Genomic DNA, 72,089 nt, shown 5'->3' with positions numbered 1-72,089 from the left:
AATATCTGTTTATTGGGATAAACGAGAACTGGAGAGGATTAGAAGGTGAGTCAGATTCCATTCTACAAGGAGATAAATGACTCCACAAGGCTTGAAAGCAGGTTGCTTTTTCCTATTTCTTTCCAAAAGGAGAGCAAGAGGTTTCTTTTCTTTTTTTTTTTTTTTAATGTTTAGTGAGATGTTATGTATAATATTGGAGCCAAACACCATATCTAAGTGAAATAGGAAAAATGACTTACTCAGCTGTACATCCTTATATGCTGCAGGTTGGATTTCTGCTCAAGCTAGTGATTTTAATGAATTTTAGATGGAAATTTTAAATAAATTATATAGGGGGAATTTCAGAGGTTATTCTAATTTGAGGTATTTTGGTTTATTCTAATTTAAAATTCAGAAACTGGGATGGAGTCAAATTGAACAAGCCTTTTGTACAGCCAGTTCAGCTGCTGTATTTGCTAAAGTTGTTGATGTGTTTGTCTGATTTCTGTACTGTTGAAATGCACTATGATCTCCTATCTTAGTTTTAATTTTTTGATCAAGAGGGCACATCAAGATTGCCATATTTAATTGAAATGTTTTGTGGATAGGATATAAGCCCTGTCATGTGCAATGTAATCAAATGTAATAATCTTCTATCATTACAAAATCAGCCTTCTTTGGTGAAAAGTACAATAAATAAATGATAGGTAGCACTCTGGATTCATCAAAGGCAATGGGTAATTGTCCAGCTGAATTCTTCACGATGTTGTAGTTTAAGGTGTGGTCTTGAAAGATCGCTGGTTTGCGGTATCCTGGAATGCATTTTCACATCTGTTTCTTCCCAAAATAAGAGCATCTTTCTTTTGATAAATACATCAGCAGTTAATCACATGTCTTTGGGGAGGTGTACGTAGTCTTTCTCCAGGCAGATGTGAGGAAGGTCTGCCTGAATTGTGAGCTGACTAAGAATGGTGTGAATGGGAGCAGTGTTGAGTTCAAGTTAAGGTATCTTGTTCAGGATCGTTGCTGTGCCTGCCTCCTTCTGGCAGCCTCTAGGCAAGGAGGAGTGCATGGGAGCTGACTGGGGCTTGCAAAATACCACGCGGACCCATCTTCAAAGAAGTGGTCAAACCTCTAAATCACCAGCAATTCCGTTATTGCTGTAAGGGCAAACATCACTATCGGAGCAACACAGGGATGGTTGTGACCAAAGCCTGCTGGAGAAACTATGTCTGTAAGTGGTCAACTCTTAGGACCCAAGAATAGATACTTCTGCGTCTTAAAATGAACCATAGAGTCATGCAAGAGGAGCACGCAAGTTGCAGACCCCACAGTATATACACAAAACCATAGAGCTGTTGGTGTCTTCTCCTCAAGATGTATTCAGTGGTACTGGATCTCTTTTTCCTCTACTCCCACTCATCCTGAGATTTTCCTTCAAATTTCTTTTCTCCAAGGGCCAGAAAGGAAAGGAGCTGCTTCTTGATAGCATGGCAATCTTTCAGTTTATTTAGCTCATCTTTTAAACTATCATTTCGGTTTCAGCAGCTCCCAATAAGCATCACTTGCAAAAGAGTGAATTTTGTCTTAGCCTCAGAATTTTATAGACCATCACAAGGCACTGAGCTTGATATTGCTAAAAGCAGCAGCATTTTTAGTATAAAGAAACAGATGTTTGGCTCCAGAACATGGGCGCCACCTTCTAACAAAGGTACTTCCCTAAACACAGATCCAAAGGTCAGGGTGTCTCTCCTTGCTTCCAGTGCACTGATGGACAAGCATATCCTGAGGTAGTCACATTTTCTGGCTCTATTATACCCAGAGTATTTGTTCATTCCAAGAAGATTCAATACTGAATTGTGTGACTCTGATAAGCTTGACAAAAAGAAGTGTCTTGTGTTTGCTGGAAGAACAAATATACTGGCTTTCATAGCAATATGAATCCAGCAGGAGAAAAAGGCATAATTAATTACGTTTGAGCCAGTTCAGAGGCAGGAATGTAATGTCTCCCACGTTTCCATCGTTACCTGCAACCACTCAAAACTTGAGGGGGCTTCCCAAGAGCACCCTCAGGGATGTGGAAGTCCAAAATGTGGGTGTCAATTATGCATGCTTAAGTCAAATAGGTAGCTTGGCCCTGACCTCACTTTCAGCTGGCCTTGCTTAGAAACAAAACTCCTGCAAAACAGGAAAGTTCTTGCAAACGGGAATAATCTTCATAATCTTAACCTTCCTGCTACCTCAGCTGCTATTTTATGGATGTAAAAGTGGGCATCTGCCTTGACTTTTTTTTTCTTTCTTTCTTATTTTTATTTGAAGGGAGGAACATTTCTTTGAAAATAGAGACCCTCATAGCTCTTCATGGCGTAGGACAATATGAAATCTTTAATTGGTCTTGAATCTGTCTTTTAAAATGTTATCTTAACAGAGAGAAAGAACAGCCTGATTGGGCCAATGGATCAGGCTGCCATCATATTATTCCTGCAGGTTTTCAGGCACAGCATTGGAGAAAACAGTAAAACAAAGAGTCAGCTGAAAATAGATATGGCATACTATTACTGAGTTCTAATTCTCTGTATGACAGACATTTTTGAGAGTTTTGAGTAATAACTGAGGAACACCTCCACATTTCCAATCAGGAAATCTAGTCTAAAATTGCTGTGACTATTTGGGTGCCCAGGCTTGTCCATTGCAATGAGGGCAAAATGTACCAAATACAGCATCGAAACAGATTAATTGATTGAACACATTGAATCATTATTTCATTATTGCTTACTTAATAGGTGGTTCTTTTGAATCATTTTATATTTAAATGCATTATGATTATAATTTCCTTGGGTACTCACAATCTTTGAGTCAAACTGATATTCCTTTTGATTGTTCTATTACAAACACTAGAAACATCTTCCTTACCAAAAGGCTTTTGACTACATTTAATCTAGATTTAGTTTAGGATATTGATGGTCTCAAGACATTCAAATGCATTCAGAAGTTGGTGTCCAACTAGGTTTTGAGCATAATTTTCCAGCTCATCATAAGCTGTATTTTTATTCTCTGCCCACAGTATTTCCTGTAATTCAACAAAGGCCTTTGTGGAAGGTTTGAAAATAGCTTAGGCAATCTTGAGGTCCATTGTTTGAGGACTCCGACCTCAGTTTTTAACCTAGTGGGCTCACTGCTGTCTATCGCTAGTAAATTCTGTTCTCCTCCCAAACAGAAAAAAAAATTAAGGCTGAGAATTCCTTCCCTGCGTTACTGCCAGAGGAGAGACTTCTGTAGCAAATTGACTTGTATCCACAAAAACAGTGTGGCAAGATACCCTATGTGGTAATTGTATGCACTGTTCAAAATATTTTAAATGAACTTGTTCTTACAAAGAAATAAGTTATGAAGTTAACTTTTACATGTGTGTGAATAATTAAACTATTGTCACTACTCTAAATTATCATCTATTGTTAACTTACATCATTAAATCTTGCTTCTTTGCTAAAGAATAATGAAAAATACACTTAATTAACAGTTATTGCAAGCTTGAGGCCATTGATAACACAGTTCTCAGACTGAATTTCACAAGTGTGTTTTGTACTTGACTTGAAATTGCTGCTTTATTCTAAAGCCCTGCACAGTGATGTGGGCATAACAAATTTTGTATCACAAGAAACGAACTCCCTTAGTAAATTATGTCACTGTTGGTTAAGATTAGGTTGCTACAAGCAAACAACTCGTGTTATTTTTTTTTTTTTCCAGTGCAGAGGGCGGAGTTATGGTTTGAGCCTGCTGTTTTAGTTGCTTTTAGCAAATTTATGAAAGGCTTTTGCTGTATGCCAAATCTGACAAAATCCCACCGCCTTTGCCTCGCAGCTTCACTGTGCCAATCCATCAGAAGATTTTGGGGGGTTCTGTAACAGTTCCCTGAGGAAAGTGACTCTGGTTAATTTCCTTGTTGTTTCGATTACAGAGGTGATAGGGTTTTTTTCCTTGGATATTGTTAAAGAGGCTTGCCAGCACTGTAAAGAATGTGCTGCATTCTTCAGATGAAATAAGGCCAATCAGTGGAATAATGAGGAAAGTAATATCTCCCTAGAGAGTCTGATTGGGTTTTCATCAAATCAGCCAACCTTTTCCAGTCATTTACACCAACGTTCACTCCATGCAGGGTGTTATGCTGTCTCAGATCCTTTCCTCCTTTTAAATCCCTTGTGATTATTACTGATAACTAAATAATTGGGATGAGGCAAATTTATGTATATTGTATATGTTCTCCTTTTTAAAATTAATTATTTTGCTCTTATTTTTTCACATATATTTTAAACAACTCTCCTACCCTGGAAGCTATTCCAAAGAAGAGAGGGATATGCAAGAGCTGGAAGATTTATTCCTTTGTGACACTGAATGTCCTTTTATTTTTAATATGTGGGGTAGTATCCCCTGAATGGAAGGTTACCTACTGCTAAGACTACAATCCCATGACAAGATGCCCAATTCTTGTTATTAATTAGAGCTTGACACATTTATTTTTATTTATTCATTAATTTGCCTTTCTGAGATAAACCTCTAAAATGAGCCATTTAATTTATTGGGGAGTGAGAAGAACAATAGTTACCATGATCTTCCCTTATTTCATGTTCTTTTCTCTGTCAAGAGCACAGCATTAAATGCACGAGGAACATCTAACTACTGAAACAGAAACACGCTCTCTTTCTCTTTCACTCACACAGAATTCAAACTAAGAAAATGGTCATTTTAGGTTTGCACATAGCTTATGCTAGTGGTTTCTCGCTGTAGCTACGTACATCAATAATCTGTTCTGAAAAATATAAGGATTACGGTGTTGAGCCAGATCCTCCCATGGTGTAAACCAGCTCAGTCCTACTGACACCAGTAGCTGTGCTCATTTACACTTTCTGAGCATTTCACCCAGCATGAATCCCTTCACGTACACAGAAACACATGGCAAATTATTGGCTCACCAGGGCTACTGTTCATACATTACTAACTAGCCCTTTCCTCTGAATCCAGGACCTTTTGGCCATCGAATGAGAAATAAGCAGGAGCATAAAAGATGCAGGATACTGCAGAGCTGTGCTATTTAACTGCATTTGCAGACTAAATGTTGCAGTCAGCCTATGGCTGGCAGCTGCATACATAGCTATGCAGTACCTAAAATAAGGGGGATTTTTGTTTTCCTTCTGTGCTGGCTAGTGCTCTGTTCTGGAGCACAGACTAAAAGAAAGCTGGTATCCTGTCCAAGTTATCTTCCTTCCATGGCTGGGAGATTCAGAGACAGTGTAGCTTCGTTATACACAAACACATTTATGGCATCTTTGACAAGCTCCTGGACCACATCAGGCATGATCTGATTACATCACTAAAATTAATGTGGTCTTTGGATGTTTTACACAGCAATCTGGGAGGCATTTATTTCCTGCAGTTGGGGGGGGGGGGACATGTTTAGCATGTGAAAGTTTTCAAAATTAACTGAGTTCCATTCACACCAGTCCTCCCACACTGCTCAGCAAATGATTCAAAGCCTTCAGCGTGATTTCATCTGTGCAGACTCTAATCCACTTACTTAATGAAATACATAATTAACATATTATAATTGCAGTAAAGATGGTTTTGACAGAAATCATTTCCCGTATCTAATACCGTGGTAATTTAATCTGTTCCCCACTCCCTAACACGACCCTCCGTGATTAAGTTTCATAAGAATTTTTTTGATTGATTGATTCATCTGACGTGCCTGGGCCCTGCTAAAGGAGTGTCTGTCAGTTTACAGAGCCACGTGATATTGTGGCAGATGGTTGTGGAGAGGCTCTTTGCGCTGTCTCCCTGTGTGGTCTTCTTTTTTATTTTCCCCCCCCTAAATGTCCTGATAATCCAAATACAGCAACCCTGATCCACTAAATCGCTACATGTTTTTATATACTGTCTTTTAGTTGTGTGTATAGTTATTAAACTGGGGAAGGCAGGATGTGTTAAACTAGGAGGTCTAAATCCTAATGCTGTCATTCACTTCCACAATAAAACAACCCACACAGATACTTTTTATTTGATTTTTCTTTCTGTTTGTTTTCAACCCAATCTCTCTAGTCTGTCATTCACTCTCAGGCAGTTACTTGAGTTAAAAGGACCAGCAAGCCAAGTTATACAGACCTTCTCAGCTAAATATCACTTGTTACCTGCAAGAATATATGGGGAACATAATCAACCACTAGCTTTTCAAGTCAGACTCGAATGGTTGCTCTCTTGATATGGGTCATGACTCATGAGATAATATCCAGCAAAAGGTCTGTGGCAAATGATTACTTCCTTTTCATAGACTGAAACCCTATAATTTTTTTTAATGCTGTCAGTCTCCAGGAAACTGTGTCCTAGTGACATTGTGAAAAAAACAAATCCCAAAGTGGAGGGATGCTGGATGTCTTCCACTGAGACAAACCAAACCATTTGGCAACATAAAGTATCCTCCTCTCGCCCACCTTCATTTCTGCCCCTTACACCACCCTGGGCTCCAATATACCTTTTTCCATGTCTGGTTTGCTTCTCTTATGGTAGGAGTTCAACCAATACTGCTCATCTCTCTCCTGTATTTTCCTCTCTGTCAGTGGCTTGCATGCAGCTAGCTAGTTCTCCAGCAGCTCTAGTGAAGAGCAAGTAACTGCTTGTGTTTGGGACAGACGACAGAAAGACAAAGACTTGCCACTGTCAAGGCAGCCAGTCATTGTCAGAGCTGAGAATAGAGCTGCTTGCTGTAATTAGATGCTCAACTTGCTGAAACAGACCATCCTGTTGCAGGTTTGGCCATTGGTGCCTGCAAATTTTTTTATCCGCAGCTAAGAGGTTCCCTGACACCCTGAGCAGGGCCAATGGCAACATTTGTTCTTTGCGGCTTGTTTTTGTTCACAAAATGGTCTGCACAATAAGGTAATACCATATGTGAGAGGGCACGGGGCTGTAGCTTGGGTGTTTGGGCCTTCTCCTGGGGCCAGGCAGGAGGGGCGCAGACAGGTTGGTTTGTGTGAGCTGGTTTGCCCCTGGGACAAGGTGGGCATGAATTTTTCAGGGTTTCTATTTTGGAAGAGGGCAGATTAGGGGTGTTTAAACCTTTTAAGTCTCTTGATTGTCCAGTTTTTTAAAAGTCTATCTCTTGAGGTGAGACAGCACCACCGTGAGATAACGGTAGCAGAAGCTCAAGCCTCTCTTCACAGCACAAGACGCACCAGCACTGCCATCCAAGCAGTGGGGCAATCCCTTAGGGTCACATTTTGCTTTGCAGTTGTACCAGCTTGCAACACTGGTTGGTGCCAGGCAGTATGGCACTAGTAGCAGCATTGCAGGCCAATTCCCAGTCTGGTGGTGCGTGGGATGCCAACTTCAGTGGTTTATGGCTTGTAATGGCTGAGGTATACTGCCGGCACAGAGACCACGGACAGATTCTGTGTGCTGTCGTGCCCCAGCTGCTGGAAATGTTTTGAGTAGCAGTCCCTTGGCTCTCTTGGTCAAAAGGTGGATGAAGGTGGTGAAGTTGTGAACAGTGAGCAAATCTTTGCTTCCTGTCAGCCTGAGTCTTAATTTTTTTGCTTTCCCATAACTGCAAATAGTCTCAAAGGGTCTGGTGGGCAATGTTGCTTATGTGTCACAGGGCAGAGACCTCAGTCTTAAATTGCTGGACACAGTTGCAAATTGCAGCATTCATTCTGTTTTACACCTGGAATGTCCAACAGGGTGTATTTGCTGACAAGGAGGGTAGACACGGTAGAAAATAACAGAACTTAATTTAGTGCCTGTCTTTGCTTTGTTTTGTTATTGCACTTCATCATAAGTCAAAGGTGACTCAGGCTCCAGCCTCTGTGATGGTCGTAATGTACCAAAGGGACTGGAGGTAGAGCTGACCCACCTGTCCTGCTGCCCCACGTCCTTCTGAACATTAGATCTTGGGCAAGTGCTTCTGACAGAAGCCTCCACTCGTGAAAGGCTCAGTCGTCTTCCTAGTAGAGGGATACATGAATCATTTTTGATGATGTGAAGCTGCATTTAATTGCGTCGTCTTTCATAAACTGAGGGAGTACCAGTGCTTGCCAACGTACTAGGTTTGTGGTTTTTTTGTTAGATGATGCAAAATGCAGCATATTCATTCATTTCAGCAGTGTTTTTAACACTAATAGGGATTTAGGTGCCTAATTTCTGTTGATGAGCTGATACATTAGTTATGGTTTACTTGCCTACCAGGTCTCACTGACCTATATACTACTGGGGTGTTTACATAAAAACTTATGCCAAAATTATCCTATAGTAAGTGAAGGCTTTCCGTGGTGCATCTAAATCTGCCTTCCCTCCTAGTGACAGGTTGTAAGTGTACTGATCAACAAAAGCTCTGCTTTTCCCATTGAATTGTGAAACACTTACCTGGGAACAGCTTGAGCACAGAACTGAAGACGAATTAAGAGGCATTTATGTAAAAGGGGGAGGACAGAAGTTTTGAAAAAAAATCAATGCAAATGGTCAGTTTATTAATACACTGGCACAAAACCACAAGTGTGGACAATATACCCACCCGCCCCAAGCCCATAGCCAAACCCATACTGAGTTCAAGGAGGCCATGCAAAATGAGGCACACCAGCTCCTACATCCAAGTCAGTGAACTCATTGAACTTGACTGAAATTCCTGTTGGAGCATTTTCTTTTTCCTATGAGTGTGAAGGGAGGGGGAGGCTCCTTTGTGAGTGGCAAGTGTACATGAACACCACCACGTCAACTGCCAATATGTTATGAGGCCTTGGTAACAATCTGGAGTCTCTGGGGAGCTCTGCTGCAGTTCAAGTGAGTATCAGACAGAGAGAAAACAATTTCTGGTGCCAATAATGCAGCACAGATGAAAAATGTTTTAATATTTGAAGCTGCTTTATGGCAGAAGCAATGACAGTGATGGAGTCAATGTCAGCTTTTTTCCTTTAAATGTCATCTTTCGTCTATGAGTTTTTTCTGCTCTGGAGGCATGCAAGCCTGATGCTGACTGTTTGCAACCATTGATCATTGATTTTATTCTAAATGGAAAGCTTGCCAGAAGACTAGAAATTCTGGAATTTATTAGGATTTCTTTAAGAGGCACTTTAGCTCAACAGTTCTCATTACTGTCTTTACAATGTTACTTATTTTTCTTTTTATGTCATATGATTTGTAAAGGGTTAGTACTCAGAGAACAATATACGATTAAACCATTGTGCATGCTGGAGTTGCAAGCTTAGAGGGGAAAAAAGGATTCTAAGGAGGGCTAAGCACATATCTGAGTGTTAAACAACAACTAATGTCTCTTCAGAACCAAAAGCTCTATTTTGAAATCTGTGGACATGATTTTTATTAAACAGCAGTTTTGATTAAATAAGGTCACTCTTAAATTAACAACTCTTAAATACATAAATAAAAGGGCTAAACTGTCTTTATATTCTGACATTTAGTGCATAAACAACGTACTGTACGTACCAAATGTCAGGATATAATGAAAGTTTGTCCCGTTAAACTAATACTACTGATGGGCAAAAATGTCTTGGACTCTAATAGCTCTTCAATGTATTTATTTACAGTGACATTATTCTGAACATGCCAACTAGGAGTGGTTTAAGGCTTTATTACGTATTAACATTTAACATATTTGTGTGCTTATGTATAAGTGATTATTCTTCATTTGGTTAAAAAGAATCCATTTACGATTATACAGTAGGCTAAATGTTTTCAGTTTGTGATATGTTTCCATTGGCACCAGACTAGTTCAAACAGGTATGTTAGCTCTTGGCTGACATGCCTGACATTCAAGCTTTATTACGGAGCAGTGTACCCAGGGAATGTGAATTATAGTGAGTATCAGCCTTGGCCTGCTAAAAGCATCATTCAGCCTAGTTGATTATGGAATTTACTCTGGAGTTTGGGTCTGAAGATCCATCTACTGAACTGATGCTGTTTATTTGTTTAGTCACAAATATGTTGCAGACCAGACAAAGGGAAAATCGTAGTGGAAAACAGGCTAGTTGAATAGCAAGGACCAGGGAAAAGCAAAATCTTGCAAAGTAAAGAGCCAGTAGTAAAGTTTATTGCCACTGTTTAGATAAAACTAATTCTGGCAAACCCTGTAATAAACCATCAAGTGCAGCACTCGAAATGTAAAAGAAAACTTTCTGGAAAATAAAATGACCATCTGCAAATGTTACCTTAGATGCTGTAAATGGAGTTTCTGGTGTAGTGGGGTCTATTGAACCCCATTGATCAAGTTGCTTTTAATGTTTATGATAATGAATGTCCTGATCTGCAACGCCACATATAATACAACGGTTGTATTGTAACCGGGGTAGAGGAACAGCAGAATAATGTCTGCTTGCCTCAACATCGTCTATTCTGCACAGGCCGTTTCCCCACATACTCATTCTCATACTTGTTAACAGGTGTGTTTCTGTGCCTGCAGCAGTGAAGCTCAGGTAATAAAAATGGCATATTTTCTCTTTATTGTTGGATAACCTATGTTTACTTCTGCATAGATTGCCACCAAAAGAGCTTGTTTAGAGTTATTCTATACCCAGTGACCTGTTATTTCTGGCAAGGTTTTAAACATTCTCTGATGAGATCAGAATCTTTGGTTAAGTGCAGTAATTGGGAAATACTGAATACTATCCAGCAGCCATTTCTTGAGAGTACCGTTTAAAAGTCTCTGCTACCAGGAATATCTATATCCATAAAGTGCAACACCATTTGCATGAACCATTTGTGCACTTTTGGAAGGTGAATCTTCAGAGATGTTCCATCAAGCGCACTTGCAGCTTAAAATCCTAATGAACACTTGCAAAATAACCATGAATTTGCCCTAATAGGAACAGCTGGAAGCTTATCTGACAGTTTTGGTATCTGGTTGTGAACCAAGGAATCCTAAAAAAAAAATATTTAAATATGAAGTGGTGACAGTGTCTTATGCTCCCGTGGCAGAGAGATCCTCCTTATCATTATTAATTTGTGTTGTAGCAGAATCTAGAGGCTGCGGAGGATTTATGGGTCCCATTGTGTTAGTGCTGCACATACACATTACAGAGATTTCTTGCACTTAGGAACTTAGTTTCAAAAGAATGAGATAGCACAGGCAGAAATGGGAAATGAATGTGAGATGTGCTTTTGATATCCAAGATCATACGATTTGGGGGTGGAACTGAGATTTAGTGAGTTTTAGTTTAGCGTCTTGCTTAGTATACTGCTTCATACCCTTCAAGAACCCTATATTTTTCTGCATAGCATTTATTGTTACAGGCTTCTGCCTGGGCAAATTATTGGTTGTTTACAGGTCTCTCCTTCCATCAGGAAGTGACTGGCAAAGGAAGGCCCTACAAAAAGTGATCTTTAAAAAAAAAATTAAGTCAAAGTAATCCACAAAGAAAAATTTAGATTTTTTGTTCCTTGGTTGGGAAAAGGATTTTAAGGAAAAGCAAACCTGACTTTTCAACTCCTAAGTGGATTGCTGCGAAGTGGCAGCAGAGGACCGCAGAGGCAGTGGCAAGCGTGTTGAGAACAGTGCTATTAAACAGAAAGGAATTTGGGGGGAACCCTGAAATTTTCTAGAGAAAATAATTTCAGCTGAAAATCATTGAGTAGCTCTAGTAAGGATCTACTCCTTTACATTGGGAATCAGTGACATTGGCATTCCTGAGCTCAGCAATCCACAGCTTTGTGAATTTATCCATCTTTCTTTACAAATATTCAGCTAACATCAGTGAAAGGAGTCAGTTCCTTCACTGTGAGGAGCTTAGCCTTGCAAGAAACCTCCTCCTGCTAATCCATATTCAGAGAAGCCCTGAGGGAGCTATCAAGACTGTTCTGAGAGTAAATTACCCACCTAGGAAAGGATTACAGGATTCTGGCCCCACTCAAGATCCTCAGCTAGACCAACACATGTCAGTGTTGGACAAAGGTTTATGCTGATAGTATGTTCAGTGTGCTGATGCCCCCAGGACTATTCCTTAGAGACCTCTGAGAGGCTGAAGAGCAGAGGCTTGATTTGGAGTCGGGGAAAGCAGCGGTCACTGGTAACTTCTAGTAGGGTAGCATCAAGCCCCCAATATGCTTTTGAGTGACCGCATTAGTAGAAATAGAGGGCAATAGGTAAGGGTATCCTGTGGTGCTTTACACTGCCATGACTCCTGTGGTTTCTGTTCTGACAAGGGAAGGGTTGAAGCTGCAAGGCAGCCTCTTTGCTCCTCCGGTGAGGAAAGTATAAGCTGCAATAGCTGACCTCAGCTCAGTTGGGCTGCCCCAGGGTATGGGGACACATTTGCTCCATGGGGTCAGTCAGGATGATGGTACTGTGCCCTACATCATCCTTCTCATCTTCCAGGTGATGGAGAGATGGGGGAGTCACCCAGTGTTCCACTTCTGATAATACCAGGCTGGGACACAGCTGTGATCACCCTGTCACAGTCTGCACCTATGTGACTAAAGAGAAAAGTTCAGCTGCCAAGATACTCAATCTGGAACTCCTCATTAAAAAAAAAAAAAGAGCTATTAGACATTATATCTTTAATAAATGGCCTATATATTATGACATAATTTAATTTAGTGCTCAGAATGTATTATGGCTGCCATAACAGTTTTACATTTATAGATTTCATAGTTTTGCTTCTATAAAACAACTACAATCTGTACCCCTTCCAGCTAATTACAATAAAATGCTTCCATTCACATTTACAATGTAAACTAAGGGTAGAGGCGGGTGAATTCTGACTTAGGTTTATAGCTTCACAGTCTGCTGAGATTGCCTAGGTTCAGCATCCCCTGACTAAGGTGCCTTCTGGGGTCGGGTCCTGGGGGAGAGCTGCCAGGTGGACCATGCCCATTGCTAGGAGATCCTAGGGGTTATTGCTGAGGGACCGTGTTTGTGGGGATGGTTGAAGGGATGTTAAGAAAATGAAAGAAGTTGAGAGGACATGCTCATTTAGGCTGACCTGGAAAAAAGAGAGTTCCAGACCTGAGTATGATAGGACTCATTGGAAAGAGGAGAGGAAATCAGCTGTAAGAGATGCAGATTGAGTGAGCAGGATGCAGGGGAATGAAGCTTTGGAACTCAAATGACAGGTTCAAAAAGCATGTGTGTATCTGAGAAAATGCAAAACAAGGTCAGAGAACAACAGACGTGTTATAATGGGATTCATTTTCCTATCATGGTGTAATGTATTTATTCAAGAGGTGTTTGTGTACAGAAGTCCTACTAAAAGCAATGGTTATTTTATTTTTTTAATTAAAACATAAAATCAAAGATCCCCAATGACTGTAGAAAAAGTTAACAAAATCCTTTCTTATTTCAAAATCTCCAACCTTGTGTCAAGAAAAGCAATAATTTCCCAGTTAACAAAAATAGATCATGATACTTAATGGACTTTCTCTGTTTATTATTTCCGATATCTGCACAAACCAGTTAAAAATGAGCTACCATCTACCTTTGATACCATATTTGTTTAAGCTTTCCCCAGCCTATTTATAAACTCAGCATGCAAGAGTCTCTGAGAAGGAGAGGCCAACAGCAAGGGCTTTTGTTCCTGTGGAAATCTTTACTCTGGAACCCGCATTCTTAACTGGAGAGGAGTCATTCCTGATTTTAAGTCATGCCCGAGTGCAACAAATGGAAATGTTTTTTTAGCTTGTAGTCCTTCTTACACAGTAATCGCTCTAAAGAGCTCACATTGTTTCTGGGGTGCAACTTGGTCAAATATTTTTATGATCCCTTCCTAAATTTTCTGATTTTGTGAGCGTCTCCTTTTTGAGGAGAGAAAATGCTACATTTACATGGATCAGAGGTGACCAGTGTTTGTAGCAACACCCCGGCCACTACAATTTCAATGAGGCAAATGTACATGTGAGTTTCTATTTGCACATACAATAAAAATATATCTGATTTCACATCCACACGGCAGCTCAAGTATATTTGACAACCCAACTTTTGATGCTTTACAGTGTGGGCCCAGGTCTAATAATCTTCTTCTGCAGATGCTGGTTTTGTATGTTTTTAATCACAAATCATTCCTTATCTATTAACCAATCACATTTGCTAACTGGATTGCTTGTGAAGACCTCTTATTGTAATTAGCATGCTTCAGTTGAAGAGTAAACAAATATTCTAACAAACTACTACGACATAAGTTGATTTTCTGTTACTCAATCACTACCATTGTGGATACAGCAAATTTTGAATTAAACATCTCTCCAAGATTTAATGATCTCAGTCAAGAACATTTTAATTAAATTAAGGATTGAAACTTTTATTTTTGACAGAGAATTAATAAGTCAGCGAAAGGTGAACCTGGTTCAAGGAAAAGCTTGATCCAGAGAAATAGTCTGGGAAATAATTAAAATTGCGTTGACCAACTGCGCTCAAAAGGAAGAGTAAATATTTTGTCAAGAGATGGTAAAACATAATGTACCACACTGAATTCAAAGTATTTTTATACGAAGATGGGCATTCGCCTACGTAGCAATAGCCCTCTGATGAGGAGGTCATGTCTTTCACCAGCACCAGACCTCTGTTCTGTCATCCTTGTGTTTGAGTTGACAGATGTGAACGTTGGGGTATTTGATGAACTATATTAGCAACCTTTTCAGAGGTCTAGATATACTGAGGGATCTGGCTGATATGACCGGTGCACTGAGTTTGTGGTGTGCAGTTTGCTGTCTTTCCTACTGGTTACACATCCACGATTAGTGAAGCTGCAATATACTACATTTACTATCACCTTTTGCTTTAATGGCAGAATAAATAGAACTGGACATCAATCCAGAGCAATAGATTTATGTATTTAAAAACTGTATGACTAACATACTCAGATCAACCAAATAGCATCTGTCTGGCTCCTTTATTTTAAGTTTATACCATGTTTTGAAACACATGCACACACACGCGTACACACACGTACACACACATGTTATCTCTGGATATTTAATCAGTCAAATTACCTGGGAAGTAGATTTTGTGCAGTGAATATATTATGAGCTACCAAGAAATATAAGTTTACTGAAAATATCTATCTGACATCTGCAAAAAAATTTCAAGGTTAAAGTGACTCAAGGATCCAATCTGCAGAAGCTCACTCATACACTAGACAATATCTCTTTTCATATTCTTTAAACCACTGCACGCAACTCTCCTAATCTTAATAGTACTCTGGAGAGTGTGGAATGGCCAAAACATGAAACAGAATAAACCAAATATACAGAAACCTGTTGCATTTGCATTGCAAAACGTTGTCTTGGGTTTGAAAATAGTGGAATGACAGTTTGTCCTCTAAACAGTGTCCAACCTCCTTAACCTTTAAGTGCCATCTGCCTAGGCAGCCCTCAATGCTTGTTTTTACAGATGAAAATAGGGCCCATAGGACTTAGGACAGATCAGGTAACTGGGCTCCATTAACAGCTGGGCTTGCTCCTAAAATAGTAGACCAAAAAAACCCAAAACAAAATAAAAGAGGTTTGATTTAGAAATGGATTTATTTGGCTACACTGAAACCTGGAGGATAGAGGGAGAGAAAAAAGAGCGTAACCTGGGGGAGGGAACAGAAGGCTAACAAAGATAAGCACTTCCGTGAAGTATGCTGTGGAAATCTGTCCTCGGTTGTGTCCTGGTGGCAGTAAAGAAAATGCAAAAGGGGGGAATGTTCTTCCAAACTCCATTCGTGTTCATCTTAGTTCTGTGTAGATCAGTGGTCAGATCTCCTGCAGAGTACGTGAGAACTTGCACATCTCCTTGTCTTTTCCTGGCCTGCCTCCTCTTCCTCCAGGAAAGCAGCCAGCTATGTAATGATTCCTTTTGGACATCCACCTTTCAGATTGAATCCAGCATGAAAAGAGCAGAATTCTTAATTTTTCCTCATTTTAGTAAGAGGAATCTTTTTTTTCTTGTTCTCCTTACTACCACTCCACTTACAGGCCAGATCTAATTTCTGATGCTTATTGTCTCAACCTCTTTTAAGTCCAAGATTTTCTTTCTAGTCCTTGCAGCTAAATCTCTTTGCCAGGCCATTACTGTTTCATGTCACAAATACTGCAAGCTCCTCTGCAGCCTGTTTAACCCCCTTCACCCTCCAAGAAATCAAATGACACCAGAAGGAAGGTCTAAACGGGGTTTCAAGATGTTGTGTCAGAAAAAGTGGCAATTTTAGTCTGTAAAATGACACTATAGAGAAAGGAGGGGTTGTTCTTAGGGTATTTGTCCAGGTTTGTTGAAATGGTCAGCATTGCCCATGGAAATATTTTTGCGTCTTCATGGTGGGAAGATGTCTTTGTTCTCTTGATAAGATTTGTGAACACTAATGAAAAATTTGGCTTTCTCTCCCAGAACTGGTTTCACTGGCTTTGCCTTCCCTCCTCATAGGATGGGGGGCAAAATACAGCAGGAAACAGAGACAATAATATTAATTGTGCAAAGGAAAAAATGCTATAAATATTTTGGTTGAAACAGCAGAGACATTAAAGATAAAAGTTAAATGGAAATAAAGGCAGTCAGATGGTTATTATATGTTGCTATAAAATTCAAGAGCTGTTAGAAAAGGTAGATCAGGATTTGCTTTTAAAAAAATGACAGGCCTGTAAGAAAGCAATATTTTTGATTGATGGAGATTTTAATTGCTCTGATATTTATTGGAATGACAGCTATTAGGAATTGAAGCAGTGATAAGGGATTCTCTGAAGCTTGAGGGTATTTGGATAAACACCTCAAATTTGAATGCCTATCAGAAGCTTATTAAAATTATTAAAACCTTGAATTTTTCATTTGGGCTAAAAGTCTTTGAAAAGAGGTTTGCTTGGAGAATTTCTTATGAAATGATACAGATTCTATTAGTGACGACTTTCTCCTTCTCTCCTCTTGAGAAGTATGTGCAAGCTAGAATAGGCAGGAACTGCTGACATGTGTATCTGCAGAGATTATAGTGTTAAAGACAAAATTCATGTGGGTAAAACATGTTCCAGAAAAACATGTAGCCTTAGAATTAACAAATGGTGTTACTTCCCCTAGCAATTCAGGTTTTATTTTTAAGAGATCTAATCAGCACATGTGCTATTTTCTATCTATGGCAACTCTAGTTTTTTAGAAAGTTAATTACTTGCTTTGGATATGTAATTGGAAAATTTAGTCCTGCATTATTAACAGTTCTGTTCTGGATTCCTGACTTTCTGTGGTCCAAAATGATTTTCAGAACTGTTGAACATCTGCAAGCTGAACCAAAGAAAGAAAGAGGCTATAATTGTTTCAGAGACTGAGGGATGTGAAAGCTCCAAGTGTGGTCATCACAGCACAGATTTGCTGATCTATGTGTCTTTTATTATCCTATGGAGATGAAACATGAATGGCAAAGTTAATAAAATGGCCATTCATTATCCTTCATGCATATATTCTCTTTTTTAATGTTTTATTTAGTAATTTCCACATTAAAAAGCAGGAGCGTAGAAATCTAGTACTATTTAACCTCGTGACACTGGTCATATGAATGTAGGATGCAAATGCCATCCCAGTTACATGATAGTCATGACTATTCATTATCATTAGCTAAACCAGTTTCCTGGGAGATGTGCTAATAAAATGTCTAAATTATACATTGATTAACTGTGTATGTTATATACTGACGGTTGGATGTAAAGTCTAAGTATAGGTACATTTGGCAAGAAACATTTATATGGGTACTTTGAATGAGTGGGATGGTGTATAACTGTAACAACTTGAATTGTTGTTTTCAAGAGTATTGGAAAAGGATGATGTGAAGAAGTTGTCACTACTTCTGGAATGATACAGTCTAGGATGATCAGGTCAGACCACAGATGAAATATAACTGTGCAACAGTAGCACCCTGCTGCTTTTCGGAACAGAGTTTACATAGCTAAGGATTTTCGAGTAGATGTGGTGAAATGCTAGGGAGGGGATCCTTCCAATATATGTGTGTGTTGTGAATCAACAGTGCCATAAACTGTTAAAGAAAAAAAAATGTGTAGGAATCAAGGAAGTAGTACAGGCAGCTGTTGCATGAGTTTTGGAAGGAAATGGAGAGCAAGGGGAGATTTTGGGAGAAAGTAAGTTATGCCTTATATTCCAGGGGTAGATAGAAACATAACAGAATTAGCTGACAGGTACCGAGAAGAGAAGAGTTAGGCTGAAAAAGTAAGCATTGACAAAAAGGAAGACTCAGTTCAGAGGGTTTCAAATACACATATCTACTTTGGAGACGTTATTTGCAACATGCTTCAATTCTTTCACACGTGGTTTTCTCTTTGTCAGTTTTTATCCAGTCAGCTGTCCCTTCTCTGCTGTATCCCTGTGCTGGTTTTGGCTGGGATAGAGTTCATTTTCTTCACAGTAGCTGGTATGGGGCTGTGTTTTGGATTTGTGCTAGAAACAGGGCTGATAACACAGAGAAGTTTTTGTTACTGCTGAGCCGTGCTTACACACAGTCAAGGCCCTCTCTGCTCCTCACCCCACCCCACCCCACCAGCGAGTAGGCTGGGGGTGCACAAGAAGCTGGGAGAGGACACAGCCAGGACAGCTGACCCCAACTGACCAATGGGGTATTCCATACAATATGACGTCATGCTCAGCGTATAAAGCTGGGGGAAGAAGGAGGAAGGGGGGGAGGTTCGGAGTGATGGCGTTTGTCTTCCCAAGTAACCGTTACGCGTGAGGGAGCCCTGCTTTCCTGGAGATGGCTGAACACCTGCCTGCCGATGGGAAGGAGTGAATGAATCCCTTGTTTTGCTTTGCTTGCGTGCGCGGCTTTTGCTTTACCTATTAAACTGCCTTTATCTCAACCCACGAGTTTTCTCACTTTTACTCCTCTTTTACTCCTCCCCCCCTACTTCTTCGGGAGGGAGTGAGCGAGTGGCTGTGTGGGGCTTAGCTGCCAGCTGGAGTTAAACCAGGACAACACCTTTATAATTTCTTTGTATCTTTTCCTCCTTCCCAATCTTTTCCTCTTCCTGTCCTTTAGTCCCTTACTGTGGGACTCAATTCATTAATGCTTGCAGTGAAATGCTTCTGAAATGCTGCACTAGAAGAAGGGCAGAGTATGTCTACTAAATACATGCAACAGTTTTCCACTGTTTGTGGTACAGAGCAGATTTCACTCAATGTATTGCATATATATTATGCTATTTCAGTTTCCGGGATATTTGGGAAATTTTGTTATTTGAATTTTAATGCTAAACTCAGATCTGTAGCTTTGATTTTATTTTTTTCTTCCATGCACCACAAGGATATATCAGCCAATAATTAAGAATGTGAAAAAACAAGCTACAGTGGAGAGTCAATAATCCAAATACTTCTGTATATCACACATCCTCCAGATTGTTAGCAAATTTCTCTTTGAAAACAAGATGTTTTCTTTCGCACTGGCAAAATGACATGACATAACCCTTGGCATTTGAGAAGAACGCGTGTTTTTTTCAGATGGATTAGTTCAGGTAAGCAGATCTGATTCAAATATTTAACAGATTGTCCATAAATCTGACATTCATGGGAAGCTGTTAATTCTGAAGTGATCATAAACACTACACAAATGCAGAGACTTCAGTTAGCGCATAACTCACCGAAGACTAGAAACTGAGACGGTTGCTTATGACAAATCTTTCATTGATGTGTGTGTCTAACCATCAAAAGATGAACAAAGAGTCAGCATGTTTCATAAAATACTCTCCTTATTTATTTTTATTCTTCTGTAAAAGTATTTGACATCTTTTTAGATTATTTCTTGGATTTACTTTTTGTTGCAATCTATCTTGATTCAACAAAATGTTCTTACCAAAACATTTTTAATAATGAAACAATTACAGCAGTAAATTTACATAACCAATGAGTTCTTTCATTGTTTCTTTTTACTACAGTATTCTTCTTCTTTTCTTTATTTCAGAGTAGTGTCTGTTAGTCAGTGTGGACCAAAGAAAATAGTTTAGTTGAAACGGACTGAATTTCTTCATTAAGGCTTAAAGTTAAAGCAGTTTATTGGATAATTCTTCATAACTGCAGTGACTCTGTAGTTCTGGGTTAAAGCGAGGGGCAGCAGCACTGCAGTAGTTAGACTGTCCAGCAAAAATTCCACACCAGCTTTGGAGAAGTAAAAGCCAGGCTGTCTGCACAATAATCGTCATTCCTGCCACCCACAAATGTGGTGCAACCCTTAATTTTTCCTGCCCATGTGCCCGTCCTTGAAGGAACAGTGGGCACTTAGTGCCAAATGTCCCTGTGAGGACCTCCATGGTAATTCTTGCTATGTCCACCAGGGTACACCTGTTCGCTAGTGGAGTAAATCAAGGACCAACCCAACGATAGGCTGTATTTTGTTCTGAGATTTAACTGCAGAGACCATGGGTGGCATCCCTGCTTGCCTGCCTGTGCGTCAGGCTGGACCAGGAGCAGGCTGCCAGGTGCCACGAGCTTCTGCAGCGCTGGAGGAGTGCTCTCCCCAATGCCCATCTCTGGGGCTGTGGCACAGGCTGCCCACTCTGCTGCACTGGGACTTGTGTCTGCATCACCCCACACCTCAGTCCACGCCAAGTAGCCACCAGCCCTCGTTTGGAGGTGTACAGAGCACTGCGCTGGGCCACGTAAGTGTGGCCTCCAATGAAGCCTTAAATAAGGCTGCTGTAGTGGGTGGGAGGACCTTCAGCTGTAACCTCCCTCCAGATGGGCAAATTCAATCATTTTGGTATTGCTTTTCTGCACTGTTTGGGGACCTAACCTCTTCTAAACTCATCCTCTCTCCTTCCAGAATGAGTGGCACTTGCTTATGATGCCAACTGCATCTTACTATTAAACAAGTCTTGTAGCAAACTGTGCACGCACAAGTGCTAGATTCAATGGTGTTCAGCAGCTTTCCCAAGCTCTATTTCAAACATACTTAAATGGTCACAAGAAGTTTTCCCCAAATTTTCCCATCTCTATTCTAATCAAGCGACCTGAAAGAGGGCTGGTTGTGCACAGGGTGTGGATTGCCTCACGTATTTTGCAGCAAGCATGAGGATAAATTCCTGCTCCTGTTCTTTTAAATAGTTTTAACTCTGATTCTCCTACTGAAGTGACTAGCAGCTTCCTTCATGTTGTCCGAAACAGTGGCATCTTGAAATAATCCAGATATATGGGTGCAACTAATGAGGAGAGTAAAACAGAAGAAGCAAACTTCAGAGCAAGATTAAAAATATACTATGGAAATAACCTGTCTAGGTTTTGACAGATTAAATTTGAAGACAAATGATTTGTCTTTCAAGCAAAGGCAATTTTAAAAGAAAATTTAAATATAATGCATGAGAAAGAGTTTTGCTGATCTGAAAGGGAGGATTAACTGACATGATCTTGATTGTAGGGTGCTACCTTGGAAAAAATAAAACAAACAAAAAAAAGTTAACAGGAGGTCAGGGCAGTGGCTTTTAGTGGCTTAGCCCATGGGGGAAAAAAATGTAACGTACAGAACTGCAGAATGTAGGAATCGCCTGATTGTGAGAGATTTATGGGCTTTGTGGGGAATAGAGGGCCATGTTGCGTTTCTAGCACAGTCCTGCTGTCCACAGACCTGGGGGAGGGAGAGCAGCCAGAAACAGCCTTCCCCAGAAATGTTTCCTGAAACGAGGGCTGCAGTGAAAACTATCTGGGTCTCTGGTTTGACTTAGCAATCAGGTCGTGCTGGAGCTGTGACATTCCAGTCACTTCTGCAGCAAAAATCTTTGTATGGAGAAAAAAAAAGAGAAGTGTTGCTAGATTGATAAAATGTGCTCATCACATAATCTTGTAGCGCTGCTCCGACAGAAAAATGTATAACAATATGTGCAATTTATTGATAAATGTCAGCCTAAATAGTCTGCGAGAGAAGGGGGGGAGAAGAAAGCTATACATTTCCCACAAGCACCCCCTCAGGCAACAGCTTGAGCAAATACAATACATGCGATGCAATAAACTAAGATTATGGGACTTCACTGCAGACAAGTGTGGCCTTCACCGTAGGCTAAGTAGGCAGTCACCTCAGCACTATATTTAAAGGGGCACTGGAATAACAGAGATAACATGGTCATTCTCCAGTACTCCAGTTCAGACCAACTCTTCTACAACAGTTTCAGTAACGCTTGATTTTCTGTCTGATAGGATCTTGCTGTCATTTTTATGTAGAACCTCAGGACTTGCACATCTTTAGCCTTGCTCACATGCATGATTTTCATCAATGCAGGGGTGAGCATTAGTGTGACCTTGATTTACAGCAGAGCTGCTTACTCCATATTCAAGCCCCTTCAGACTGTAGTTGCCTGCTCTGGACTCTCCACATGGCGCTTGACCCCGTGCAGGCGCAGAGCTGGCTGCAATCCTGTGTACCTAAACCCAAGATGTGTCCATGGGCTCACGGAGAGCCCCACTGCAGTCAGGGTTGGACCATTTTGGCACAAGGCTGCAGACCAAAGAGATTCACTGCAGGGAATGGAGCACTGAGGAATGTGTCAGTTTTTCAGCAACGCATGACAGAAGACGGGCTGAGGGAGTTTTCAGACAAAGAAAACAGCTGCAGTCTGAGGGTACAAATACCATTTTCATGGTGGGGATGATGGGGTTTATGCTATTATCTTGGTCCAGTTCAATTCCTTCTTGTTGCAAGCTACGTTTCAGTAAGTAACACAAAGTGACTGCAATCAGACTCTACCTTCCTGCAGTAAAACGAAATTTTAAGGTGACAAAATGACAACATCTGGTCTAAATAACAATTTGAAGAGGATATTCTAAACTTACATTGATCTCTACTGAAACACAGACTTTCTCACTGGTGGTGGCACATGTAAGCAGCAAAATACTAAAGAAATAATTTTTTCTGTGTACATGAGAACTCTTGTCTTGTAAGTTAAATACCCTTCTAAAAACTGCATGAAACTGAGGCACCTCAAAGAGTTAAAAACCCATGCAGTTATTGGTATTTATAAGGCAACTCAGATTTGGAAAGGATCTTAATGAGAACATTTAGTCTTCATTACTCTTAACATTTTGTTTTCAAATAAATACTCATACCTGTGCATGTGAGATTTGGGGTGCTTTATAACGAGACATGCAATAAATCCCTAAAATGAAAAATTCAAATATAAATAGGTTGTTCTCCTATAGTACCAGCACCTAAAGAGACTTTGTCCATGTAGGCCTGCTAAAATACATATAAGGCTAAAATACATATAAGCTGAGGTACTTGTTTTTGATACTCAGCTGAGTACACAGAGAAGCATAAATCACTTTTTTTCTCTTTACTGCTGTTTTCCTCAGTCAGTTTTCCCATAATGCCTCCGCAGAAGCTGACAGTTGGATGCGGCACAAGACCCTGCTGGACAACTGTCAGGTTTGTTGAAGGATATTAAAGAGAACTTGATCATGTGTCAGCTCTCTTCAAAATACACTCACATTGGAAAAGTGATATATCTGTCAAAGCAAGGACTTCAGCATTTGGCAGAACAGGCCATTTTCACAAACAAAACTGTCCAATTACATTAGGGGGCATGAACTTCAGGTGTGTATGCCAGGGACAGAAAGATCTGCAGCCACACATCACAGAGACTGTCTCCTTAAGCCATATGGTTGGATGTGGGCTGCATCTCAAGCATAGTTTCTTTATGCTTCATAGATTAGGAATTAATTTAAAATTATCAGAAACATAAATTGCTGCTTTGAACTTCTACGTGAACTTTTTTTTTTTTTATTTCACTGAAGGCTGCCAAGAATTCATTTTAGAGGAGAGAGAGAGAGTGGAAAATTTATCAAGTTTGATTAGATGATTAAGAACTAAGCTATGGAACAGAAATGCTTCTTTCTTGTTTTGTTTTTTAAATGCTTTTAGGAAGACTAGTGTGAGTTTTGATTAAATAGCATCATTGGTTAGGAAACAAATTGTGCCTGAGAGAATAACAGCAAAGACTTTTTCTTGGAAATATGTTATAGTTGAGTTTAGGTCTTTCTTGGCTCACAAAAATGCAGACATTTGGTGGGAGTGAGCTTTCAAGTTAAGACTGCTTGTATCACACACAATATCCTGTGTGTGGGGAACTGTTATATTTAAGTTCAAGAAAACCATCAAGATACAGTGATGAGGATGGAAACTGTCTTGATCACATTGTTTATGCCAAAATGCTCATTTTTGTGTACAAGAAATTTCAGACTTCATCTATGTGTGGAGGTAAAACACTGCAGTGTAGTACAGAGTCATATAGAGTCTTTGACAGGCACAATTTACAAAGAATGAGCTCAGTTTTGGGGATAGTGTTAGGAGAGCCTAAAGTGAATTTAGCTTTTTTAGGTTGCTTACAATTCTATTAAAGAACTGTAAACATTTATACAACCTTTTTATATAATTTATGTTAAGATTTCAGAATGGAAATGTGAAAAACAACATTAAGACAAAGTTTCTCATTCCAACTAAACATCTGGGCTAAATTTTATGCTGACTTTTACCTTGTGCAATCCCACTAAAGGCTGTTCATTAAAATGACAGCTCTCAATATTTTTTTTTTCCTTTTCTTTCCCAATTTGCAGAAGCAAAATCCCACTTTGATTAGCAAACTGATTTCTTTTGAATGAAAATAGCAGTTCTTCTTTCTCCTCCTCTGAGACAGAGAATTCCATATGAGTGTTCTCAGTTCCAGGAGAACAAGGTACCTCTTATTTGCTTCCTGGTTACTCAGTGGTTCCTTAGACAAGTCCCCACTCAAGAGCAGGAAAACTAACAGATAATTATAGTTCTTTATGTTGTCAAATAGGAAATCTATACATACATATACAGGCACACACACATATATGCGCTTATACATACGCATGTTCTCCCACCTTGCTTCATTTTCCTCGCAGGTCGGTCTTTCTCCGTTAGAAAAATGTCCTCTTCCTTTGCTTTGTCTTCACTCGCAAAATGATGTATTTTTACAGCAGGATAATACACAGCTGTGAAGCTATCTGGCTTTAAATCTTTGTGGAGACAAATCTCAGGCAGGTTTTCCATGAAGCGTTTGGGCAAGATTGACAGTGTGCCTGTAACAGCTGAGGGCTTGAGCTTACCAGCTACCTTGTAGTAACTACTAGAGATTGTGAATGAGCCATATTGTGTGCTTACAGTGTATGAGCCATAGAAGTTTTTGGAATCTTGGTCCAGGCATGCTGAAGCAGATGAATGGCTCTATACCTTCTTTTTGAGGCTCTCTGCAGACTTGGAAAGACATTTCTGCAGTTGCAGTACTAATTTTATGTTTTCAAGATTGTTTCTATTCACAGCTAGATTTGTCTTTTTTCTTGTGTGAGATCTCTGGAAAACAATAGAAGGAACCCTCCCTTGTCTCCACCTAGTCTTTTGTGTCATTGCCCTGATGGATGTAACCCACTTTTTGAGAAATAGGCACTATTCTGTGTTATTACATTTGTTTCAAAATCCTCATCTAAAAGTAGCTTAATTTCTGTAGAGCTGACATTATGATTGATAGGAATTTCTACATCAGAGTCAGTAATCCTTAAGAAACTAAATACCTAAGTGGAAACAGTTGTAGTGAGGGCTTTTAACTGTATGTCCATGATAGCTGCACAGTAACGTGGTGACATGTCACCATGACAATGATATGACATGTCACCTCACACAATGACATGTGACAGCCACAGAGTAACTCTGGCAGTACGGGATAAATCACAGTTTGTGTGTAAACGTGATCCGCTCTCTGGCTACTGCTCCGATTCTGGTACAGATACAACGCTTTAGACTTCTAATTAGCTCCAAACCTCACTGTTTCAAATCAACTGGCCAATTCATAGCTGGGCGGCTGATGATGTTAAGATTTGAGGGAGGTGAAGTTATTTGTACAGAAATCTTCAGCATGGGCTTGGTAATGGGCCTTTCTGCTTGCCTGCCACAGGGAATAGGGGAACTCATGGTGCACTGCAGGTAACAGATGGCTGGTGGGGACCTATGTCTGTAACTCCTGCCCCTGTGCAGGCAGGCTGGAGGGGCCGTGAGTGGGCCGATCCCCTCTGCCTTCCCGGTTCTCCACAAGACAGATGAGCTAGTGTGGATGCGACGATGAAGGGCCACAGGCAGCTCTGTTGCTGGCTGAGGAGCAGGCATAGGAGGCATGGTTTGGTCCTTGGCCTCAAGAAGCACAGGTACACTGAGCTTTGGTGGGACTGGGAAGCCGGGCTGCTTCCCAGCCTCACCTCTTTGCATCTCAGAAGTCAGTCTGGTCCGCTGGTACTATCCAAATGAAGCAGCCTTTCCTGCTTGTTTGAAAACATCCTGTTTCTCATCCAAACGTGTCATTGTTATGAGGGCTGCGTGAACAATCAGACCTGAAGCAGCAGGTCTGAGCTTTTACAAACTACCACATTTTTTAACTCTTTCTTAAAAAAAAAAAATCCCCTCCCAGCTCTACCACGGTGTGTCTTTCCCATCCCGGTGGTGCCTGCAGTCCTGGAAGATAATTTTTGTGAGACCTTCAAAATTTTCAGTCCTTTGAATGTGACAACGGACTTAAGATTTTTTTTTTTTTTTTTTTTATTATTTTATTTATAATCATCCAGTCCCATTCAAGGACTATGTAGCTGGAGTCATGTTTGCAGAGCAATGTTTATATAAAGAGCGAGCTCTATTACGGTTGCTAAGAGCTAGATCTGAAAAAGATGTAGATGCTGTAATGCTGACCACTGCAAAGCTGGCACATAAGGGGTCTCTCACTATAGACCCAGCACCTCATGCACGCAGCCTTCCAGCTCAGAGCTGCGAGGAGATAGGAATAATCTCCATGGACAGACATGAACAGTCGTGTTCAACTGTAAGCCAGAATTACAGCAGGATTTATTACAGTGCATTCAGTGTCCAAGCTAACACGCTGCGAGTCTCAGCTGCAAGTGTGGGCATAGCAATGGGCTAATTCAGCTTTATAAATTTTAGAAAGGCACTTGCTTTTGCCTGTCTGGCTTGTAGGGTGGGTGCAGCCATTGTATGAATATTAGCGCCCATCTCTGCAGTAACCTCGGGTTTCAGAAAAAATGCGTTTAAAGGCTGCCATCAGCTAGTCAACTATAGAAAAGTGATTTCACTCAACAAGAGATGGAAAGCCAGCCTGAATATGGCATTGTAGCCCACATCTGAGATGAGAAAAGAGGAGCAGCTCTCCATTCTTTTGTAAAAAACCCCACTGTATACTTTTCTGCGTAGTGAAACATCTTCAGTGTACTGCTGCCGTGAAATCTCTACAATGTTGGATATGGTTGTCTACAGGGAAAAACACGGATTGGGCTTTGTTCCCATGGGTGTGGCTCACCACATTTTGAAACTCGCATCAGGCTCAGTGTTTTGGTAATGTGCGGATTGTGCTCTGAGAGAAACTTTGCAGGAGCAGGGGAACGCTGTCTCCAACCTGACCAGGTTCGTACATGGGATAGGTGCTGAGCTCTGCATTGCTGCCAAGGCACGCGCAGTTCTGCCTGTACACACACACACACACATACACACACAGAGTTTTTTGGCATCCAAAAGACTTGAAAGTCCAGAAGTAAAGCCCAGCTGAAACAGTAAATTCAGCAGTGCACTTAAATTCTATCTGAACAATTTTTTCTCCAAATTTTCCACTGTAACATTTTTAAATCTTTTCTTTAAGATAATTATCAATAGAAAACATACTGTATCTACGAATAGCCCCATGAAGTTCTGGTATGTATGTTTTATTGGCATTTATCATATGCATGTTATACTATTTGCTATTCACAAATAACAGAACATACCTAAACTTGCACTGGTAAACTTTTATACCTCTTTCTCTCTTTCCCTCCTCATCTTTCTATCTGTATAGGAATCATGACAATAGAGAACTCCACTGCCAGTACAATTTCAGCTTCACAGTAACCTCAGTTGACATAACGATTTGAGATATTCACGGTTATGGCTATGTCAGGCTCTTCACAAGCTTCAGTTAGTGGAATAGCTCCTCCAGTTGACAGATGACTTGCCGGAAAATACAAGGGGATCTTAAATTTTAGTTCTCCCTCTGCTTTGTTCCATAATTTAGTCTCTTAATTGGCATGCAGAGTATGTCCCTTTATTTAATGAGCTGTGTGGTGACCTACACTTTAGTAAAGATCTTGATGCATGTGATGCTCAGCTTCCAGCCAGCACTAAAGGCTCACCATGTGAGAGCTCAACAAGTGCTGAGACAAGGTGAGAGAAGAATGAAAAAAATGAAGGTTAAAAGCAGTAAGACTCTTTACCAAATTTGAGGTATAATACTTGCTCTTTTAGTAATGTGAAAAGACTTAAAGGCCTTTAGATTTACCTGGGATGGTGTGAGGGGACAAGCTGGTCTGTCATCTGTGAAAGCTGAAAGTTCAAACCTGCCAATTCTGCTTCCACCACCTGCTGGGATTGCTTCCCAATATAGCTGGTACCTGATGAGTCTTTGCTTCGGACCAGTATCTCCACCAGAAGTGGACTTTTATTTTTAAAGCAATATGTAAGAATGTCAGAACATGGGGGTCATTTTGGTCTCCTGGTTGGAAATTGGCCAGTGGGTTCAAAGCTGGAGGGAGGGGAAGTTTGCAAACAGACAGGCTACGATGGCCCCACGCTGAGGGGAAAAGGGCTTTCATACCTTGTGCTGGCGATGCTGCTGGGCAAGCAGGAAAGTTCTGTTGGGCTCAGAGCAACCCCCGCGGAGCACCCAGCAGGTCACCGAGCTGCCGCAGGGCACAGGGGCACTGGGTACCGTGTCCTGGCCCAGGCAGCACTGGCACCCTGGCAGCTGTAGGGTCTCGGGTGGTTCTCCCTGTTTGTGCACAAATCGCAGCAGGGGAGCCTGGCAGGGATTTTAACAGCTTTTTTACATTGCTCTGGCTCTCTTCAAGAGAGACCACGGGGTCCCAACACGGGTGTGAAGACTGTTGAACTCCATGTTATATGTGCAAACTCTGTGCTTGAAAGCAAAGGGATAACCCAAAGATTTAGGCGTGAGCCTATAAAGCTGGGAAGTAGTTACCTCCTAAAAGACAGGTAATGATCATTGCTGTGAAAGCTGAGAAAAATCTGCTTGGTAAGCAAGCACTCTAAAAAAGTCAAAGCATTAAGATGGTTTAATTGGCTTAATTTACTTCCTGTTACTTTAAAATACGCCTGTTTGAGCCTTGACATTACAGCACTTCAAGATGCTCCCTCTCTGATGCTGCATCAAAGCAGTGTTGAAGCAAGAGGGGCTGTAGTTTAAAGTGGCAGCTCTAAAAATTACAGTTCTCCTCTTGCCCTCCTTAACTCCCAGCAGCAAAATCCCAGCCTGATTAGCAGACTGATTTATTTTACATAAAAATAGTAATCTCCCTTTTTGCTCGTCTCCTCCCAGTTGGTGAATTCCATTCCTGACATCTGCAATTTCATCTGGATACTGTTTTATTTTTTCTCCACACCCCACCTTCAATGCGTATCGAATTGCCGGGTGCTGTTAAGTATCTGCTATATTTCACTGCAGAAGTGGGTGCATTTGGATGATGAATTGAATATTTCCTATATATGAATAATCTTCAATATCCTGCTTATATCCTTTGGGGTGAAACACATTATGGGTCACATTTTAAAACTGTTTAGGCGCTTTGCTCAAATCAGGCATTTAAATAACTTTAAAAATCTTTCCTTCTGATATTGACTTTTATTTATTATTACCTTGTCACAGTTTCTAATTAAATTATTTTATACAGCAGTAAAGGAGAAGGATTAAGACACGCTTAGTATGAAGTCTCCTACACCTCAGTACATCCAAGATGAAGGCCATCTCAGGCGTGTGTTGGCATAACCATGGGAGCGTTATGGCCAGGCCTGATGGCAGCAGCCAGAAGAATGGCACACTGAGGGATATCAGTGCAACGGTAGGAGGGCAATATTTTCTTCTTTGCATTCCTATGGTTTTAATGAGGGAAGGAAATTGCTTTGCCATGCTTCCCATCTTCCAAAGCTTGCTCAGTCAGGTTTCAAAGCTTGTGAAAAATCTTACAAGTTTCAAAATGATTTTGCAAAACCTCCAATTTTGGGCTTTTTGAGGAAGTGAGGGAATTTGCTTGCTCCTGTCTTCACGAGCTCTGGATCGTCGGTGCATCCTGGTGCCTGTAACTAGGCCCTGTGTGTCTCCAGTCTCTGATGCCAGCGGTGGCTCTGCGGGGGCAGAGGTCTGCCACCCCACGGGCTGGGCAGGGAGCGGGCAGGGATGAGACCAGCCCTGGTTGTGTGCTAAGTGCTGCCAGAGACTGCGGCCTGAGCGTGCCCTGTGAAGAGACCATACTTGGCCAGGACAATGTTTTCTTGCTCTCCTCCCATAAAGTCCAAGTAATTTCCCGACTTTGTTTATATTAAAGCGTAGTTGGACCTTAGACTAAAGCAGGGGTGAAACCATTTTTCTTGCCCTGGTTTCTAATAAGCTCAGGTGAACTTGCAAAAAGCTCCCTTGAAGACCCTGTTGACTGGAAGAGCATCACATTTCATGTTTGCTGAAAAACTCTGTCATAGAGGCATTATATCAAAACCAGGTGATCTTTGTCTAGTATTGAGCTGAAAGTTTTACTCAGCATTAATCATACTAGAAACCAATTTTCATCCTCCTGTATTACTGATTTCAGGAAAAAGGGCATTTGGAAAGAAGAAAAATGCAAAGAAACTTGACTGAGGTATTTAATGCTGTGAATATGTAGTGAAAAACAATCAGTTCTTCCTTTTCATGTTAAGTCCTAATACAGCAACAACCCGTCATTCACTACAACTAATGGCAGGTACATTTAGAACAAACGAGAGGATATCTTTCTTCACCCAGCATGTCCCCAGCCTCTGAAATTCACTACCACAGCAGGTCATAAGGACCACTAGTGTAGCTGGAAAAGCTACAGAAGTTTATGTCCAAATACCGTCACTTATAGTTATACTTGCTAAAATAAGAGTGATTCTAACCACAGCTTATGTTCGGTGTCTACAGTGATCTCTGAACTAACTGGGAAAAAATTTGGTCCTGTGGGTGCTCCAAGATGGCAGTTAGTTTTACTGTTCTCAGATGTTCCCATAGTTTTGTTATTTTTGTGGCTTGTTGAGTTTAATTTTTTTATATGTCTTTTCCTTTTATAAACCATTGTTTTTTAAAAAGATGCCTGAGATTTGCTGTTAAGCTTCCATTTGCCAGAAAGTTTTTTGCTTCATGCTGTAAACAGCTGCATGAAAATTGAATATAAGATGCTAAAGATCGATGGGCACAACTGATTGCTGTTCCAAATGAGAATACCGAGCACTAAGACACTGAGAAATCAAATTGATGACCTGTAAAAAATAAGTTCTGATTAAGAAATATCAGGTTGAGAGAAATTCCTGAAAGCACGGAGACAAGGGAAGATGAAATACTTTTGAGAGTGAATGATGAAGTTGTTGGTTATGGGTAATTTTGAATTCCCTTTACAATCTGTTACAGCACATCAGATCTATGGCTGATCAGAAAAAAACCTGTATGGTAGCCAGGGATGTGTCAGCACTCGGGTGGTTAGTAAAAATTTGTGTTTGTACTATGGCTCTTCTGCAGGTACTGGACATTTACGTGTTCTCCTTCCCCAACTGCACCCTCAGCAGAGGAGTGTCTTTGAGCATGCACAGAAATCATTTCGTGTGTTCTTATAGAAAACATTACATTATTATCTTCTTCAATAGTAGTTTAGTTTATCTAGGCCGTCTGTTTGGGATACTATATAATTAAGAGTATTGTTTTATACAGACTCTGAGGGGAGCTTATGGACATGTTTTGGTGCCTGGTTTCAAGAACCTGACCCTGCAGACACTTATTGGCATGAATCTTAAGTATATGAGTAGAGCCATTAAGGTCAACAGGACTTTTTGCATGACTAAGGATCAAGTAAGAAATTATTTGCTGGGCTGAACCCCCAGCTTGTTGACAATTTGGTAGACAACACTCATATCTCTGCTTTATCCTAGGTGTGCTGGGAGCCCTCTAAAAGCCAGACCATGGTCCACATTTTCAAAAACAGGGGCTGTGTCAGTGCACACTCAAGACTTTGTCTCTTCATGTGTTTATAATAATTGCAGGAGCAAAGACCCCAAGGGCTGTAGAGGTAAGTGAGCAAACCTGGCTTTCCTTTGATGCCTCTTAGTAATTTTAGTTGCATTTGCTTCTGGTGCACTGTTTGTCCCTCCAGCTGTATCACTACAGCAGAAAGACAGTGGTAAATCAGGCCTTGATGACTTCTGGAGAAGGTGTCCACACCTGAATTTTGGTCTCAAAAATGGCTCAAGAGGAATACAAATTGAAGATAAGTTCCTTTACTCTGGTATGGATTTTCATTTGATTTTTACTGTATGTTTTCAAAAAGAACTGTCAGTGTGTTTGTTCAACTGAGTATATATGATGTTATAATTGTTTTGTTTAGTACTGTAAATATTATGTGTGATTAATCTTGTTCATGCCGGAAAGGTATTTGAGTTTCTTACCAGACAGTATATATTTAAGGTTTGCTTTATTTATGTGGAGAAAATGACAAATACTGTAGCTGAGGGAACAGAAAAAACGAGCGCAGCGCACTAAAAAAATCTGGGTTGGAAACTGGGGAACAGAGCTGCTCTGCTGTGCTCTGGGGTGGGGTGACACTGCATCGTGGAGGGTCAGAGCTAAAGATTGTTGGCAACTGTCACATCCAACCTGAGATAACAGAGAAACTAGAAGGAGCCAGATGAGCAGGATGTGACCCTAAAGGCTAAGGAGAATAAGCCAGAGAGCCTGAAGGAGGCGTCTTCCCCAGAGTTTAAATCTTTTGTAAATAGCTTGTTCCATCACAAGTACTGATATCATGACCCTGAGCTATTGAAGTTGCTGCTTTCAATAGATCCTGGAGGCTCCATTAATACTGCTAGATCATTCACACAGGATGACATGATATGCCTTTCCTTTCCTTTTTTTTTTTGTACTTCCTGAGCAGTGTGCACTTAGAAAAAAAGGAAAAAAAAAAAACCCCAACCACCCTTCTCCAAGAGTGCATCTACTTAAAATGTAATAATAAATTGCACCCCATTAGGGTTAAAATAAACACAGCTACAGCCCTGCCATACTTTTGGGAAACACCGCTGTTCTATTTTATTTTAATACTGCAGGACTGTTTTGCTCTCACTCCACACCAGCCTCACAAATCACTAGTGCAGTGCTCTCACTAACTTGTCTGTATTATGTTCATTTTCTGGGTGGCAATAAATATTAGAATAAAATAAACTAAAGACTGCTGGCTGGGGCTCTGTTAGCTATCTTTATGGTTTCCACGGCAGCTGAATGACAGCTCAGGCTGGAAGCAAGCGGCCCCTTTTCACCAAGTAAATTTAGCCTTGGGAAGGATGAACATCTTCTAACTCTTGAGCTGTGATGGTTGATGCCAGTCAGTAAATCAGTCAGATTTTAATTATCGGACACATGACAGGGAGCAGTGACAGGCGGCAGTCCACTGGAGAGCATTCCTTCAAAGCAGCTTTAAAAACAGAACAGCACTTGAAGAGGAAAACCAAGTGAACAGAACACAGTCACAGCTGAATTGCAGGACATTAATAGCATGATGGAATTCCCTTCCTAATAATTTTAACTGCTTCTTGGCCACAGCCTTCCAGACCAAGTAGATCTAATGCAGCTTTATTGGGAATTTATTTTTTCTAAACCCCCTTTATACAGACCTGTGGTTTTTAATAGAGTTTCACACAGTTACTTGCATAAGCAGCTGTTTGGTGCAAAGAAAGCAGTGACAGATTTATAATGCAGCAAAACCTGCTAATTGGATAGATGAAATTGCATTTCTGACAGTGGCCCCTCTATGAAAATTGGTAACATACCTCACAATGATTTGCGTATGTAAGAACTTGATTATTTATTATACTTTGCCTTTTATGTTAATCCTATGATTAATTCTTGGGTAATTACCTACAAACACCTCCCTGGAAGCCTTTTTAGATAATAAGGGCTTGGTGGTTAGCGAAAGGTTACGGGAATTTTACAAAATCTATTTAGAGAATTCTCAGGATATTTAGAAGCACTTTATGGTTTCAATGTGTATTTGGGGGAAACTAGGGAATTACTAAATATTAGCTAGATGTTTTTTTGAAAGAGCTATTAAAGGAATCAAAGTCATCTTTGGAAATTATCACTGAGCTAATAAAAAGCTTAAGAGAAAATGTAATAATAATAATAACAATATCAACAACAACAAACCTTTTAGCTATTCAAAATATATTAATGTGTTACCTTTCCAAGTGGGCAGCTTGCCATTATTTGTTAATTGCAATACATGAAAAGGAAGCTGAAGTGTAGCCTCAAACTGTTCTGCTGTTTCTCTTGCACTGGTCTGAGTTCATTGTTTAGGCTCCCGTGCTGAAATCGAGATGAAGGCTTTGATCGTGCTCGGTCGCACGGCATGCTGTACAACCTTTCACACTACAGCCGCACTGCCGTAGTGCACGTGGCACCGCACATGCGGGATAACCTGCCCCCGCCCAGACGGACCCACTCGGGGTACCAACAGGACACAACGCAGCACAATTCAGAACAGAGCTTAGCCTATGCTGAGAATACATGAAGTTGTGAAAACAGAAATAATGTTTGACTTTATCTCAGTGAAGATCAATAATTTTTCAATGAGTAACCAACAGCCAGATACAAATAGGCCATGCTTTAGAATTGGACTTCTCTTCTTCTATGAAAATAAATGTCTTTCCTACTGTCACAAAAATCACCCAGCATCTGTAAATGAATTCCTTTTCCCAATGGGAATCATACTGTGCACTTGAACTCTGATTTGTTTTTGATGTTGTAGGCTAGGCTTCAAAAATAATTTTAATTTAAAGGCTTCTGTGGGAAGAGCTTTATAATAGGAACGCAGGTTTCCAACAAATACATAACTGCTCAGCATTGTTGAAGTTTCTTGGTAATCATCTTCACAAAGCTAAAAAGCTTCATTTTTATTATTTGTTTTATAAAAAGAAATCTGTAGATTGTCAAATGTTCAGGTTTCCTTGTTTTGTTTTGTTTTATTTCTAAAAGAAACGGAGGAAAGGAAGAGTACCATTTTTTTTTTAATGCCTTTATTTTCCAATCAGGTAATTCAAACATCCTCCCCAGCTGACAGGAACAGAGACTTAACCAGTACCTACCCAAAACAGGCTTTTCAAGTACTTGTCAGCTTCCAGTTGTCTGTGGTTCTTAAAGTGTGGAAAATGCAATTAGTCCTGTTTAAATAAATAATGGGCCAAGACCAAGGACAAGGTTCAGAGCCTGCTGTGCAGGACACTGTCCTGTGCGTTCTGGTTATAAGAGGATAACTTGGCATTCATGAGTGCTGTTTTCCCACTCAAAGTCAGTGGAAAAAGACATGAAGTGCCGTAACACAGGATAAACCTTTTGCTCTGACTCTGTACCTGACTGTATCTGACTTCCAGCTGCTAAACTGCACTGGAAGACAGTTAGAAATACATTAAATACTTCCCAAATGCTCCTTTCCCAGGAAAACAATTGCTGCAATTGCTGCAGTGACATTTTCTGGCTGTAGATGGGAGGGGATGAAGGTGTGCGTGCTTGGGAAAGGTGAGCCATCCTGCTGATGGTGAATGGGGAGAGAGTGTCTCTGAGACAAAACCTAGGAAGTATGGTTCACTGTGAGGGCATTTGTGAACATCTAGGTTTAGTCAGTTTAGGAGAATGATTCATGCCTCATTTTATGCCATTTGTAAATAAGGGTGTATTATTTGAGACTAATGTTAGTGAAACGTAGAGCAGAATCTGGACCTCGTGTTAAGTTCACTAGAGGATATTCATCTAGTCAGGATGAGTTGTTTTATTATGTTGTTCAGATGTATAAAGCAGGTTATTCAGGTGACTTAAATGGTAAGCTGTAATTTCTACAGAAAACAGATCTGTAAGTAGACAGCAATATATGTCAGTGTTTTACTGTGATTATTAAATGTTACAGGAAATGCATCGCATAATCCATACCCTTTGTGGTTTTTTATTTCTGTATGAACATAAGGATATTATGGCTGCAGACAAAGAAAGAAATAATCCAGCTCTGAGTTTGATGTAAAAACACCACCCTCTTTATAAGGCAGCACCTTCTGGCTAGGGGACAAATAACCCAGACAAAGAAATAGCCCTTTCAGAAAAGTGGGAAGGCAATGAAACAACAGAAAACAGATGAACCAGGTCTTTTGCTAGCAGAAGTCAACATAGCTTCATTGGGATGTAATCAAGTAGAGATATATTTTTCTGAGAATTTTGAAGATTTGGGGAAAGAGAAACCAGTGGAACTCAGAGGAGAGTCCATATATTTTTGGAGGCTCGTGACATCCAGAAAAGATAGCTTTCTTTACCTAGGATTTAATATTAAGGAAAGTTTGTGTGGATTTCTAAGGGAAACACACTACAGTGAATGGCAAAGTGATATTATTCACTAATAACAGATAAAAGATAAATTATGCCTTACCAAATGTGACAACCAAGTCCTCTCATTACAGGCAGTATTTTCACAGTAATATTTTCCTATTCCTGTGGTTTTAGTTGACAGTGAAATATATAATCATATACTTGAGCATTCAAAGAACCTGCTTATGATTTGCTGTTCCTCATCTGTGCAAAGAGAAGGATTTCTGGGAGTTTTTCTTCTCTTCTTGCAGTATTTTGCACCAGATAAGGAGAGAGAAACATGGGAAATCTAAGATTAAGCCTCTAATTTAAACTAGAGTGGGCCTAACTGCCAAATTTGAAATAGAGGCTGAGATTTCCAGGCAAGGTTTGATTTAGAAATAGGGTCCAGGAACAATATCTGCATACAGATTTACATCTGACCCTCTTTCAGATATCAATCTGCTTATCAATCTGCTTGAATGTGTGCTGGAGAGGGAAGAGCTGATGGTCGCAGTTGCGTTGGACTGGACTATTGCCTGTTGGAAAGGGCAGGGTGAGAGCCACTGCACGTTACAGGGGTCTGATGCTAGTTATCCTGACCTTGATCCATCACATTGGCCAATGCAAACTGGGCACAAATGCTACCATTTTAATAATGATTTGCAGCTGCTTTGTATCATGTAAGCAAATGCTCAAGGCACATAGTAAAGGAGATCAGAACCTGTGTCTGGTTAACAAAATGTCACCAGTGGCTGTAACTCAGGTTGCTCACTTCATCCTTTTCCCCTGCACCTCTTCCTCTTAAAAGATGTTCTTGGGCTTAAAGTGTGTTTATAAATTTTAATTAACTAAGTCTAATAACAGTCTTTGAGAGGCAGAAGCTTTCTTCACCCACCACTAACATGCAGCTGCTCTTTTAATAGTGAACAAGAATGCTACTGAATGGTTTTGGGCAGGAAATACACACTGTCTTAGGCAGTTGAAAGCGTAGGTAGGCAGAGCGGAGCTGGAAAGTGTCCAGAAGGCTGATGCACGGAGAAAACGGCCAGGAACTCTGGTTTACATCTTATCTGAAGGCTTACTCCGTTAGCATTAAAGTTCCTCCCTTCATACCATGCTTGGTCATATTGGCCCATAAAAGAGACATGAGACCTCTTGAATCACTCTCCCCACTTCCTGCAGCACCCAAGTATTTTTTGGAGATACTCTGTTCAGATATAGGCTGGACATGACCCCGCTTCAATCTGAAGTCTTATAAAGTCTTAAGACTTTAAAAATCATCTTGACAGACAAAAAATCAATTGGAAATTTCAAGTCTTATTGCCATCCTCAACTACACCAGTTCAAAACGTTTCTCCTAACTCTAGGCTTATCAAATCAAAACCTTACTGTTACCAGGGTAATCTACTTTACAGCATTGGGAAGGATGAAGTATCTGCGACGGTGCACTTAGTTGGGGAACCTCCTTAACAAATCTGAGCTCAGCATTAGTCCTTTTGAAAAGTGGAGCTGAGCTTTCTGGTTCTTAACAGGACAAATACCACCCTTGTTAATCTGGGCATCAGAAAACTTTTGGGAAGCTTAGATTTAGAGTGTGAACATGTAATTGTGCAGTGGTAACTCCACTTTTCTTCGGTTGGTCTCATGACAACTTCAGATGGCAGAATGCCAGGAAAAATGGCTAGAATTGCCCGTGTCTTTTGCCCTCTGCAACCTGCGCACAGTCACACTTCAGTGCAGGAGGAGGAGGAGGTGGTGGCACACCTACAGTAGGAAAATATCCGCTCTATTCTGTCCAAAAGAGAAGGATTTAAACTTGTCTGTTGCTATTATTAAAGCAAAAACTTTGCAGAAGCAAGACCAATTGTATGCTGCAGAACTTGATGTATACCTGAGCATTTAGAGAGCATCTGAGACAGGAATAGGTGCCAGAAGCTGTCTGATATATTTTTGGGTGGCATTAAATTAGCTTCACTTGCAAAAAAAGAAATGATCTGGTAGAGTAAACCATATCCATCAATGGAAAAGAAGTGGTCAGATGGGAAAGTATAATATGACTGGCTTAGGCAAAAGGCCTTTTTTTCCCAATTACAATTAATTTCAGTGGACTTGGGCCTACAAGCCCCTGGCCTTGGGCACTTTTCACATCATAACAGTTGTGGGGAGGGAAAATGCAGAGATGAAATGCAGCCATTCAAAACTAGCCCAAAGCTGTTCTAGCAAATAGACAGACTTTTCTCATTTTCATGAAACCATTGAATATATGAATTTCACTGGATTCACTTTCTTGTGCCAAAGAAGTCAACATAGTTCATCCTGGCATGTTCAAAATTGGAAGGATCTGATTGACAGAAGACTGAGATGGCAGATTCAGAATATTCAAATCTTGCTGTTGCACAATTCACTGCAATACAAAAGATATGCACACAAAGAAATACTGCTGACAGTCCATCCATTGCACTGTGCCATATATACTTACTTTACATTCCCTTTCAAATAATTTTTGTGTTTTTCTGTTTTACTGCCCCATAATTATCTTTTAAATTTCATATTATGTTTTCATATTTTCAGCTAGATTCCTCATGGGTCATTTTTTAAAAATAGAGCCATGCAATGCTCCTCTTCTTTTAGGGAACATATGTAACTGTATTTTCTCTTCCCATAAAGGTCTCTCTTACTAAGTTTTAATTTCAGTTTTTGGACTGAGTGTGTCCAGAAATAAAACTTACCTCAAGTCAAGAGTATTTCTTGAGAAAATGTGGGATTTCAACTCGGAACCAACAGGGAGCAAACATATGAAACCCCAATAAAGAGCCTTTGACCAAAAAGCACACTTACATTGTGCATTGAAACATAGTATACAGATATCCAAATTATCCTTAAACAAACTAGGGCGTTTAATGGAAGCAGTCCCCCCCTGCCCATGGTGGTGCGATTGTTCATACAGGTACTTGACCCTATTTCTCCACAGAATAAATGCCCCAAGACTTGCTACAATCCAGAGAATGGGCTGAGCCCTGAAAACCCAGCCAAGTTTTTTGTGGGACTAGACAAAGCAGTGCCATTCAAGGTGAGAGAGATGCTTGATATGCATGTGGCCCTGTGACAGTATCGGGCAGTGATACCCCACAGCACCTCGCGTAGCTCCAGTCTCTGCAGAGACTCTTATCCTGTGCAGCTCAGCTCCCTTCAGTAGTTCTTGAAGGAACGGGGCAAACATCTGGCTCCTGTTTGTTCTCTTATCCTCTTCCCCAGTGCATCTGCTGAGGGAGTGTTTTGCTTTGAAACTTTTTAATAATATATAGTTACATTGCGTTTATGTCAGAGAAGGCCAAGCCAAAGGCAATGCCTTGCACTTACTGCAGAGAGATCGGTGTTGATCTTCAGTTGCTGTGGGATTTCACAGTCAGGGACCAGTCCCTGTGGAAAGGTGGTAGGAATAGCCCTTTGCTTCTTCTTTTCTTTGTGCAGGTGACATGGAAACCTTCCCTGGGTGCTCCCCTGAGGAGGATGCCCTGACCCAGCCAGGGAGGCCAGCCCAAAAAGGAGGGCAGCTACGAGATGAACAGATCTCCTCCACCCTCCTATCTGTGTCTGGGAAAATGCTTTCAGGTAGGGTTTTGGCAGAGAGCTCAATGTGAGTGTGCTTCCAGGAAGCGTGGGGGAGCAAATGGGTGGGAAATTCCTAGATTTCTGTTAAATCATGTGACCTGTTTGGTGTGGGGAAAAAACATCATTTTTTTCTCCAGGGGAATGAGAAATCGTCACAAATTTCATCCCAGTGGCGGCAGTCCAGGCAAATTAAGCTTTAGGAGAGCATGTGTATAGATGTATTCCTTTTGAGGTTCCCTGAGGGGAATACACATTTCCCTAAAAGGGGAAGCCACGGTCGGTAAAGCTTGCGGGTACGTTATGAAATTAGGGTCTCCATTCTCGCATTCCTTAGCTCTGAGGCAGTCCCCAAGTAACTTGAGTCATAGCAGTGTGAGTCCTCAAAACTCAGTCCAGCAGTCAAACATCATCAGATGATGAATGAATCCTGTCTGAATGCCAGCTTCGTAAGGAAAGCAGGTGAGTCCTATCTGGTCCTGAGTTCAGTTATGAGCACTTCAAACAGTGCCAGCTAATACATCTTCTCATCTCCCGCTTTATTTGCCATTAAACAATCCTTCCTCGGGCTTTCTTGTGTTCTGCATAGCCATTCATTTGAACTGCCATTCTCTTTGGCAAGTTGCAGGATTTTCAAATGCAGGTTAAAGCAGGTATTTCCCAAAGCAGATAGTGCACATACTTCTGGGAGCTCTTTGTAGCATGTACTCTACTAAGGTCTAGCAGCTCCGGTTTGCCATTTGTCTCATTTCAATCTTATGATTAAACATTTTATCTTAACCATCGAAAAAGCCCTCCTTACAACACTAAATAGGACACTTCATGTGAAAACTTTCCTATGAAAAGAAGGTTTCTGGATATGAGACATACAGTAATTAATGCTGCTTGATAGAATCTATAAATGTACACTGTAGAATGCTATTTGCTTTAAGTACTGCTTTAAGCAGGAAAAGGCAATGAATCCCCCTTCCAGTGTCTGATTTTATGTTTAAGAGCTAATGAACTGAATTCTTCGTAAACATTGGCAAAAGATGCAAATGAACAGACAGATTCTCCAAATGCAAAGGGACACATGAGAAAGAGCTAATTTTACACAATTGACTCTCTAACCTTTTTGGATCAGTGGAATTAGAGGCTGATTAATCTGCCATGATTAGCATTTATTGAAGCTTTTGACACTGCTGCATTGTTTTTCTTTTCCTTTTCTTTTGTGTCTCTGAGAGTTAACAGTTTATAATACATTTAACTGCCAGTCCATCACCCTGACAGGGTCATAGCTTTCCTTTATGGACTTTTAAAATTAATAACAGACAGTTCTATTTTGACATGCCCTTGCTTCTGCTGCAGAACTCGGCTGTTTAATTGTAGAGCTGGCCTCTTGTGGCCAAATGCTCCCAATGTTTAGCAAGGGTTGAAAATATGGATGTTAGGAGAAAAACTGGCAGATGGCTGACAAGGCATTTTTACTCATAACACACCAGTAAAACTTTAACTCAGAAGATTTAGTGCTAGAGCTTTGCAGTCAGCAAGCTGCAGCCATATGCAGATTTTTTTTTTCAAACTTCTAAACTGATGGTTTTGCAAAGTGTGCATAAGCAGCCTTTATTGATTATGATGTTAAAAATTGAAAGCGTCAGTATCATTTAGCTTGAGACACTTTTAAAGAAAAAATGAACATTCGTTTTCATTATGAATTCCTGATAGGCCAGACACTAGTAAGGTCTATGGTCTTTTTTTTAAAAACTAAAGCCAGGAACACTCTTAGTATGCTTTTTTTAAAAGAAATGTTGTATATATGAATCAAACAGCACCTAACATATATACAGTAACTGTTGGTTCTTACACATTCATAGACTCCAGATGATGTCCCGACCCATGAAAGTGACTTGTTAGCTGGATATAAAATCACAGACACCATAAGCCTGGGTGATAGCTTCACAGCCTAACTTTCAGACACAAGTTAGTATTTATAACACTCTCAGTGCCTATCTATCACTGCAAAAAGCGTGTTAAATAACTTTAAAGGCCTGACAAACCCACAAAACTAGGAAATGAAGATTTATGGGTGCACAGTCCATGAATTCATTCTATTGTGCCCAGGTGTTACGGCACACGCAGCAATGACATACGTTTGCTTTAGTTTAACTGTGAAGTGATGCAAGTACATTATCACAGGTATCCTGCAGTGGCCAGGCAACACTCCCCACCATTTTTTCCATTAAATGCAGCCAAACTTTGTATGGTATAAAGTAGCTGGTTACTTACATCCTTTCTGTGTGCTTCTATACCACGAGACATTAATTCACATATATCAGCTAATTATAAGTCTACTTTATACTAAAAAAATAGAAAATATGTTTTCCTTAGAAACTCAGTAAAATATGATCTTCCTTAATCTTGGCTCAGAAAGAACTAAATCAAGTATTTTTTCAGTGAGGCAAATAAAAAGAAAGACTAGAAAAATACATATTTTCCATAGTCCTGAGAGACACTTCTCCCAAACACAACCTTGGTACAAAAAAAAAAAAAAAAAAAAAGCATTTTCTAGTGCAGCTGATGTAAACCAACATTTGTAGGTAAAAGAGGAATAATTACGCATCTAAATATCTTTGCTCAAATGGTGAATGAGTCTACAGTTAGATGGAGGTTGGTGTTTGCAGACACATCTTGCACCCATCGGGGCAGCGCTGCCTCCCCTGACAAAGTTTTACCTGAAATCCCTTTTAGGAAGAAACATTGGAAATGGAATTCCCTTAAACCCTCAAGCACAGTGGTGCAATTATATCATAAATCAAATTAATTAAACAGTGTTTACATCTATCAGGGCCTCCAAGCGCTCTGACAAATTTTGCCCTGCCTGCAAGCCAAAAGGGAAGCTAAATCATAAGGAAAGAGGCCCCCTCACAGCAGTTACTGGCCAGAGCAGTCCCTCATTGTGGGCACTGCTGCGTGGTTGAACTAGACCACGACTTTTTGAAATAACGGGGCTGGAGATTGTCTCCAATAACTCACCCAGGGCAGGTCTTCCTTATTTTCCAGTCTTTCCCACCTGGTGGAGGGCTGCTGCCGGGCATCTTCTCCTCTCTCCTTGTGACCCATCCTGGTCTCCTCCTGGGGTCAGCTTCAGTGCTGCCTCCACCCTCGCCTAGCGGTTGCCCAGCAGGAGAAGGCTGTGTCCTGCTACCAAGCGTTGAGCATCCATCACTGTACTTAATGTATGTATTTTCTTAATTGCACGCCCAGTTTCAGTTCTACCGAGCCTGCCCATTTTGGGCATCTGGTACAGCCATCCCAAACAGCTGCTCCATCTCTGGGTTGGACAGCAGTGGGCTCTGCTGATGTCCTGCCAAAAAGGAGAGCAGGGTGAGGACCCTGCTGCAGACCCACCTCTGCTTCCAAAAGAGAGCAGGTGGGGACCTGACCTTCCCCAAGTCCCAAGGTCAGTCTCACAGGATATTTCTGAGAAGGGTATGTAGCTCTCCTGCCAGGTTTCTGGGAGCCAGCGGGTCTCTGCTGGAGCCCTCCTGGCCTCCTCACACTTCCAGCTCCCCAGGGAGATGAAGAGGAGCTCTGTGCACTGAGGAGAGCTGAAACTCAGCCTTTCAGTTGTGGGGAGAAGGGTGGGGGAAAGTGGGGTTGTGCGGGAGAAAGAAATTCTTTTTATAAAGCAGTCAGGAAAACCAAAGGAAAATCTCCTTTGTGTGACACCGAAATGAAACGGGGACAGTATTTTGAAAACGCTTTGGGTTGCAGCAGCAGTGCTGATAGAATCAGCAGATCACTTCACTCCATAATTTCATGTTACCAATTACTGCAATCGAATTGATTACATGATCTAAATCCATGTGTATTACCTGAGCGTGTGGCCCCTGGTGTTTTGAACACTTATGCATAAAAATTGCTATAATTCTTGTTAATAGTTATTGCAGTTCATCTATCGCTCATCTATAATCTCTTGAAGATATAATAGGAATAATTACCATGAAGCACAATGGGGAAATGGAGTTTAACACCCTGGCTGAGGCTGAATCACACCAGAGCCTGCATTAGTTAAGCTTTGACTGAGGAATGCCCACAAAAATTCAAGTTTGTCAAGCCTGCTGAAAACCTGGCTGGGTTTCCTCCTTCATGAAAACTTTCCAAAGATCTACCCTGCTTTTTTGCCACGGAGTTATTTCCTCTGAGGAAGATACCCGCAAGGGCAGAAATTCATTTTGCCAAATAAATATTATCCAATACTCGGGAAGTATTGGCATTTCTGAACCTAAAGCAACAAAATCCATTTAATACCAGGAGTCAGGTTTTCTTGCTCCCTTAGTACCCTGCCAGCTCCAGGCTGTGCCAAAGCCACTATTGCCAAGGGGATAATGAGGTAATGTGCCTGGGTGATAAAATTCTGGCTTTCTGGCTTGCCGCCTGAGATATAAGATGGCACACACCTATGTTCATATGAAAAGGCAATGTGGGATCTTTTAGGAGGCTTTCCAGCTTAAAAATAATGTATCAGAGAAAAAAAAGAGCCAGGAATTAGATAGATAAAAATGTCCTTTAACTGCTTATAAACTGAAAGGAAACTCCAGTTGCAGAATACTAGTCCATGCCTAATCCAAAGTCTGCATTAACTAATGCTTGTTGGATGTTGAATTACAACAGAAAGCCTATGTTAATGCATGTGAGAGCCACATGAATATCAAACAAATTCATTACGATCAGTGCTATTACAGTGAATACCAAATGAGTTCATAATGATGGAACAATGAAACTGTTACCGATAGATTTTATTTCTGCAACAAATTCTCTGTATAAGGGTCCACTCCTGTAGTATTAATTCTAATATAAGACTGCATCTGAATATTAGCATCATCAGATAAATTATACCTTTCAATAGTCTGAACTATACAGTTCAACATTTTTTTTTCCCCAACAGTACATAATTTTTTTTTTTTATCTCAATTTGTCCTTAAAGTTTGATGACTATTGTAAAGGGGTAACACTTTATTGTAAGTATCCAATCATTAGGAATTCATTTAGTATTCATTGCAATAACACTAATACAATAGAATCGAATGAATAAGAAATTCATTTAGTATTCATATGGATGTGATATGTACTTCTAAAAGAGCTCCACTCTAATTCAGCATTAGTTTAGCATTATTTAATGGACACTTTATTTTAAGTGTACTGGTAAAGATGACTTAATTTCTACACTTAGATATTTAGATTTTTTTTTTTTTACAAAAAGGCTTAAGATATGTGGCAAATTCATCAGAATATGATGCAAGTGTTTCAAACCTGTGCAAGAGCATCAGCTTTATGAAAATGATTAAAAGAAAATTTGAACACCTTTTTTTTTTCCTGATTGGTATTGACATATTTACAGAACGTGCTAGTTACAGAGGTTGCAATAATTCTTTGATAATACAATGCATACCTGCGGTTTGAAGAACTGATTTTGTACTGGAACTTAAAGCACAAAGATTTTTTTTTTTATTAACATGAAGGACTTCTAATGTATAAATTGCAATTGTAAGAACAAAGGCAAGTCAAGCTTTCCTCCAGATTATGATCTTCAAAGTCAGAAAAGAGCTACATCTGTGTTCATCTGTTCCATACAATGTAAGTAAATCGAAGAAATGCCCCTATCCAGCAAGGGCAAAACCTTATAGATAACCTCTCCTTCCTCTTTAAGCTTACTCCCTACTATCCATTAGCGATGGTTACCAGCAAACTGCAGCCACATCACTGAATCTGAAAAAGTTATTCTGAACCCAGAGGGATTATGATGATTTGCCTATAATTTCTGGACTTCAGCAAACACACAAATGCATTTATGAAGTACCAACTATCCTTTCAGCTAACTCTTCATTAAAATGTATTTAGATGTCCTTCAAAAAAAAAAAATCATCTTACAGTGAAACTCAAACTGGCTGATTCCCAGGCTTACAGTTACTTTCCTATCAAGAATTAATGCAATATCATGCACACACCATTACTGAAAAATTCTACGCTGTTTTTTGCCAAGTGTTCCTATATAACAGTTTTATCACAAGTCTGACAGCCGCCATAAAAATTCCAGGCATTCTATATCAACAGCCCTCTTTGTACTAAGTTATTAAACATTAAATTTTTATTCGTCATTTGTATTCTGTTATGCAAAATAAGCTCCTTGATAAGATGTGTCTTCTTAATTGGGCCCTTGATGCTTCTTGGATCGGAGTTGTCAGATTAGCTGGAAGAAGAGGCTCTGCATTGAGCCAGCTCGCTACCAGGAGACCAATAGCTTTGTAACAACGATATTAAGTTAGAGGGGCCAAATGGAGGGCAGCACTAGGCTCAGGTGAGACTCTACATCTGTGCATGTCTTATGCTCAGGCACTTTTCTCATAGCATCAGCAGGGCTGATGGAAATAGATTTGTTTGTTGTTTACAGCATGCAGCTGTGGATGCTGCTGCATGGGAGTTGTATAAGATTGAAGCAAATTTGTACTGAGACTAAAATATTGAGCTTTTCTCCAGTCAGCAGTCTCTGGAATCTTATTGTCGAAAACTTTATCTAGTTGTAACCCTCCCCAGGGTGATTTTCATTTGCAGCTGCCCTGCTCTGTCTCTCACCGCCTGTCCCACACTGCCTCTGCATCAGCCAGCGCAGGAGTAGGCTCCTGGTGTACGCGGCAGTGGCTGGGCCAGGCAGAAGTAATGACAACTGGGTCAAGCGTTTTGTACGCTTTGACCAGAAAGCTGGTTTTCCAGAAAGCTTTTTGACTCCCACAAATCCCTCCGACAGCTGTCATTATGAGACATCATTATTTTCTTCCCTTTTAGCTACACTCTGAGGAAAGGGCTCAACATTTAGTGTGGCACTTGGTGACAAAGCATAATAAGAAATCTGTAAGCACATGGAGGAAAGAAAAAAAAAACCTCATGAAAATGTAGGATTTATTATTTTCATAAGGTAGACCAATTCTAACAGAAGTATAGTACATTTCCAGACTGGTGCTAGAAATTTAATTGATTAAAGCTTCTGGTATTTGTTTGACTGAATTCTCCTGTAATTCTGAAAAAAATTACTCCCTCATTTTATTAGTTATTTTCTGCATTACAGCCAAATACGGAGACCTCACCAACATCAGGATCTGCCGTGCTATGTGCGGAGGGAACACAGCCACTGCCTCATTAGAGCAGCGGGGCCGAGAGAGTGTGAAGGGAGTCACATTTCCAGTTTGCAGACGGGAAACGGAGGGTAAACGGTATGACCAAAGTCGCACTCGGAGGCTGTGGTGGAGCAACACATTGAACTGAAACTTCTCACATTTCACAAGGTGTCCTAACCACAAGACTTTCCTCTTGTCATAATTGAAGAAGTCTTATTTAGTATTTAGCAAAATACTATATCTCAGGCAGTTGTCTGACCTGTCGGAGCACGTTGTTTTTATTTCCTGAATGTTATAAATCCTTCTGTAGTTTTCATTTCGACACTTGGTGATTTTTTCAGATTTTTGGCACAAAAGTAACTTAGAAATATTGGCATACAATATTATGTGGATTTAATAACCTATTGCTGTGAGATTCTTCTCTAGGAAAGGTTTAGAGTTTTTAATACTGATTTTTTTCATAAGAAATCTTTTAAATGAGTATAAACCCTTATCCAATATACTGGTGTACATTTTCATTTCAGTACACCTGCTGCAATTTAGCTTATGCGTGATGCCAAGGAATAGCAATCAGTCTCAACTCTTTTACTATCTTGTCTTTAGCCACAGTGATTTTTTTAAAGCACTTCATCTTTACAAGGTATTTGACTGAAGTTTTGATATCCAGCTCGAGAAACAATTTCTTTAGAAGGAAGGCGTAACAATGAATGCTGTATATTGACCCTACACATACTCTGTCTAGTTTTGTGTGAAGGTCTTCTGCAAATCTCCTTGTGTTTGCTCATAGGCATCCCCACGCAGGCTGTTGTGGATCACTGGGTATTGCAGCAGCAGGACTGGGAATATTACTTTGCACCTAACATGCCTTGCGCTTTTAGCTGGGACAAGGGTCAAACAGCGGAAGCATGGTGGGGGGGAAAAAAGCAGCTGTAATGTCCAAAGACAGTACGAAGACATGTGGAGACATCCTTTCTCTTATATGTGTGAAGGCCTGGTTGCTTTCTTTCAGGCTAAGGACATCTGTTCCTCTTAAGGAGACTTAGTGCTTGCTTCCTATCCTAATGCCACCCACGCCAAATCTGTGTTCAAAGACAAGAAAAAGACATGGAGATCCTGCCAAGGCAATAAAAACACTCGGTGGCAATGGGGAAGGTGAAGTTGGTAAGGGCACATGTCCCAGCATCAGCATTTCACACAGCTCAAGGGGAAAGGGAGGAGTCGGTGTTGGCAGTGCCCTCTCCATCTCTACAGTCAGCTGCGAGGGGAGGGAGGAAGGGAAGGAAGAAGACGTGCATTTCCAGCATTGCTCCATTGATTATTTGGTGTAAACTTCTTATGTATTCAGAGCATTTTCACTGGAGCAGGGTAGACCAGCTTGCTCGCTCAGTGCCCCTGTGCCTGGGACCCAGCGGGTGTCCCCAGCAGGCAGCGCACTGCCCGGCACAGCTGGAGCAGCCCTGTTGACACTGCCAGAGCTGCATTTCCTAGACGTGACCTCCACGCCTCCCAGCAACAGCATTTTAAAGAAGTTTCTGTGCCTAATTTTCAGATTTCAAACATTGTTCTTCACCTTATTGTATTTAGAAGCTGAACCTGTAGATACCTCCTGCAGTTCCGTCACAGGCGTGCACACATCGTGTGTGGTTAGTATCTGGCTGTCTGCCCCTCCCTTCCATCCTAGACTCAGGGTGAAGGACACTTGGCTCCGAGGCTGACAGCTAACGAGATGATGTGCACCAGTGGCAGGTGGCAAAGTAACGTGCCAAAGGTCACCCTCCAGTAGGTCAGTGGCAGAGTTAGCCCTGAGCCATCAGTCACAGGACGATCTCAGCTGTCTGAGACTGTACGTTTTCTGCAGCCTTCCTTCAGAGCAAGTTGTTTTAGCTGCCATATAGCTTAGAAATGTAAGACTCCTTCCTTGACTCAGAAAATTCTTCCTCACAGCACTTGAGGCAGTTCTTGAGCCTTGTTTATAGAAAATTATGAAGATTTCAGAAGGCGGAAGGGGAGAGAGTCTTTAAATTCTGGGGGGAGCCTGCTCTTATCTGCAGAATTAAAACCCACAATCCTGACTGGCTAAATAGATATCTTACATCTATAATAATTCTTTCAAGAGATACCAGCTAACCCATGTGATTTCAGCAGCCATGGCTCCAGCATCTGGCTGTGTTTTGACGTTTCTAAGATGTAGAGGTATTGTGTGGAATTGCAATGTTTTTGCTCAAACGTCAGTGATAATATTCCTGGCATGCTCAAGCAGTGGATATTCCTGTGCCTAGATACCTCATTATCTGCAGATGCCATAATGAGAATATGAACGCTGTCAGTCACTTTGAGACACTTGTAAAAGTAATAACATAGGAAGGCTTTCCTTGATTTTCTCTTCCTGCTGTATGTTGGTTGGCTGGGAAAATCATTGGGATGTGAGGAACTGGGACTTTGTTTGGCCTGTTCTTTACAAACTTGTATCTGTCAACTCTCGAGCCACACTCCTTAAATACCTCCAATTCATCTTCCCTTCAGAGGGGGCTAATGACACACAGGGAACTCTCCTGGAGCCTCTCAGACAACTGTTACCTGGAAGACAGATTGTGGGGGACTTGCAATGGCTCATCCCAGATATGACACCACCGATGCCAGATCATTCTCAATTATACTATTAAGGTTTATGGACTCTCCCTCTCTGTTTACTTCAAGAGTACGTAGGCAGCTCAGGTTCAAAGCAGAAAAATCATACTTTCCAACCCAAAAAGTATTAGAAAAGCTTGAAGCGAACAGGCTATCCCTGGAAACCACCCTTTCATGTGGAAGGGCTTTCCCAAGCTAGATGTGTGAAGGTTTTTAATAAGTGTTATGAAATCCCTACAGATGTAGATAGAAAACATCTGCAATAGTTGACAGCTTCACAGATTTATTTAAGTTATTTCTGAAAAGCATATTCTTTAAGTAAACATCTTCCGGTTAGTAATTATCAAAAGGGGAAATAGTTTGACTAGTCTCTCCTTATTTTTTGCTCATTCCAGTTTGACATCCATGGAATATTGGGTAGATAATATTCATCTTCCTTGACTTTGATGTCTAAAAGTTAAACAATTAAGTCTGAGCTAGTTACCCTTTAAAGTCAGTGGAGTGAAACAAGGTGGTTTGTGCTAAGACAGTCTTAGCATTGGTCACATGAATTGGATTTATAGTCCACACTGATTATAAAAAAAGATGTAGCTTAGCGACTAGTGCAGGCTAGATACCTGACTTTACATATTTAATGCTGGTGAGATTGATTCCACCTGTCACTGGCCAAAATATTGCACCGTGCACTTGTGTTTCCTACACATCTGACAAAGACCCCCCAGAAGCCGCGGTGGCTCTCCAGGGGCGCCGGCACTGCCGAGGCTACCCCGCCAGCCTGGAGGCTTGCCTCACCCATTCATGCTGCAAGCCAGCCCAGCAAAATCTCCTTTTGCCTCAGCAGCGCCCGGGTGCCCCTGTTAATTTACTGTGTGTTGGTGGTGTAATGATAACTGTGTTAAGCTGGATAAAAATCTAAATCAGGAGTAGGGAAGCATCTCTGTTTCCCTGAGGAAAGATCCCTGCGTGCTTGACCATGTTCACTGAATGGGGCCCCAACCTTTGGGTCTGTTCTGCTCGTGCAGGAGGAGATGAGGGCCAAAGAGTTTTATCATGTGCTTCTGTATGACCATTTCTGGAGGCTGCTAATGTATTCCTCTCTTCTCTTTTAATTAATAAATTAATGAATTCAGAGCTGATTTTGCATCGCCCTTTTGAGTGTTGGAAGACATGATAAACAGTAATCATTAATGTGTTGGCTGAAGGCTTAAAACGGCTTAGGTTAAGGGCTCTTCACAGATGCTGAGGAAGGTGCCTTTGGTGGCTGTAGCAGGGAGGTGACACGGCTGGGTAGCGGAGCAGAGGTGTTGGGCTCCGTCACTGGACGGGTACCTGGCCTGCTGGGCAGCTTCTGGCATATCAGGATTACCATTGCACCCCTCCTAGACTGACCACACTTGAGCAAGTCTGTTGAGCTCTTTTGGCAAACTGGTTGGACTTTCACTCTGGACCTACTTGAACCCCTTTGTATTTTACACCACTCTTGCTACATATTTTTTGAGCACAGCTCCTCCCATCTTATCCTTGCATTTAACGTAATGTAGCATAAAGGTGAACTTGATTTTATCATGTCATCAGGGCTCCACACTGAAATTCAAACACAGTGTGTGTTTTCACTGAATTCATTTTACCTGTATAATCTCACATTATAATGGTGTTGCCTTCCAGAGGGTCACTGCAGACTTGCACTGAAATAATTTTGTCACTGCAAGCTTGTGTGATAATAGGATTACCACAGGCATGTTTTGAAATTGTTGTAAGATTGCTGTGAGGACATTAAGTCTCCATTCAAGAGTTTGCATCACTGAGAGTAGCACAAACCAAGCTAGAAAACCTGAGAAATGTAAATGTATTACAAAAAGGAAGACACTTGACGTATCTTGCTCATGAAAGGAAACCATTTGTGTTTCTAGAAGTTTTGCAACAGGCATGAAAGTAAATCAGGAAAGCTTGAAAGAAATTAAATATTTATTGCAGGTCAGATTTACATATATACATGAAATTACATACACAAATATGCAAATGGAGTTCCTATCAGTGCCTATAGAGGAAAATGCTTATATCAATACCTAATTAAACAGCTGCATATTGCACTGTGTTTTATCAGAGCAATAATGGTGTCTGTCTGCTAGGGCTGCCCAATTGTGTCAGCTTTTTTATCCTTAAGTAAAAATGTCCCGTTACTAGTATTACCACTACAACAGTGAGTATCCTGATATATATACAATCATATATGATTACTTGTTTGAAATGCTGGTAACTATTATATGCAGAAGTTCTGATCAAATAGAAAGTGAACGAGCCCATAAAATTAGTCTCATGGAATTAAAGAATTATTACAGCGTACTCAAATTTTAAACAAGTAGTGGGAAGTATTTCATTTCTGCTTATCATTTTTGATGCTGTTTGTGTTCTTAAGGCCTATTTAATTAAAGAAGAGCTTGTGGCTCCTTTTGGGAAAATAAAATAACTCCACCCAGAGAGGTGTATTGTATTCTATTCTAATTCTATCAGCGCCTTGCTTTTTTTTTTCCTTTTGATTACAGGGCATATTTGCAATGCAATACAGTTTAGCAGTATTATTTAAAACATGGCTATTAAGCTTACCTACCGTTCTGAAAGCTAGACAAACCTCAGATCATCCTGAATGCTTGCCCATCCAAACCTTAGTCAGTGACAGATTAGCTTAGCAAAGGGCCTTGCTTGGCCGTCCCAGCTGGCTTCTATACTCACTTCAAAAATATGTTTTCATCAAAAGCTCTTCAGCTGACAGCTGGGTTGGGGGGCAAATAAAACAGAAAAACTCTTGGCAATTTAATTTTTCAATGAAAGCTTTGACAAAATATATTTTTTTCATTATTAAGTCCTGCTCATCTCTAGCATTATTTTCTGAGTAACTCTTAAAAGAACCTCTAGCTTTTACCACCGATTCCAGCTCAGGAATTTCAGAGAGCTCAAGGGAATTTTCAGCTGGCCCAGAGGAGACTGCAGTCTACACATGGCTGGTTAAAGTGAGTCACCACAGCATGAGATACATCTGGGGTGTCCATGTACATGGATGGTAAGTTAGTGGCTGGAGTTGTGGGACAAGGGCTTGGGGTGGCAGGTATTTTAAAACCAATGCTGCCAAGGGCTGCAGTCATTGAATCATAGAATAATTTAGGTTGGACTCCTGTCGTCTACTCCAACCCTTTGCTCAAAGCTGGGTTAAACTTGTAAAATACTTTCATCGCTTTATTTATTATCTGATCTAATTTCAAAATTATCTCACCTTTCATTCAAGGGTATAAATGCACCTTTGAAAATTAAGTTTTATACTCGTTTTGCAAAAGGGAAAGTTGAGACCTCAAGTAACCCGCTGCAAAGATACTGGCCAAGACAGATCCACAGATTTCCCATCCTGTCTCCCAGCTTTGTGCTTTCCCTGTTAGGCATGCTGCCTGTCTACAGTATGATTGGTTATTATTTACATGGAGGCACAAGATCCTTGTAATAAAATGCCTATCAAAGCATCAAAGTGGTCATCACTGTGGGCTCATTTTTCTCTTGGTATCATTCAGAGCTGTATACATGTGTTTCCCACGGGCAGAATTTGACCCTTACTGCACAAATTAGAAGAAGAGGTTGGTTATTAAAGAAACGTGGTTTGAAATTGCTTTGGTAGTTTCTAAGCACATCTGCGATTATGTCAATTTAGGTTACCTAAAAATGTAAAGCTTTGAGTGAAATATTAGAGGAGCAAAGAAAAATAATGCTTTCACGTGTAAATGACATATGTTGGACAACCAAAATAAAAACCTGCATGTGGTTATATTCTGGGCTTCTTTTTATTTTGCAGCTCGGCGTATACTGGATCGAGGTCTACAGTTGCTGACCACTGCTTTGATTATCTCACTGTAGCACATAATGCTTCGTACCCGGAGAATGTATTCCAGCAAGCTCCTAAATTGTATTTGGACAAAGAATAATTGAACACTGGACAGAATAACAAATGCTATGGTCAAGTTTGCTTCATGGGTTTATCGTGTTGTATTAACATGATAGAAATATGAATACTTAAATCTTATCTCAGGTATAGTTTATAACTGCATTAATCATTTACTGTATTATATATTTTTCATGTCACTAAGATTGTGAGGAAATGATTCAATTTTCCCAGTGCAGTCAGTTGAATGTGGTTTAGATAAGTTAAAGGCATTGCATTAAACTGTTTCAACATGGCTTTCTCTTACAGATCCTATAAAAGGATGGGGAACATACATCAAACAGTAATAACTAGTATATTTTACTTTTTTTTTTAAAGTCATATGGCAGTGCATTTTCCATTTTCATTAAAATCAGATAAATGAAGTTACTAAGTTTTCCACTTACAGGTAAATGTATTCAAATTGACACAGGCATTTTTACCTACTATATTTGCTTAAAATTGTTAGGGGGAAATGCTCTCCTATCAATTAAAGTAGCAGTTTGATAGACACTGGAATTATCCAGAGATATCATAAAGAGCGACAACAAATACCCCCAATACACCCAACAGTGCTTCACTTTCTTTATATTTCCTGGTGATGTGGAATATGAACCTTCCAAAAAAGAGAGTGACTCACCGGCACGCATCTCTGAGATTTCAGCAACCACAAAGCACTCCCATTTTACTCCACATAAAAAAGGAATATGTACCAGCATATGCATTATGCACTGCTAACTGCCTTTTTAGATCATTATATGAACATTGCACATTCATTGCCCATGAATTATACGTAGATTCTAATTTGCAAGAGAGATACTGATTCATTTCCTCGAAATCAAGAGGTGGCCAAAGGAAAAACAGCGGATGAAAAGGCGAGGGATGCCGGGGAGGCTGTGCCGACTGCTGCAGGCTGAGCACAGGCAGGGCGGTGCGGCTGCTGACCTCAGTGTGAAAAGCCGTAAGTGGTCGAGGTAGCAGTATTTACGCGTCTGCAGGAGTGCCTCGTCAATCTGAAGGAGTTTGGGACATACGGGTGAATATCGGGTGGTTAAGTCCTTTTGCGGTGCCTCTTATTGCCACGCTGATATATGGCCACTGGGGCTCACGCCAGGAGCAGCTGCTTCTGCTCCACGGGGAAGGGTGCAGGAGATCGTGTCTGGCTGGGCTTGGGTCTGGTCAGGATCGGGGCAGGCTGGGGATCGGGGCTGGCACCGCGCCTGGGACTGCCTAAGTGCGATACGGCACACTGAGGTCGGCGTGGGCTTCAGGCAGGGCGGGCAGGCGCCGGGAGGTCCTGCAGCGGCTGTAGCGTGCAGGTACGTGGGGCCCCTGCGCGGGGCGTGGGGTTTGTAGCAACGGCACAGAAATACTGGAGATGACTGGAGATGAATTCATTGCGTTCCAGCAAACTTTCACAATTGCTCATAGCCATGTTTCGGAAAGTCCCATTTAATACCGAAAAAAAAAAAAGACAATTACAGTGCTATAGCTGTCATGCTTTGCCATCATTCATTATTATTGCTTTTTAAAAGTTTTGTATCCAGGAAGCCAATTGAAACACCAGGAACCTTATGCCGTGGCCATTGTTCTACTACAAAATTCCCATCAATCGTTTGTATCTATCTGTTGCACTTCAACATCGTGCTCTGTTTGCTTTATAACTGTGAAAACAAATAGGATATTTTAAATATATTGTACAATAATAACAACTTATTTTCTGGTCAGATTTCCTCTGAGATCAGCTGAAATAATCTTAATGAAGTTGTACAATATGGAAGATTCCCTGCCATGGAGGATTTATATGCCTAGACTGTAAGTGGTGAGTGAAGTGTTTGCCAGCACTCAATTAGTAGTTCCTATGTCATTACTGGATTTTTAGAGGATTTTTCTTAAACTGCTTTGAATTACTGTGTCACAAAATGCTAAATCAATTACATATGTGTCCTTGTATCTACCCCATAAGGATACCTGCCATGATTTTTTTTTATGGTCCTTTTAGACTTCTTGTTTACTTCCATGAAGTGAAGTAAAGGTCATAACACAGTGCAACTTATTTCTTAAAGTTTAGAAAAAAATCAAAACAGCAGGCCATAGAATAGAAAGGTGAGATTCAAAGACACAAATCACTTCACAGTCACAAAAATTGCCAAAAAATAGCAGCTTGCAGCTGTGCACAGCAGGGACAGAAAACATTAAACACATGTTAAATAACAAATAGGAGACTTAAATATAGCTAAAAGTGGACCTTATTCTGAATAAATCATGTAAACTGCATCTTAATGGTTCTAAGGAATGTAATGGATCATGTGAAATATGCTAAATTTATATTGTTAAAAAATCAATAGTTAACCCCCTCTCTTTTAAAAAGGGGACTATTGAGTCCATGAGTAAATATTTTGTCTTTCATTTTCTTTCTCTATGTACAGCCGGATTTGTGAAATTTCATTTCAGTTAAGGGCAAAGCAGGACTTGCATTCAAAGCAGTTTGGGTTTGGGGTATGAAACTATTTAACATTCTCTTTACAGAGGCTGGACTTTTAATGAAATTGTCCTTTTTCCCTTTCTTCTCTTACAAATGCAAAGAACGTGGATTATCCCATTTTTTGATACACTCCTGGTAAAGTGTTTGAATTGGTCTATCCAGCATCCTGCATTCATTTGTGATGTCTGTGAAAGGGCAGCCATTGCTCAATGGGCACGGCGAGTCTCATCCCATCCTTTCCACCGTCTGGGAGCGAGCGAGCGAGAGCGAGGGGGAGAGGAGGGGAAAAAACGGATCTCTTCTTTTTATGAGAAGCATGAAAAATAAATCACCAGTTTGAGTATTCAAATCAATCCTGCTGGCAACTATCTTTCCCTTGAAATGTTTGTTGCCTGTGTATTTCTGCCTTCAGAATATTTTCAAGCATTTTGCTTGCCTTCCACACCGAGGGTCACGTTTTAGTTTCCCTGTATATATCCTTTTTGAGATTAATGTACCTTAATGACATCATTGTGTGTGATGATGGGAAGGTCCCCAAGTTTGCTTTTCTTCCCATCTCAGTTGCACTTCTGAACAAATCAGCTCTCGGGCTTTGATGTTTTTTCCTTTAGGGCTATCTTTTTTATAGGCAATATAGCTTACCTATACATTTAGCGAGTCTGCAGTCTCTCATTAGATGCATTTTTGTCATCAATAATAAGTTCCCAAGGAGCCTAATGCGAGGGGTAACGGATACAGTGTGGAATGGAGCCGTTGTTTGATAATGCAATATCTCTCATAACAATGTAAATAAGAGGCTGAATACATTTCAGGGCTCCTTTGTGTTCCATGTTATTAGATGGTTCTCTATTTTCAATCTGAATATTCATAATATGCTCCTAGTGTGCAGCATCGAAGTAAGTGGCTTTGAGGAAAAATTATTTTTTTTTTAAGTGGAAGGAAAAAAAAAAGAAATGAGGAGTGTTCTAATGAGGAACAGTTGAGTACTATGATTTAACATACTTCTGAGGTTTCTATCAGCCTGGAGCCGTTCTTTCTTGGCTTGTACACAGTGCATTTACATGGAGCTCTGTTTGGATGAGTGCCTTCCAAAGTACTAAATGCTCTAATGTACTGAAAAGCGATAAATATGGAAAATGCACACATGCATATGCGCCCCCGCGCACACGCACACACACAAAGTGCAGATACATATGCGAACACATATACACACACACCCTTGCAGACACACTCACCCTCCCCCATACAGATGTTTTCATCTCCTCTATGGCTAGATGGGCGAAATCTCAAAGGCAAAAATAATGAAATTGGACATAGTTTACGTATTTATTACCTGGCGTTGCATCATACTGAAGTACTGTATAAAGGGATGTGCTCCCACCCCTTCAGTGTGGGACCAAAGAATAAGAATAGAGAAAGGGGAAGAAAAACCAGGGAAAAAAAACGACGGAATAAAACCCGTGCCAGTGTTGTCACTTCCTCCCTGACCTGCCTGACCCTGCTAACCTGAAAATGAGGCAACGAAGGGTTTGGGTTTAACCAGCACAACAAGCGGTTGCTGGAAATCGGATCCTGTAAATGCAGACAATAAGCTCTGGAAAGCATGTCACTGCTTAGCAAAGGGCTCTTTGCAGTGACCTTATGAGCTAACAACAGTGATGGGAGCAGAAATGGTAATTGTGATTTTTATAGCACAGTCTTTGCTAATTTCTTTCAGTTCATTCCTAAAAAAACTTAGACCACAAAAAAAGAGAAATAAAATCGTGAAAACAAAGCTGACTAGGTTAATGAAACGACAATAGAAAAGTGTCCTTAATGGGGATACAATTGCTGCCTGAAATATTTATTACTTACATTTATTTAGATCCTTCACCAAAAAATGTGTCTGTTTTCCTATACTTTGATTTTTGCTCTGAAGTTTAGAGGAGTTTTTGTGCTTTTTCATCTAATATTCCTCCTCTAACTCTCCCAACGTGATTCATTTCTTTAAGATCTTGTTTTATTTTTAAGTCATCAATTACTCAAACTTTGTTGGCCTATCTATTCTCTGCCATCTGGACCCCATACCTTATTTTAAAGCATGTTCAAATAATGACAACCTTCTTTTCTCAATTAATTTATGGGCTGTGGGGACCATTTTTCATTTGTTATCATGCACTTCCATTTGATCTCTCATATCTTTCTTCTGCATCTGCAACCATAGTGTATAAATCTTCCTCTCAAGCATTGTCATGGTGCCCAAGATATATAGGTGTAACTCCCTATTAGTTCCACAAAACTGACCTTAATTTCTAAAAATGGTATCAGATGCGAATAAAGTTTGGTAAGATGATTTGTTTTGATTTACTTTGTACCACTTATCTTGGAGTTTTCTTCCTACTTTTCTTTTATCTAATTTAGACAGTATAGTCTTGCAAGCCCAGTTGCATGTTTATCCATTACCTCCCTGCCAATGCTGCTCCTTAGAGAGATGGTGCTGTAAGATTTTGGATGCTAAGAATAATAAAATGGCATTTTTCAGTAACCTGTAGTAAGTATGCAATTTCTTTTTGCATTTAAAAATGGTAATTTTGTTTCCAGTAAAATACGGGGGTTTTGTAGGTCTGATTGAGGTGACATTAGTCTGGTAAAATGAACAGAAACAGACAAATCCAAATAGCTTTCATTTTATTCTGCTGTGTTGACAAATGATAAGACTTAAAAATCCAATTCTCCCACCAAGCACTTACAAGAAGCTGGTTTGGACTGCTGAAGGGCTGTGGCTCACAAAACAAAACCCCCCTTTTTTTTGTTATTGTTGGGGGGGTGGGGAGAGAGAGAGAGTGTGTGTGTGCGCGCGCGCATGTACGTGTGTTTTGTTTTACATAAACAGACTTCAGTCCAAACTAAGGATTGCTAATTAAGCAAAAACCATGACCAGATGTTTATTAACACCTCTCAGGTTCATGGGATTTGGATAGTGTGCAGTTTTCATGGACTAATTTGAGAAGGGAAACACCTTTATTGGAATAATGGCCAATTATAATTGCCTACTTTGCCTATTTTTCTTTTATCTGGTGTAGAGAGGAAAAAAAAAAAGCCCAACCTATCATCCTTGTGCTGTTGATATTATTCTGCACATTATTGGGTGCATATTATTAATAATAAATAAATAAATAATGTACAGATGAAAAATTCCTCAGCCGTTTACTTTACAACAACTTTTTTTGTGTGTGGTGTTATTAGTTTATCCCATGCCAACATTGTTAACCTATTTATATGTAGCCTGCCACGAGGTTTGCCTCTGCCAAAGCAACGATGCGTCACTTTGATGCCAAAAAGCACTGAAACAGGAAGAGTTGCTGTTGGGTCCCAGCATGGTGACTTCATCACAGGCCTCAGCTTCAAACTGTGGAGTAATAAAACTGAATAGCACAATATAAAACTCCATGTTTCATAAGACAAATATTGCTTTACGCATTCATGTCCCTTGTACTATGTTAACTGTAGGAAGAAATGGAATACAGTTTTAGTGACCCCCTGGGACCTATAAAGGCTATTTCTGAGTCTGAATCTTGCTGTTTAATTTAATCATTTATTATATTAATATTCAAATGGGCTGCATCTTATTAGCTACTGCAAAGATGTTAGTATGTCTGAAATAAATACCTAATTATGCTTTTGAAGAGAGAGGTTCTAAAGACTTTTGTACATTTGTGCTAATAGAACAGTTCATTTGCAGATTTTTTCTGCAGAAATCAGCAGTCTGAGCATTTTGTTTTTTTCCCCTCCTTACTTTGAATAAAATAAGAACACAGATCAAATATACCATTGTGATGCCTAAATAGCACGTATGAGTTTTCCCCTTTGTATTGCGAGACTTCATTCTCCAAGCGAGTGAGTTATACAGTAGCAAACTGACCAGTGCCCTCAGCTTCTAGCTCAATAACACATTAATAAAAATAAGTGCTTTAACCAAATGGCCATGAAATTAAGTATGTTCGTATTCAAATTGAACAAATGGATATTCTTTTGAAAAACATTTTTGAGCCTGACATGGTCATGTTTAAAATACATTGACATTTTATTGTTTTAAAAGCCCATTATTATTTTTTTCCCTTGACTGCAAACCAGAAAAGATGTGGACTTTGAATTTCACGTCTTTAAACAATGGACAGCAGCTTCTTGCAAAAACACATATTGTGATTCTGCATCAAATGGATAGCAGGATACAGGGACATGGAGGAAAACCATCAGTGGATTTCTAGTGCCAGCTCATCTGCAAGATCACCAGGAAAAACCTTTTACTAAGTCCGCATAAGGATGACTTGAACTGCAAATACTATGTACGTAAATGGTACTAACACATTTTAAACTAAATGCGCACAGTGCGTTTAGCGCAGTGCAGAAAATAAGTAATAAATGCGAAAGTTACAGTCTACAAAACTAAGAATTACAAGTCACTATCTTTCAAAAGATCACCACAACCAGACTTGGAATAATCTTTTTTTTTTAAGTCTCTAAATCCAAGGTTCCTACTAACGCAAAATTATTTCTTTCATAACTGTTTGCTGAATAAATGATGGTGTTAATAAAAGGTTAAAGGACAGCGACTGCTGGAAGCTGAAGTCCTCATTTTATCCACAAACAGCCAAGTTAGCGAGCTGCAGGATGAGGTCCTCCGCGCTGACCTGCAAATGGGCTTACCCTCACTCAGCTGCAGCGGTGTGAAAGCCTTGCCAGAGCATCTCCTGCAAACGAGGATGACAATTATCACAGTTATTACTGCCGGGCAATTACCAGCCTGCTTGAACCCAAGGGGGCAAGGTGGGTCAGCTCCCGTATTTACTCAGGGAAGTTTTGTCTAATGCCTTTCAGTCCTGCTCATGGGAGTGTTGCCCGCGAAGACTGAGACTAGACCCACCCTGCAGTTCATTCCTTAGTTCTCCCAGAGCTTTTGGGGCTGCACCTCATCCCATTCGCCCCCACAGAGCCTTCACTGTATCCAAGTCATCCTCAAAAAACCTGTGAGTTTTGCTGTGGAGAACTTGAGTTCTCACACCCCACCACTGCAGGCGGCTTTGATGACAATTATTTGGTTACCTGAAACCATTGGCCGGATTGCGAGGAGGTTCAGCATCTATTATGGCATGCAATGCATAATATTTTATAACCACTATTATCTTAGTGATCAACTGAAATCATTAACGATGGTCATCTGAACTACCCTGTATATAAAACACTAGCCTTGGTAGTTTTCTAATTAAAGGCAATAATGTTTCTCTCAAAAATTAATCGATGCATTTCCCTGTTGGAAAAAAATTAAAAATATACGTTGTTCTCCAGTTTTGCCTTCTTTTTTCCTGCAGAGTACGTAAAGATTATATTTCCACTGTCGGTTTAACGAGTGGAAGCAAAGCTAGGGCATCAATAGTTAACCTTATATTACCCTCTGCTGAACAGACACAGTATCAATGTAGGGGTTTAACTACCACACCACTAAAAACACATATTCCTGCAGTTTTAGACTAGCTGTAAGAATGCTGTGTATATGTTTTCCTCATTATTTGGATGTGCTGTTTGAATGTTGTGATCAGTGATTCAGAGCACATGATTCATCAGGAAGACATTTGCTAGGCAGACATGTGAGGAGCTGTCTGCCTCTTCAATCTCACTGACAGGGCAAAAATGCTGATTTATAGTAAATCATTAAAATCTGCTTATTATTGCACTGCTTGTTCCTCTTCTCCACTTCAAGCCAGCATCTTGATCTGCATCATGTCTCTTACAATTTTATACTACAGCAAGCAGTTATTTAAACAAGAGAGAAATGATCCTTAGTCTTTATTAGTGCATATGAAAGGATATTTTGTTTAAAGAAGACTAATTAAGAAAGCAGACTCTATTTTCTTGCTCAGTTTAGGGAAAAATAAAGATTTAAAACATCTAAGTGCAAAGAATTATTACAATAAAACAATATTTTAAAATGATTATTGAATAGCTTGTTTTTTAAAAAAATAATCATAAAGCAGCAGCTCAAACATCACCGAAAATATTTGGAAGGAAAGAGCGGTTGGATGGTTATTCAGCTTGTGATAGAACTCGGGGAAGACACAGCTAAATATTATGTGATTATTGGTGGAAAGGGAAAATCCCTCAAAACTAGAAGTATTGGTGCCAGTTGGGTATAGCGACAATGGGAACACTAAAATAATTTTCAAGAAGGGAGGGAAAAAAGTTTTGTTTACTTTGAAAGAGATGGTTTTGTGAAATAATACAATATGTAAATACGCTGTCTGATAGAAAAACAAAGAAACAATACAAAGAGGTCCATATTGTGTATGTGTTACTTACAGTAAAAATTTTAATTTGATGCCTGGGGACAGAAATCCTTGCCACTGAATTACAAAGAAGTGAATAAACTGACTCAAAATTAATCCATACAGATCTGTCCCCTTAATAATACTAATTCCAGAGAACAAAGCAGTGCATAATGCATTTTAAATTAACTTGGAAAATGCATAATTTATATTTGTTTTATTTCTTAATATTTGAACACAGGTACATTTTAGAATGCTAAGGACAAGAAAGGAGAGGACAGATTTTGTCCATATATGCTCAATTCAAAAAAAATAAAAGCAGACAATATTTTTCAAGCTCTCTTAGAAAAGGACTTCAGCTGTGAAATATTACGGAGAAAGGATAAACACTGTTAGGAGAGAGAAAATGATTTTTAACATGCTGTGAAATGAATATGTTTGGTTAAAATATAAAAAGGGTCCTAATTCCTAATAAAACATTCTGAAATAGATAATTACATATTAGTTTGGATCAAAAATAATGTCCTTACTCATGAGAAGCAATTGAGAGATACACGGCGGGGTGCCCTGTCGGGCATGGCAAGCAGATAGAATACGGGATGTAAGAGGGGCAGGGGTAAGGCACTGCAGTGCAATGCTCCGCTCCGTGAAAAACACACAGTAGGTCCGGGAAACGCCGAGAGTCAAGCCTGCTTCTTTATTAATGCTCTTCACCTACACACGTAACATTGTCACCTGCCTTTTATATATATCATATTATTTACCATATGGGCGTGCAAGTAGAAAACCAGACATCCTGTGTCTAATCTGGAAAAGCCGTGCCTGTAATTCAGAGATGCACTGAACCTTCGGCTGCTGGGGTAGCTCAGCAGCTTAGCTTCACCCTCTCCAGCCCGAAGGGCGAACCTGCAGTTCCCCAGGCACCACATTACCGCGGGGAAGAGGAAATAACTGCATACGCTGGCGTATCAGCCTCCTTCCAGGCTGTGCCTTTTGGACAAACTCACAGGTGCTTCACTGCCCCACCGTACTGTGCCTGTGCTGCTGGAGGTGAAAGTTTGTTGTTCAGTTTGGAGAAAAAAGACAGGAAGGCAAACAAAAGGGTTGCTGCTGCAGTACAAGCATAGGTGCAGACGGTAATGGAATACAAGGAGACAGCATCTGGATTTAAAGATTCTTAGTCTGGAAAATTAGTCCTCACTGTTTTCCTCTCCCCTCTTCCAGAGTAACTTTGGATCTAATAAATTGGAAGGATGTTTGGAGAGGGCCAAAAGGCAATCGGATAGCTGTGTGCCTTTTTTGTAGCTGTATATGCAGGGATGGAGCATGCCCACATGGGGGGCAGGGGTGTCTGCATTTCCCCCTGGGGTACCAGTCTGGGTCGCTCCTGAGAAGAAAGATAAGCTTTTATAACGAAAAGAAATTTTGCAAGAATTTCCATTCTTGTACAAAGCTACGATGCTGAGTGAGGGCGGAAACCTGAGTGAGAATTGAAAAAATTGGACCTGCTTGACTATGCTTACTCAGGGGATTGTCGGCTCACCTGGTATTTAAAACAGTGGTGGTACATGTGCAACTGGTAATTAGTAACAATTTAGAATAATTTCTCTGGTGTAGATTTCAGTTATTAATACTGCTGATTGTTAACTAGCTTTGAGTAGTTATCATAGGAGAACACGAAGGGTAAAGAGTGTATTTCATGGAGATTTTTTCTAAATAATCGTTATGATGTTCAAAAGAGGTGAAATTTGCCTGAGACCAGACTTGCTTACAACACAGAAATTTAGCTCCCAGTTGCTAAGTTATAAATCTTTCTGCCAGATTGGGTAGAACATCACATTACCTTGAACTAAATTTGTAAAGAATGACCATTGTCCTCACAGCTGTAAGAGAAAAATGTAGAGCTTGTCCCAAGCCATGGGTTTTAATAGGCTGTTCACATGAAACTAAAAAGTGAGGAGATAAAACCCAGCCAACGCAAATTTATCCAAACTGATTACTTCCATAGTGACAATTTGTTAAATAATGACTTTACTAGAAAACTAAATTGATTACATTTTGCACACTTTTAGTATTTTAACTACCTGGAAAAAAATATCAGCTTATGTTTATAGGAAAACATTCCCAGTTAATTCCTTCCTTGGTGCTATGGTTGCGAGTTATTTTCAATAACTCAATTTACAGGCTAGCCTTATCGTGGGCTAATGCAAATTAATGCTTTGAGTCATAAGTGTTTCCCTTGGAAACAGTAATTTCAAGTTAATGTCTCTTGATGTGAAATGGAGTGCAGTGTCACAAGCTCTCTCTCACCAACCTACAAATTAACTTCTGTTCCCTCTGTACAAGAAATATGGATGGCGTCCTGCTTTGCTTCCCATAAAAGATACATATACACGTACGTCTACGTGTGTCTCTGTGTGTGTGTGTGTCAAGTCGCTCTTTAATGACGTGGTTATCCTGGCTTTTCACTGGTGCAACCAAAACTGTGTGAAAAGGCCATACGCAGCCAGTGGAAATAAAAGAAAAGCCAAAGTACTAAGATTTACAGCATACTAATACAATGATTATTCAGGAAAGAGAATTGTTGATCCCCAAACCAGGCCTGTTTGGGCAGGTTGATTTGGTTTGTCCCAACCTTTCTCACCAGGCTGGTGAGAAAGAATTTGCAGCTAGCAACTATGAAAAGAAAATAACAGAATTAAAGTAAGAAAGAAAACAAAGAAAGAAAGAAAATAGTGAGCAGAGGGAAAAACCATGTTTCTTCATTGTATTAATGACTTTTTCGTGACATATTTTAAATGAATCAACAGTTGAAAAATTCCCCAATCCAGCATGGCTATGTCTCCTGCATATATATTTGATTTTGTATTTTCAGTCCAATCTTTTTAACACAGCAGAACTCCAGCCTCACAGTATTGCACAGAGAGAAATCACAGCACTTCTCTCCATCCTTCCAGCCCTCTGCACGTGTTGGAGCATGGCCTTTTTATTCTCATAGTTGGGTGAGACTAAGAGCAGAGTAAAGTCTGAACTACTAATGGCGAATCCAGTTCCCAAAGTAAGTCAAAGTAGACAAAATTCTCCTGGCCGTGCCTTTGATGGTGCCTTCCCCTAGAGCTCTCATATTATTGGAAGCACCTGTGGTTTGGACCATTGGTTTTTTCTTCTTCTTGCAAAAAATCCTTTTTTTCTTTGCCTTCTTATTAGGCCTGAAGTCAAACCTTTGATTTTGTTTGCACCTACCTTCTGGAATTTATTTAAAAATAAATATTAAAAAACTAACAAACCAAACAACCATCCCTTCTCCACTTTTCCTTTGCATAAGATAACTAAGTTTACAAAACCAGCTTTGTAAGCAGAGAAATTACAAAAATCCTGCCTTATAATATAGAACATTTTCTATCTCTTCATAGTCCTGAACTTCTTTTGGAGATACCCAGCTCCCTGTCCCATCGTGGACAGTACTTGTGGGCTGCTACTCTTTGACCTCAACAAAATCCTACAGCCTTCAGCAACTCCGAGGTGACACCAATAATGCTACTTACCTTCTCCCAGCAAATGCAACTAGTCTCCAGACTCCTAAGGAATGAAAACAAGTTAAAAAAACAGGTGGTAAATAGCAGTTAATGTAGGGTACCCCCTGAGCATCAGATAGGACAGAACCAACAGTCCTCCGAGCTTAAGAGAGCACACAGCTCCGCAAGCCTTGGGACAGCCTTGGGAAATCACGTGCTGCCTCACAACACCAAACCCTGCACAGGCTGCGGGACTCTAACTGACAGAGGAAGGAACTGGCCTCTTCTGAAAATTCATGGGTAGGATGTGTTCGATGAGAAGGGAAAAAATCTAAATTGCAAGCAGCTCTTGCTCCTGAGAGAAGTAGCTATGCATCCTTGGGAAATATCTTCCCTCATCTTGAGGCAGGAGAATGAAAGTAGAAGTGCCCGTCAGCAGCCAAAGGCAGATGTGGCATTTCAGAGGGAGGGGAATCCAGGGCAATAATAAGATCTGAGATAGAGAACAAGGTAGAATCCTAGAAAATGAAAGGGAAGGAAGAAGAAGCGAGGCTGCAATAAAAGGAATGAAGAATGGAGGACAGAGCATTCATAAACCAAGATGAACAAATAAGATGGTAAAAACTAAGGAGGAAAAGGAGCAACATGACTGATTTTTAAAAGCTAAGGGCCTGATGTCTATAGGAGGAGGAAAGGAATAAAGACAGTGGGGGGAAAAAAGGAAATAAAGACAATCTGGGCTGATGGAAATAGCAGAAACAAAGAAAACAAAGCGCATCTGAAGAAACAGCAGCAGGAGTGGAGAGCACAAATTCCTTCGGGAGGAGGCAAAAGAGAGAATAGCTGTGTGCTCTGGACAGAAAGGGATCGCTTGAGAAACCACTGGCAAAAGACAACAAAGTTTCTATTTATTAATGCAGATTGTTTAAGGATTTTTTTCCTAAGGTTTGAAGCAAATGATGGGACTCGGAACACTAAACAAGGATGTGGAAGAGAGAAAATGTTTAGTTTAGTTTGTGCAGGTGAGCTTTAGTTTTCGGAGTGTCTTGAAATAGCACATACCGAATAAAATTGCAGAAAGTATAATAGCCTGTTTACAAGATCAAGGCACAGAAGCAAATCGAATGAAAGGTTAATAAGATCAGAGTTCATAAATTAAGGTTTAAATTCTCTTTTTCTTAAAGAGAAAGATTTAGATGAAAGATCATGCAATCTATTTTAATTGTAAGGATAATTAGACGTATGGAAGATCAGAAGAGATAATATGTAATCAGTGAAAGGACCTGGTCTTCTTGACCAAGGAAACGCCCTTCCAGACAAAGTCAAAGACATTGCATATTCAGGAATCAATACATCTTTCTTTAGTTGAAGAAGTCTCTTATTGTCCACGTTGATTCATGTCACCCAATGTTAAATGGTTTTACTTCATCAAAAGAAGAAAAAAATTTTTTTCCTTTCTTTTTTTTTTTTTTAAAAATGTTGGCACAGATAATTGATTCTGACCAAAAAGCAAAGATTCAGATATGAGCAAAAAGACCAGAAAGGCTACAGGCAAAGACTCCATTTAGGGCTTTGATTCAGAGACTTGAAAATAACTGAAAATATTTATTTTTATATTTCCAACATAAAGAGTGTCATGTTTAGAATTATGTTTGCAATCAAATTTATGAAGTCCACAGATATCACTTTAATGCAGAAGCATCACACCTATCTTTTTGTCGGAGTGACCCGGGGTCGGAGTGGGAGTGCGAACCCAGAGTAATGACGAATCCCAATATGGGCATGGTCATTCTCCTTTTAGTCAAACAAATATTAATGTTAACTATCTTCTTTTATCATATAACGTTACAGTCTACAGAAATTATTTACACTACAACACAAAGATCAATTCTAATACAAATCTTAGCACTTCTAATACAAAGCTTAACTTAACACTTCTAATACAAATCTTAACTTACTAAACCTATTTTCTTAACACTTCTAATACAGAGCTTAACACTTCTAATACAAAGACCTTTCCTGTTCCCCATTACAGAGTTCGCTTTCCTTCAAAACCTCGTTACCTTCAAAATACGTTGAAACATTTCAAGTTGAAGCTTCTGTGACTGAGGTGCCGACTGTCCCATAACTAACGTCCTCTATCATAACAGGGCAGTCCCACAGCCTCTCTCTCTATTGCCTCAGCCCTCTCTTAAATCTTCCTTCCGGCAACGATCACAGGTCTGCTCACAATTCCCTTCACCTGTTTTGGTCTTGAATCAGCTGGTGCTCATTGGCTCTTGATTCAGCTGGTTAGGCCACACCTCAGGGTAACCGCAAGCAGCATTCCTAACTGGGAGCTTTTACATTTTGATGTGTACAGTTTCCTTACAGAAGGGACAACTAAGCCAGGTGTTCAGGTCTTTTCTCTCCACATCTTTTGGAGACTTTTTTTTTTTCCCCCTTGCGTTAGGTGTCTTAAGAGTGTGCAGGAAAAGATACTGCAGATTCAGCACTTAAGAGAAATGATAATCAGACAGTATCACATTTAAATCATAATGGTACATTACATTGCAACACCTTGCTTTTCTTACAACTCGTGGCAATTCCCTAAGGACCATCACTCTTTAGAGAAAATAAAAGATTTCATCAGTAACAGTCCCAAAAGAATTCTTGCACTTTGGAGTGTTTTTTTTTTAAAAAAAAAGACAGTTTACACACAAGAATATGACTGCTGATGTGATAATTGAGACTCAGTTGGCAAAAATGTTTTTTTTTTCACAATTACCTCTTTTGGACTTCATTCTGTGGAAGGCTGAAACAAAAGTCTTGGCAAAACTTCTATGGCCAAATGGTGGAAGAAAAGTGGCTGCTGGTTGATAAGCGCAGCGCAGAGGGACCTGCCCTCCGCTCACCGCCGCCCTGTGCCGGGAGAAGGTGCCACAGCAATACCGGAGCATTTCTCTTCCGAAAGGCAGCCGTGCCCACTGCTTCCTCGCCTGCCTCACAGAACTCCTCGCTCACCATGGGGCATGGGCGTAGCTTCGTGGGCATCCTCTCCCCTGGAGCCGTGCTCTCCAGAGCTCATGTGGCTCCCGAGGGTCCAGCCAGCCTTTAAAGTTGACTTCCTCCAGAGAGCAGGCTGACTTGGCTGTCCACCTGCATAGCCTCCAAAAAGGGGGAAAATAGAAATTTAAGCAAAAATTGGTGGAGCCTGAAAGACAAGTCCGTGCTACAGCGTGGAAGAAGATGGTGGGGAGAGATGCGGGCTGTCGCCGCCGTGTGAAGGGGCTGGCAGCGCTCGCTGGTGCACGTGGGGACCAGTCAGGTGCCCGCGCATCCTCCTCCGCTGTGGCCAAGTGGCTGCTGGACGCCGGACACAGCAGTGGGGATTTCCCAACATCTAGGAGGAAGAGCATCACCTGAAGGGGTGAGGAGCACTATTCATAGGGAACGTTGCCTCCTTCCTTCTTTGTCGATGAAACAGCTTGTTTCGGGGCTTTTGTTTTTGAACAGAACAAACTAATCGGTAAACATTATTTTGCATGTGCATATATCACAGGATTGCTCCAGCTCCTGTAATGTGACGTCATACATCAGAGTCAAGAGGGATTAACAGGTCTGTCAAATGTCATCAATGAAAACTGCATGTGTGCAGTCAGCTCCTGTGGAAACACTTCTGAGCAGGCTAAGTTTAATTCAAACAGTTTTCAAAAACATCTCCAATTGTCATAAATAGGAGAGTCCCTGGAGAAGCAGATGTTAGTTCTACCAAATGTAGTAAAACATCTTAAGAAAAAAAATCATAAATATGGGCAAACGTTACTGATGATAGAGTATTTGCTAGAGAAAGACCAAAAAATTTACTATGGGTGTCATTTGGTATTTAAAAATATAATCATGTGTGTCATTAAAAAAAAGAATATTCTCTTAAATGTCTGTTATTTAGTTTTGAAATGAAAAATACCAAATAGTTAAATTTTATTATGTGTAAAATTGTTTTTAGATCATGATGTAAATGTTACATACAGGAAAGCAAGCTTGAAAAGCAAGGAGAAGCAGCTTGCTGCAGAAAGATTCAAAACACCAAAGCCAAACAGATGTTTTTAAGCTAATCTGACTGTAGCAAGGACCACATGCCATCACCTATAACCGAGCCCTCAGGGAGGGAAGCCAAGATTATTGTGGGGTTATAAGCCCTCATTCAACTCCTGAGAACCACGTGGAAACCCTTGAAATGCTGTGTGTAAAATGCAAAGGGGCCTTTTGGCAGATGCAGTTTCCATCCAGCGAGAAGTCCTGGCTTAAACTGCTCAAGAACAAGAGCTGCTGAAAAGCCTGAGCGCTGCGGTCGCTGCAGCACGGCATGCCATGCAGCCGCCTGCCCAGCCCACCAGCCGTGGGCTTTTCCTCTCCGTGTTCCACAGAAGCAGGACACAAAATAGAAAGTATTTGGGTGCAGTCACAGAGGAGCCCTGCTGGTTTTTGCAGCGCTGGCACTTGCTCTGCAGCTGGCTGGGGAGGGCGCCGCGGCGTTCCCCCGGGAGAGGGGAACCCCGGACCATGGGAAACTCCGCCGTGTTTCCAGACAAACATCAGCTCCTCCTGCAGCTTTCCAGAAGAGGGGTTCAACCCACACCACACCCATCATATAACAGGACATAACTCCCTGAAAAGGGAGAGGGTTTTCTTTACAATAATGGTCATGCCTCTTAGTGTCTCAAAGGAGTCGAGCACTAAGTTTAATCCTAGTGAAAATTGTGTGGAAGTAGTATATTTGCTTACTAAATTTCTTCCTTCAAAATAAACAAAGTTCTAGAGATACAGCATTAAAAAAGAAACGTCCTATGACCAGTTCTATATTTTTTCTGGACTGTTTTTTCTGCTGTCATTCTTGGAAGAGACTGGGATGGGCTACACTCGTGTAGAAGTATGTGCATATTGAACTCTAAATGTTAGTCATAGTGTCATTAAATCAAAGGAACATCTCACCATGTAAACAGGTCTCAATTCCTTGCAGCAATATCACTGTACAGGTAACTGTTCCCTTGCAGGTCAGCTAAATCCTCTTCTCTTTCTTTACGAGGTCTTTTCTGTAAGACTTGGAAGTTCACCTGTTGTTTTGAAAGACTCATAATCTCCCATTCACATAACCATCACAAAAGAGCACGACAGCTACTGTAACTTTTTGACAAGCTGGATCACCCAAGGCAACATTGGCTAACCAGAAAGCAGAGGTATTAATGGCATGTAAGCAATATCGAAATGGTTGAGATTTCATGGCATATAGGCAAAACATGAGTAAATCTTTAGCATTCTTTCATTTTGTTAAGAATTCTTTTCTTCAAAAATCTTAGGTGCCAAACTGAACATTGAATTACTGCATCTAAATGGTGACAACCTATACCAGTAAACTACGTTGCTACGTGAATGAGAGGTGAACTGTCACATGAAGGTACTCACCATGATTTAATGATCCTTCAGAAGAATATTGTTCGGAAATTACCTTGTTCATTCCTTTGCAGGTAGCCAGCACCGTTCACATCTCGCGTTGCAACAGGATGCTGAAGAGCCCATCGGGGGCCGACGGCAATGTGTCTTGTGCTTTGTAAAACTGAAGTTTCAAAGGAAAATGTAAAAGATGTGACTGATCTTATGGGTTGCTGAGAATAGCAATGAATCCTCCTATGGCTTGGGGTCTGTTTACTATCCATGACTCCGTGCATCCACCCATCCTTCCACCGACCACCCTGCAAACTTTTGATGTATGTGCCCAGAAACTTCTGGTAAGACAGTAGTTTTCAGCTTCCAAAGCCAGGTGGTTTTTTCCTTTTAACTGGAAACTGTGTTTTCTCCACTTCATGGTCTAAATCAAACTGCAGGCTATTAGTAATAGAAGTCATGACTAAAAAATTAAATTTCTTTGCATTAATCTTAACCTTTTTTTTTTTATCAGGACCTCAGATTCTTAGCTATAAAGAGAAGAAGTATTCCCTCACTAGGTAAGGGATAAACTTTTAATGACAGATCTATTGTTGTTCAACAGTGTCA

This window comes from Calonectris borealis, chromosome 12 (genome assembly GCF_964195595.1).
Source record: "Calonectris borealis chromosome 12, bCalBor7.hap1.2, whole genome shotgun sequence".
Taxonomy (NCBI): domain Eukaryota; kingdom Metazoa; phylum Chordata; class Aves; order Procellariiformes; family Procellariidae; genus Calonectris; species Calonectris borealis.
This window is presented reverse-complemented; position numbering follows the sequence as displayed.